The following is a 72,089-nucleotide window of genomic DNA, read 5'->3' on the forward strand; positions in this document are numbered from 1 at the left end:
CTTAAACCTCCATTAAACATTGCAATTTAGGGGCGGGGAAAACACGGACTTCCAGAACATCAAAGGTGGGATCAGGTGCCATGGAGGAGTGAGCATCCCCTGTCGACTAGTAAAACCCACAATGTGCTCCTTGTTGTCTTAGGGAAAAAAGGTAAAACTCTGTGGACAACTCAGTCTGTAAATAATAGACTATCAATCTTAATGAAAAAAAGCAGTCAGCATTTGACTTAATGATAAATTGTATTTGCTGACAAGGTCATTATATCGATCATAGAACTTACGAAATGATGACTGTAAACGAGACTACAGATATCCCTGTTTCATCAACTTGCTTGTCAATAATTTACCCCGTTTCAGAAATTATTCATGCTCATGTTTATGAATGTTCTGTTCATAAAACATTCTCTTCTGTATCGAATGAACTGAGAAATATAGACTCCGTATGCAGGTGAAACAGACATACTACTGCATAGGTAAGACAAATTGACGATTGAAAAGTTAAAGTCATTACGTTTATCATAGAGTTTTGTTTTTACATAACCATTAATGTCTTTGTCTAGTGAAATATCCAAATATGAGACAGATGTGTCAGTTTCTGTGGTATCCTTTTTCTTAAGCTCACAAGGATATATCGTATTGACATAAGAATGGAAATAACTATTGTTAATCCACAATGCGTCGTGGATATATCTATAAACGTCTAGTTTAATGCCACAACAAGTGTTTTATCCTTTTCACGTAAAAAGTTTTTAAACAAATTCTGTTTCATATGGACGAAAAATAGGTCTAGTAATGACGTTGCGCGATTGGTAACCACGGAAATTTAAATTGATTGTTAGAAATCTTGATCTCCAAACATTCCAGAAACTAGGGGATATTTTTAGTTCAACTTCAGAGTATTTATGTGTAAAATTAATTTTTTTTTAACGAAGTGTTTTTACATGACTAATGACAAGGTAAGTTAAACGAGTTCCATTTTTATTTAAAAAGCAAATGTCAATGATATGAACCACATATTTTTGTCAACAAAGAATGAAATATGCCGTATAAGATCCCTTAAGAATACTTTGAAATCATAAATTGTTCATGAAAATATGGAGTTTTTAAAAATTACTGATCAATCTATTGAAGGTTTATGTAATGTATGGAACGCCGTCACTGCCTTATAGCAGAACATAACAATTGCATTGTGTCAACCTTCCGTTACATTATGTCAACTCTTTATGACATTTACTCACACAACAATTGCATTGTGTTAACCTTCCATTACATTATGTCATCTCTTTATGACACTTCACATACTTATATAAATTGTATGCCTAAATAGTAGGCAGGGTTTGACACATGGTGCACGACAAGTGCACTATGTGTCATATTGTTATTATTATGCTGACTGTTGTAATTATTTATGCGGCAATCTATTTGACTTTTTCCTGAAAATATCGGTGCTTACACAGCGCACTTGCAAGAACTCATTCAAAATCTTCATGCTAAAATTGTTTGCATGCTTAGTTATTTTGGTTACTCGTATTTTCTCTAAAAACTGTTCCCAAAGCAACTCATCTTTATTTTCTGTTTTGTTAGTAAGCCTTATTTGTTTGTCGATTCTCATTGATAATTTTCTTTTACATCCTTCAATCAAGCGTCATAGAAAAAAGCGTTTTAATGACCCTATGAAATCAGTTCATCTAACGATCTGTATGTAATTAGTTTGAAAGTTTGTTGTACACATTAATCTAAAGTTCTTTAGAATAATATAACTGTTTTCAAGTAATATTTGTCTATTTTCTCCTTCTTGTGTCAATTGTAAAAATTAAGTTTATATATTTAATAAATTTTAACCAATTATTGATCGTCTCTGTGGCGTAATCGATAAGGCATCGGACTGACAATCTCATGGTCGTGAGTTCGATCCCCGGCGTGTGCAATTAAGAAATTTATTCAGTAAATAAAGTTGTGCACTATTTCGGCATAGTATGCTTACGCTATATAAATCCTTAGACCACTATGCGAGAAAAGTTATATAAGTCATAATACATAGTGTCAACCTTTCATTACGTTTGACATCATTGTTTACCTTCCATTACGTTATCCTAACTCTTTATGACATTTCACACTACTATTGCATTGTGTAACCATTAATGTCAATTCTTTATGTGCCAACTTTCCTTTACATTATGTCAACTCTTTATGACATTCATACATACAACAATTATATTTTATCAACTTATCATATTTTTAAGTATTATTAATTTTTATTTACATTGTGTCATTATTTCATGATGTAAATATATTATATATAATATCAACATTGTATTACATTAGGTTCATACATTATATAGACGCTCTCTATATTGAAGTTGGTAGTACATTTATGTGATGCGAAAATAATAAATACACTATGCCAATATTTTATAACGTGATATGAATATACTTATAAGCCAATCCTCCATTCCATTATGGAAATAATGCTAAAAAAAAACATCTTGTTTTTATTAATCCACAATGAACACGGATATCCTCGGATATATGAGCATAACGTATGTTCCGCAAGCACTAAAATTGGCACTGTGGTAAAAGAAATTCAAGTGTTTTGGCATCTTTAAATAAAAACCTTTTCACTGTGAATTAAAAGTTTGATAATTAAATATTAAAATCAAATATTAATTCGTGCAGCAGTTGTTTCATGATTTTTTTTTAATAAAAGAAAAATAGAACATTGTCATGTTTTTTTTTTAATGATTTTCCTTTTTTAAAAGTTAAACAGCGTATAACACACGTGCACTGGTGGGTTGGGTTGGTCCCGCCCTGACACATCTTTAGTGACAAAAATATCAAATTGACATTGTTAGTTTCACATTAAATCTAGCTGACTTAAGTTTCTATAAAACTATACCATATATCTCCAAACATTACACTGACATTGTCAATCAGAAATTCTGCTCCTGGAATGGTTGAAAAAATTACTAATTCCATTGATATCTTTTTTTCAGCCAGAAAAAAAAAATTCGAAAAAACTTGACAAGCCAAAAAAAAAAATTGTATGAAAATTATATGTAAAATTATTTTTTTTGTTACATCAGTGGACTATACTTCAACAAGTGTTTTTATATTACATTTTCTAATGACAAGGTAATTTAATTTACGTCATTAAAACAGTTCAACATTTTTATTTAAAAAGCAAATGTCAATGTTAACACAATATAAAGATATTTTTAACCACAATTTATATATCAACAAAGATAACATGAAATAAATGTTGTATAAGATGTCCACATGTTATAAAAATTCTGTGAAATCATAAATTGTTCATGAAAATATGTAATAATGCTAGTAGAAATATTCTAAAAATTACATGTAATGATAAGTTTAATTATAAAACACAATATACTATAATGCAAGCTAAAGAAATTATGTAAAGAAACATTCATTTGTAATAAAGTTATAACACAATGTAAACACATTATCACTTCACATAATGATTTTTTTAATTCAAGTTATGATTCACTGGATTTCATTAAAAAAAAAATATATTAATATTTGACATTAAATCATAGTTGTATGTTATAAATTTCCATATAATGCTTGTTTTAATACTAATCTTAATTCACTGCATTAAGAATATATTTGATTTGCATATCCACTGCTTTGCACAGCCAATTTTTTCAATGATAAGACCACAAGAAATCCACATCCAAAAACCATTCTAAAATAGATGTATGGCGAAAAATTTAATTGTTAGATTGATATTTAATTTTTTAATTTTTCATATAATATTTTTTTAATACATGTAGATTGAAAATTCCAACTTAAAACAATTATTTTATTTTTATGGCCGTGTTATGCTTACCTCTACTTATATTTTTGAAACTTTTTTTTTTTCGGTGTGAATTATAAAATCCATGGACCTCAAAGTAACTCTAGCAGTAGCTCCGGAGAGATTTAGCAACTCCAGCGAGATAAGGTAAATTATTCACGAAAATGTAGCTAAGAAGTGACTAGCACGTTGATGCATAAACAAAAAAAACAGTTTTCAATACACTCTATAACATCTTCAGAAATTACTTCAATATCTTCAAACTGTAATAAATATTCTTTACGACATATTTTTTTCTGCAGCCATGTATTAGAACTTTTGTCGACAAACAAAGAACTAAATGCGGTATATTGCATATATTTGCCCCCACAAAAGTCAAATTTTGAAAAATTCTGGAAATGTGCTGAATTCCATAAATTGTATTTAAAAAATGAATTAACAGAACATATTATAGTTTCAAAGTAGTTTATTGATTATTTTTTTTATGACGTCAAAAACTCGTCCGATTTTATATCATTTGTTAGAAAAAGGAGACAAAATGGACGAAATTTCAACAATTTTACCTATAGAATTTATAGAGCGCAAGTTTGTTCAGGAAAGATATTTATATATTTCATTGATATTATCATTCTACACATCATATCAAAAATTTGCGGTGATTTTTTCTCAAAATATACGTAAAATATCTATTTTCTGTAGAAATCATGGAAATTTTAAATTTACGTCATTTTCGTGACGTCATTTCAAACATATGACGTCATTGAAATATGAAAATATTCAGTGCTTTGGAGTCAGCATTTATCCCTTTGTGTTAGAATATAATTAAAAATTTCTCCGTCAAAGTTTGATTTGGGGGGCAAAATTTGGTTATTACCGAATAAAGTTCTTTGCATAAAAATTAGGACTATATTCATTTGGCGTCAGATTAACAAGAAAAGTAGACGCCTGTTACTGACAAATCATCTGAATGACAATGAGAATTGCATTGAGGTATACTATGAATACTACAGGAACTATACTTTAGAATTAAAAACATGTTTCTAATGTCAATCGAAAGACCCAAAAGAACATTTTTACATGCATTACGTAAATGAAAGAAAGCATTTCGAAAATTGTATTTTTTCTCTGTTCACAATTAAAACAATTTGTTAAATTCATTTGTTAAATAAACATTGGATTCAAGGTTTCTAAAAATCATACTGCAATTTAGGAGATTAAATCTATATTCTTTTGTTTTAGTATTGGTGAATACAATTGTCATGTGGATTCCTGACCATAAAAATGCAACCATGGCTTTTATTATATAAAAATGTGATTTTTAACCCACCCCTACCCTTTTCTGTTTAATTAAGAAAAGCCTGGAAACACAGTTTTCGTAGGATTTGATTTTTGTGAAGAAACACACTATAGGAATATTCTGTTTACTGTCTATTTTACTTAATAAATCAGTTTTTCCCTATAACTTTTTGACTGGGTAAAAGTTCATCATGTGTATTGAATCTAAATCACAAAAGCATTTGTAAAAGTGATGCTGATACATGAATAACTTTGTACATGTAAATCTGTCAGCTTTATTCTAGGCAGATTATAACTTGTCTGTTTAAGATATGGTTGATTAATACAGTGTTAATATTGATTGTACCCTTACAATTTTGTATTCTGAGCTGTAATAGTTCAGCTTTAGTCCTGTTGTCTGCATGGCAAGGACAGCAAGGGACATCACTCCTATAATTATACTAGAATTAACATGTTTATACAGAATGTGCAGAAATAACTAATTATAAGTCAAGGAAATTATTCATTTGACAATTAAAGTAATACTTAATATTTTCATATATAATTAAAAGCAATGGATTATACCTCTTTGATAGACTGGAACTATGCACATAAGTAACAGCTGTTATTGTTTTTATTCCCTAGTAGGATGTGATCAATGTCCAATTCGTTTGATTTAACGGACGTTCATAAAATTAATATTTAATAACAGATAAATAATTCGGAGATAGAGTTTAGATTTATAAATAAAAAGGTCTATTGAGAGAGTTGTCATTGTATCCTGCAAATTTTCTATTGTTTAACAAAATTTATGAAATTGGCTTAAATATGAGTCTTTGAATATATGAGTGTAAAAAGTCATGAACGAAAATGGACTAAAAGGGTTTTTTTTTTTTTTGGTAATCTTACTTAGAATAACTTTTTTAAACCAAAAAAGCTTCTAATTTATTCATGTTGGAGGTTATTTCCCTTAGGAAGACAGTGTTCATAGTTGTTGCCACTTAAATTTCAAATATATTATGTTAAAATCCTTGAAAATATAAAATTTCTCAAAATCGTTGTGCGTGATGCATGTACTCTGCATGATTGATCTGCAAATATTTACATTTGCAAATATCTTTCTTAGATGAACCTATTGAATAAAAAATATGTTCAATTCTGTGTGAATGTTATTTGGGGGTCAGAGGTCAAAGCGCGACCGAATCACAGAGCGAGGTGATATTTTGTCTTCATATTTCTGTCATGGTGCAAATTTTTTTTGGAATAACGATGAAAAAGATAAAATGAAAAACAATATGGATATTTTTAATCACGAAATGTACAGTTAATCTTCTTTTGATGTGAATAATGTTTTGAATACTGTAATTAGCCTAAAACCGCACCTACCTTTTTAACCCGAAATTCCTTTGGAGTTACAGTGTATGTAAACTAAAACAGGCGATTCCGCTGCTTTTGACTTCAAATATATTGTAAGAACTTATGGAATAGTTAGATTATTCTCAGCAGCGATCATTGTTCGTTCACTATACACCATTACATGTTTACAGATATTTCCTGAACTGGACTGATAAACATAAATGTAAACATTCAAACATTGGAGCGAGATAACTTCTAGGTCATTGCGCATCACTAGATAGAAATACGGTGGCCCGTTCGTGTAATAAATGCAATTTTACTAGAAATTTATTCGTCTCAAATGTAAATATAAGTAATAAATAACAATGTTAAAAAGTTCACCGGGAAACGATCTTTTAGTTGGTACCTTATCAAATCTACTGAGAAGCCCTTCGGGCTTCACAGGTTTGATCACGTGACCAACTAAAAGTTCATTGTTATTCATTTCTTTAGAAAATTCCACGGTAAATGAATACTTCCTGGAGCTTTCAAAAAAATATAAAATAATGCAAAAGTCCAATCATGACGTCAAAGTTAGCATTTTAGAGGTTATACGACAAAAGATTTGCAATTTCCTCTTTCATGGAATTCCTTTGATTCAGAAAGAATGAATATAAATTTCTTTATTCACTTCATATTTTTTAGAATATACAGGGCTGTATTTGTATTGAAATTGTATGCATGTATTGATACATTAATCTCCTTGATTGGCGATTAATTATGAGTTAACATACTGTGTTAATATTTAACTGTGGCAAAACTATAGTGCTGATGATTTAATTGTAGCACTAGGGAATTTATCTGTGGCGGTCCAATGGTGATCCCTGTATATATACATGTATATGTATCCAGTGGTCATATTCCTGTAATCTATCAAACGTGTTTCTTGTAATCATAAAAAAAAACACACAAAAATTATTCGACCAAAAGTATCCAAGTCAATTTCTGTCACCCGTACCTGAAGATATATTTTATGACATAATCAATCTTTATGTTCCTTTGTTATATCTTTTAGTACAAAGCAAAAGCAATTTAACATTTTTTTTGTGAAAAAGTATAACAAAAAGAACATCACCATTGATATTTAATGATTTTCATTTATTCAAGTATACTACGAATAGCAAAAACATAAATGGATAGGGGTAAGAAGAGTCTTTAAAAATAATCTTCTATAGATCTTTTTATTTGGAGAAAAAATCATATATTTAAAAGCTACTGTTCGTAAAATTTTTATGACCAATGTGCATTTCGTTCAAGTAGGTCATGTGCACTTATATATTATAAATCTTTTGTACGTGCATTAGTCTACATATTGAAAAACATATTGAAATCAACAAAAAAGTCTTGCATTTCCATTCATGGTCACTGGTTCAACGTATTCTCCAACGTATACCGGAGAACTGTATAGGGGATTTCCGTTGTTTAGGGGCTAAAACAGAGTAAAGATATAGTTGTACTTCTCATTATGATTCCCACATATTCAAACAAAAAATGTATAACCCACCCACCCCCCAGCCAATGTCAGGAAAAATATGAGGTCATGATCTTTAATGTGCCTTATTGGCAAATTAAAGGTCAAATATCAAGGAAATAGATATACTTGTATATTATATACAGCGGCGGATTATAATATTATAAACAAAATGGCGTTCCAATTGCAGTTAAAAAGAAACGTTCACTCTTATCTATCTGTAACTCCTCTCAGTTTGCATGTTTAAATAAAAAGGGCACATGACTGGTTAAATGACGTATTATGTTACAATAAGATAAGACGTATCATGATTGTGATGCAATAAATTACGTCATTCTGTATGTAAACAGAGAATGGGAAAGGCGAAAGATTTATCACCAAGGTTAAAACAAAGGATAGTAAATAGTTTTCACAGAAATTGCAAAGTGCCTAGGATTAAACCGATGTACAGTTTGTGCTGTGATAAGGCGATATCAGGAACGGGGTTCGGTGGAGAATAAGCCTAGAACGGGAAGAAAGAAAAAACTTAGTGTACAGGTACGGTCAATTTTGAGGTTAGTAAAAACACATCGTGTCGAACCTCTGAAAGATATCACTGCCAGATTCAACCAGTTTCGGGGGAATACTGTTTCAGAAGTAACTGTAAAAAGATGTTTTTTCCGAAATAAATACCACAGACGAGTTGTAAGAAAAAACATACGAATCCGAGATGTAAACATAAAGAAACGAGTCGAGTGGGCTAGGGGGAAAAGGCATTGGAAAGTTGATGGTGACTGGAATCGTGTTATTTTTTCTGATGAAAGTAAGGTGATTATTGGAGAAAATAATCGTGTATATGTGTGGCGGAGACCCGGAGAGGAGTGGATGCCGCAATGCATTAGCCCCGGTCGTGGCGCAAAGGTTATATTAGTCTAATGATTTGGGGGTGTATCTGCTGGAATGGACCAGGTACTCTGACAGTTGTCAATGGCAATATCAATGCTGAAAAGTACAGGGAAATAATTGATAATGAACTGTGGCCAGTTGTAGCCCAGCATTTTCCACAGAATGACTTTATTTTTCAAGACGACAATGCGCCAGTGCATCGCGCAAGGATTGTGCTAAATTACAAAACTGAAAATAATATTCGAGGAATGCTGTGGCCTGCCCAATCTCCGGATGCTAACATAATTGAAAACTGTTGGCTTTTGTTAAAAAATCAGCTTAGAAAATGTGCAAACAGAATTACCAACGCAGCGGATCTAGAACAAGAAATTCGAAGAATATGGACCACCATCCCAATTCATTATATACGGAACCTTTACAGATCACTTCCACAACGAATGGTCAAGATTATAAGATCAAAGGGGTATGCCACAAAATATTAGGTAAGTTTCATTTATACAAATCTGTTTATAATGCAGAAATCGTTTTTTTATATACCGGATCCGTATGTTGCTAATAACGCGACGACGCCATTTTGTTTATAATATTATGATCCGCCGCTGTATGTTGTAAACAATGGTTAAAAAGAAGGAATTACAATATTCGTTTAATTTTAAACCTCGTTGTTTTCTTTATTTACCTGTTCAAATATCGCTAAAAATAACGTTCATCAATAGAGTTACTTCCCCTTTTTGTGACGTCATTAGAGACACTCGACAAAATCTAGTTACATAAACTAGTAAAAAGTGCTCTTGATTATCTAAAATTATGGCAAATTTTGGGGAACAGAAATGTTGATATATCCGAGTTATGCGTAGATCTGTCTGTTAAGAATAGGCTTTGTATATTTGAGTCAAGATAGTGCAAATTGATTATTCTTCTTTGACCGATTCTGTTTCGTCCGAAGCCGGTAAGGGTGAAAGTGGAAATTAAAATAACACAACTGACAAGGGATCATCGCAGAAGCTAACGAATGTACATACATGTAATTTGTATTTAATGCCTTTTACTGAGTGTGCTCAATATTTCCGCAAATAAATATTTAACTGCGGAAAATTGATTTTATGTGTTGTTTCTTATTCATCATATAGGACCAGGACTTTTACATTGTGAAAAAGTATAGAATTCTTTTTTTTTTTTTACATTGCATAGCCGTTTGAATCGCGCACACAGCTTTTTTTTATGTTAAGTATACTATAATAAACAATGAACGGAACAACAGAAATTACGTCATCGTCGGATCATCCGTGGGAATCCGAAGATGTACATGTAGAGCTATCACAGGTGCTTGGAACCCCCGCCTTCGGTTGTTCCGTACCCCAGTGGTTTTTTTTCTATTTTAAAATAATATTTTTCTATGATATATTCATAAAGTAATACAACCGAAAAATCCTAAATTTAAGGAGAAAGAAGGCTCGTTTAAGCCTTTTATAAATTTTTACTCTCTGATACTAAAACAGAACGTTCTGTTTTAGTATTAGAGGGTATGGATTTTCCCCGTCCCTAAGCACCTGTGGTAACTAAACATTTGTCTGGAACCTTTTTAATTTATGCGTAACAAGTAATTTTTATTTGCCCCCCCCCCTCCCTCCCGAAGTTACATTTCTTTGTTGCCCCCTCAACGGATATTAATTGCTTCAAACAGGTCTGAAAATCTTTGTCACATAGCGCTTTCATTCTAAAAATATTTTAATATGAATTATTTTACCCTAATTTAGTTTAGAAAAAAGAAAACAAAACTATTTTAAGTATACATTCTGATTTCGTATGCTCTTGTGGTAACTATGTCAATACGCCAGCACAAGAGAAAATAAGTGCTGGAGGAAAACAAATCACTTGCGTGCATGAACACTGAGGTTTTATTGTTTGAATAAATATGTAATGGAAACAATTTTAATATAAAAATTTTCTAGAAAAGGGACAACGGGAAGTAAATGAACGCATTCTTGAGTAGCCTAAGTATTTTCTGAGACAGATATCATGCGCGGATTTAGAGGGGGGATTTCCAGGACACACCCCATCCCAACTGAGATTTTTTGTAGACACGAGAACTTGGCAGATAATCAATTCCTTGTCTATAATACCACACCTTCCGTTTTTTGTCAGTCAAGTTTTAAAGATTGTTCCTTCAGAGTATATGAAAATTGCTAGTATTTTTTTAACTCTAGCATGTTAGAGGTTTACGCCGAAATACATAAACTTTTGACTTGGCGCCGCGTAATGTTCAGTCATGTATGTACCGAGTGCATGCTCTTCTGCAAAGGGCCAATCTCTAAAACTTGACAAAAGCGGAAAATATAAAATGTCAAAGTATTGGTATGACAGACAAGGAATTCATGTATATTTTGCTTAGTTTTATTTTCAGTAGGGGTGAAGGGGCAAAGTACATGAACCAATCGTCAGGTATTGGTGATCTTGTTGAGTACTGTAACAAGAATAAAAAAAAAACTTTCCCTAAAAACAGTATTGCAGCTATAAATACCTAAACTGACAAATTGAAAAATGCAATTTAAATTTGAAATAAAACTAAGAAATTCGTGAGATAATTTTACAATTGATTAAAATGTAGCCTTAACTGGTCTATGTAAAATGTCGCTTATATTTATAGTGTTTCGTGTTTATTGGGCTCAAAACCATGTCTTTTTAAATTGAATGTCCATATTTCCCTCATTCAGGTGCGTAAGAATTTAAATATATACTCATGTCTTGTTCCGATTTATTGGTACAGTTAAAAGCCCACATGGCAACTTCTCGCATACAATAATGTTCCAAACACGGCAATGTAGCATGCACTTCCTATTTCACGCTGTCTCTGATGACGTCACGCAACAAGGGAGATAAGCGATTTACAATAAATGATCCACTTGTCACACAGGTAAGTTTTAAACGACAATTAATGATGGAAATTGGTGACAAGAAATTAAATAGAGCTCAGAATGTCATTCATATTGCTCCAGAGGCTGACAACAATGAATAGTTATGAATGTTCAAAAAACTTTTATACTTGACCTTTAAATACCATTTGTTAATTAAGTTCAATTTTGGAGGATGTTTGGTAAATTCATAGGGAAGTATTTAGCATGCAGCATAAACATTTTAGATCTATATATTTTCAAAGTATATATATAGTTTTTATTTCCTGTTTATTTAAAATTATTCCCTTTAGTTGTTTCAGAAAATAATATTAAAATATGAACTTATAATGTAAAATAAACAAAACGAAGCAATTCACTTCACTGTCACATATTACAAATACAATGCGGAATGGCATCCCCGAGGAACCCTCAATGAAGTTCGTTCCCAAGACAGACCAAAGCAGCACTGTTAAGGCTTACTGTGAAGAAAACAATGGAATATAGATGTGAACAAGCTAATTCAGAGAATTCGTGTCCCCCGCTTAGGGAAAAAGTCGGCTCCCCCTGACTGAATTTGTAGAATTATTAAATGTATACATGTATACTGAAGCAAATAAAATACATGTATGTCAATATGCATATAAAGATTTGATTGCTTATTCTTCATTATGTGTATAGAAGATTTCTTTATATGGAATTTTTATCACACTGTAATGATGATTTTATAACCTCATAAATTTTTCATTTCACATGCTGAATACTATCATTTAGTTAAAAAAAAGTATTTAAAAAAAAAAAAGAAAGGTGCGACCGAGATTCGATCCCGGGACCTCTCACACTAGAAGCGAGAGACATAACCACTAGCCCACGGAATCGCTTTAATTGGTGTGAAGTATATGCAGAAGTGAAGTCACATACATGTATATATTCATGTTTTCATGTTCAGTATTCTCAAAATTTTACACAATCCATGGTGTTTGATTTATTTAGCCTTTATTAAACAGTTCTAATAGATGTAATAAGAACATAAAGTCCGCAGAGAACCTGTTTTATACGCAATAACTCTCCTCATGCCCCTGCGCTAAAAATAGCGACATGTAATACTATAAATACTAATAAAACAAACGGGGCGGGGCACTTTGAGAGGGGCGAGAGACGTCCTAGGGAGTTTTGATATAAAATTACATTGCATAAGCTCAAAAGCTTCTTGAAATATCGCCCGGAAATAATAGTATTTCACACAGACAGAATGTATAAATTTACGACCTTGAACTTTGACCTTTTGACCTCAAAATCAATAGGGGTCTTCATTAGGCCACAGGAAGTTGTTGTATAAAATTTCATTGCAATAGCTCAAATGGTTCTAGAGATATCGTGTGGAAACGAAAGTGTTTTAACAGACAGAATTTGCTTATTTATGACCTTGACCTTTGACCTTTTGACCTCAAAATCAATAGGGGTCTTCTTTAGTCCACAGAGAGTTGCTATGCTAAATTTCATTGCAAAAGCTCAAAGGGTTCTCGAGATATCGTGTGGAAACGAAAGCGTGACAGACAGACAGAAAGACGGACGGACGGACGGACGGACGGACGGACGGACGGACAAACCCAAATTAATATCCCCCACTTTTCAAGCGGGGGACAAAAAACGGGATATATTTAAAACTGATTTTTTTGCGTAAAATCGTTTATTATTAGATACTTTAAATACTTATTAAAATAACATAGTATATTGCCCAACTCTGTACGTAGTGAATTAAGTTTGGCCCAATCAATGGGCAGTCACGTGATAAACGCATAGAATGTACTGAATGGAGGTCGAAAACAAATTTTAATACCGCAAGGGCATACCTTTGGTGAAATTAAAAATTTAAGTAAAAGTAAACATTTGTTTCTGTATAAATTAACTATCTAGAAACTGTTGCTGCCTTAAATAGAATTTTCCTTTTATAAGTTAAAATTTCAAGTTATTGGGCTTATGTCGAAATTCATTTGACCTTTACCAAGTATTTAAAGAAAAAAGCAGCACTTTTCACTTTAGAAAAACATCCTTTATTTATATTTCAAAAATGGCTAACATCTATGCCCTTGCGATAATGTGATTTAATATACCACCTCGATGTTAAACTGTTTTAAACATACCGAACCCGTACATATGGTAAAATTATTTACATACACAATCTTGCTGTTAATAAGTAATATCGCGACTATCAATAAGTACCTCGCAGTTATCTAACTTACTACCGCTCTTTTGCGGGGGAGTCGAGAAAGGTCTAAATTTCTGGGGCACATGACATTGTTTACAGTAGTGACAATCAACTGATTCCAACAATTTAATGCCGAAATCACAATGTTTTGCCAGATATTGAACTCCAAATAGTACATTGTCATATAAGAAAAGTTTAGAATATTTTATCTGCTTTAAGATGTGACGATTTTCAATGAAAATTTAACTAGAAGAGTCCGCTTAATTAAAAATATCGTTAAAAATGTAACAATTTAGGATTGGCTCCTCTGAAAAATTTATTAGGCTGGTTCAGCGATTGTTTAGCAAAGTATTCCACCAGAATTTTTTACTTATCTGTCCTTGTAAATGCTAAAATGATCGATCTTGCATTATATTAAATAGCACATTTGCCCCCACCCAACAGACGTTTCCTACCTCCATCGCGAAAGAGTTCCGCTAAGTTTAGTAATCGCGATATCAAGTATTGAATAATCCCACCAAATAAAGGTTATACATTAGTAATAATTAACAGCCTTTCTAAAATATGTAAATAATATTCTGTTTAATAATAAAATGCGTTTTTCTCTGTAAAAATATACTTGATCTACCTCTCACAGCAAATAGATTGAGTCATGTTTACCAAAATGAGGTCATGTGAACAAGTTTGCTGCGATCAGTGATTTGTTTATAAACTCTTGTCTGGGATTTATAACTAGCAACAACTATTTATAATGCATTGATAAGATCTGATGTTGTTAATTATGCTTATAAAGTTTAAAATAGCAGATTTTTGCTTTTCAGTTATTATAATTAATAAAAAATTTTGTGTGATGTCACAGTAAACATTTCCCGTAAAAATTAGGCCCCGCCTCCTTTTTCAAGCCTAAACAATGCTGCGAAGGATTTAAGAATTAAGAAAATGTTGGTCGTGCTTTTAAGGATTTCCATCCCTAATGGGACCAAATTCCCTACCCTTAAATGTCTGTCAAGTACATAATACTCTGATAAGTATTTTATAGTGGAAAAGAACTGACCGCGAGAAAGTTTTTAAAATTTCATTAATTAAGCAGTAGTTAATTAACAAAGATTGCATTGAAGTCTATGGGGAAAAGCGGTTTTTTTTTCAAAGCAAAAATTCAAATAACTTGAATATCAATAAATCCTGTGGTGGAAAGATGCATTGAGACATTAAAAATAGAATGACAATTAAAAACAATTTTTTTACCAGCTAAATTTTTTAAAATGATTTTTTTTCATTAATTAAAAAAAGGGGAGAAAACTCTTACTAAAATTCAAGGTCATAAATTAGGACACATCCCACTATACATACTAATAGTAATATGTGGAAAGCATGTCTAAATAAATGCCTACATATCTGTTATGTATTCAATCTCATTGAATTTGTTCCTATTTGGGATTGAAAACCTTAAGAAACCCAAGAAGCGTAATCAGTTTATTCAATGCTTTCAATTTTTTTAATGATATAGTTAAAGTTTATATTTTTACTTTTAAAAGGACTTATTTTGCCAAAAAGACAAAGCATAATTTAAGATTAATTAAAAATAATGGGGGATTGCTTAGCAGAATGTTAACCTAAATTATCATACCTAATCTTTACGTTTTGTATATAAATGTATGCATAAATTAAAGTGTGATAAGTTTTTCAGAGAACTTTCAAACACCTTAACGTTAACAAAATTTCGTAAACAATCTTTAAAAGACTCATACAAAGTACTACTGTATAAGTGGAAATTTTAGCGAGACCAAAATTTAATGATTTTCCTAAAAAAAATGATATTTATTTTTAGAGAGATGAATATGTAAGCAATTAAAAAATGTTGACTAAAGAAAGTATTACAAATAAAACACAAAATTTTTAGCGATATTTAATTTTAGTGATTTCAGCATCCTCGCTAATAATGCCAAATTTAACTCCTTGCTTAAAATTCTGCTATCAAATGATATATCTTGATTTTTATCTCTCATTCCGTAAAATATGATCGATCTCAAATTAAATATTTACCTTATTATTTCGTTTTTGTTCTGAGATTTCTGAGTACACTGATGTGTCTGCCACTTGTAGTTGTGTTCTGATTAAAGGCCTATCCTGTTCCGTGGTGTATTCAGGCTTTTCTTTCTCTACCCCAGTCCTTCTTCTAAAATCATAAAATAAATACAGAATACAGAATTACCTACATAAAACATGGACACAGTACAGCATAAACCACAATTGGTTTACCTTTTATGGCATATATATGAGAAAGTCATAGATATTATCAGTCCAGACACAAATCCCCCAACAAAGACTGCTGTTGTAAACCACGGAGAAACGTCTTTATCTATAAAAAAATAAATAAATAATACAAGAAATAAATTTGTATTCATTCAAAACTTCCCTTCCAACTGATTTATATTTACCGTTCCCAATTTGCATTAAATTGGATGTAGTAGAATTGGAACCCGTCTTTTGATCATTAAAAGTTTTTACAGCGTTTGAAGATGTCACGTCTAATTGATGAAGATTCGATGTTTCATTTTTAGACGTAGTATTCACTGTATTATGTTTCTGACATGAGCGATCTTGAAGTGAATCATTTTGTGTTGTGGCTTTGCAGAGTAGGCTAACGTTAGATGAATGTAGATGACTACTATTTCCTTGCTGTCTTGGGACATCCTTACAGTCACATCTAATTTCAAAGCATTTTCTATTATTCAGTGAAACAGCACATATTTTCAGTGGTCCTTTCCTTGCAACTTTGAATTCCACAGAGGTTTCACCATTTGAGAAGAAATTACTGATCAACGGATTTTCAGCTTCTATCAAAGAAGAAAAGGAAGCAAAATGTCTTTTTAAAATGACCAGATAATTAATATTTTAGAACAATATTTTGAGTAATTTGACTGTAAGGGGTAATAATCAAATCCTTTCCAACATTACGTTTATTCCCGAACAATTTATGCGATTGATATAATGTGTTAAACCAAAAACAATGTTTTTTACGCGTTGGTTGATTTCATGATGAATGTTGTATTAGCTCTCACCTGTCAAATTTGTATTTTGAAGTGCCTCTTTTACTTTTTCGATTATATTTTCAAAACTTCTGTAGAATAAGATTAAATTAAGATAAATTAATACAATCAAGTATATATAATATCTTTTGTCAAATTTGAAATATCCCGCTCCCCAGACAGAAATCTTAAGTCTTCTGACTATTATTTTGTTTTAATTTTACAAGTCAATGCAGCTTGTAATGGACATTTATTTTCCTACTTCTGTTCAATCATGCATCTGCATATAATAAAAAGTTTTTCAGTCTTTAAAAAGGGTCTTGTAAAAATGTATGACCCAAATAAATGTTTTAAAACGAATACAAATAAACATTTAACCTTATACTTAATCTTTTTTATACGTAGAAAATTCAAAACTTACACTATCTTCTTCGGACCATTACGATGAAAATCAAGCGGATGATCGCAATTTGACGCAATTGTCAGAGAAGATGAGATGAAAACTGAAAAAATAAATAAAAGAAGTCAGAATAAGGATCACAAGTATCACTAGTTTTCATTCTGAGCATGTAATTCGTTTCTATGTGAAACTAATAAAGAAAGCAAAACTGATTTGCTTGTCAAATTGCATACTGACGTTTTATTAATATAAAATTAAGTTTTGAAACAACCGATACTTTATTTATTCCCAATGGTTATCAAATTAAACGTTAGTTTTTGCTTTTTACCATACTTTGAGTTTTTTTTTCTAAAAATGGTAATGTTAATCATCAATAAGAAATATATTATGAAAAAACTTACACATTAATGATACAGCAATCATTATTCCCATAAGCTTTTTCAATCTATTCAAGAAATCCTACAGCATGGAAGAAAGCACTTTTGCTCCTTTTGAAATTTATACTTTTACAACAGAATTTGGACTCTGTCATGTATCAGTTTCTAGAAAGACAAATTCATATTAAACATCAATCATAAAATATTTTTGAACTTTGTTTCTTTATGAAGTACATACATATAATCAACTTCCTCAAATGTTTAACATGATAAACATGGTAACACATAAAAGTGAATAGTCAATACGTTTTATATGTGCAGTGTATATTATCTAGAGTGTTTTTTTTATACATGATATAATACATGTTTTTTTTTATACCCCATGATCTCTTTCATAAGCAGTGCCGTTCTTAGAATTTTAGAAACCAATCTTTAATTTTCCCAAACGTCCTTTAAAGCTTCAAATCTTTAATGCATACATCACACAGTTTAATATTTTAACAAGGAAATTTGTCTTCCTTAATTGTTGAAAATAGCTAAATAGCTGATACGTATGCCAATCATATCTTAGGCAAGTCGACCATGCTCGCCATCATTACTGATTCATTCTGAAAGGTAAATAATAACATACCTAATTCTGCTCATAAACACCGGATACAAAGGTATTTTTGTATATTGAGAACGCTGTGTGACATGCTCAATCCTTATAGAAGTGTGACTAGGTTTATGATTATAGTTTTTGACCCCATCGTCAATAGCCTTCTTCCTCTAACCTACTTAGAATATTTTCCTCTGTTACATTTACCACAGATGTAAAAAGATAAATGTTTGATGGATTAGCTAATACTAGAGTGAAATTTTACTGTTTGACACCACTGTTACAACGCACTTTGAAAAATTACGCACTTTGAAAAAAATTTTCAAAGTGCTTTAAATTTGGGACCAAATGAACGCACTTTAAAAAAATAAGATTTCTTTTCAAAGTGCGTTAACATCGACCATATTATCACACTTTGAAAAAATATGTATGACTTGAATTTGTCAATATTCTTGCAAATCTTGGGTATGATAAATAATTGAACCTGGATAACTCTTTGGAGATGAGGTCACTTCAGGATGTGAAAGTGAGCGATTTTGATTTTTCCATACTTTGAAAATTCTATCTCTCTTAAATTTTTTAAATGTTTTACTTAAGTTTTACAGTTTGTATGCATTTTATATGTTAACTAAAATTTATTGAAAGTTTTCAACGTCATACATGTACCAGTTATGCAAATACATAAATTTGGGTGTAACATTAGCATCGGCACCGGGAAAGGAGGGGGATCTTAGGAACTCAAATGTTTTGTAAAGATAAATAGGCATTGAAAATCGGGGCTTGTTTTTGAAGGGGGGGGTGTCCACTTTCAATTTGCTACCGACGACTATGTACAATGTATAAAAAAGAGTTGGGCTGAGAGACCTTCTACTCGCCTTCTACTTGTTCCCATTGGGGTTAAATGAATATATACATGTAAATTAAAATGTTTTTTCGAAAGATATAATTAATAAAAGTTGATTCTCTCAATTACTAAAACCTAAGTATAGAGTTTTTTTTTGTTTTATACATATTTTTTTTCAAAGTGCGTTATATGTCCCAAGGTAAAAAAATGTTTATGTACACTCTTAACGCACTTTGAAATATTTTTTCAAAGTGCGTTGAGTGTTGCCAAATTTAGCGCACTTTGAAAAAAATTTCAAAGTGCGTTGATTTTTTTCCAATTTTAACGCACTTTGAAAAAAAATTTCAGAGAGCGTAATTTTTTCAAAGTGCGTTGCCACACACCACACGTATGATCAAAACATGCCTACCCAAGTGTAATCAACATACTGACGGCGATTGCTCTAATTCAACAGCCAAGTGTCGTTTCTAATCGGGAGTTATAAATAAATTCTAGATCTACAAAACTGATATTTTTGTGAACTTTTCAATTCATCTATTATCACTTTAAACTGATGTAAATGGTTAAAATACAATAAAAATCTCCAAACAGGGTATAAAACCCTAACCCCGGAAATCTGAGACGTAGAATCTGGTGCCTTCGAGGAATAAGCATCCCCTGTGAACTGGTCACACCAACACGCCATAAGTATGGATCAAATAGTCGGAATAATTCGTAATTGAATGTTTTTTAAAACATTTTATTTTCTTTTACGAATATAGTATTCTCTCTTTTGTAAAGCATTTGCTTTCATGCTGAATCTATATATTAATAGGATACGTGCTGAATTGTCGAACGTCGGTCAGCTAAAAATATTTAGTAGTAAAAAAAATCTCATTAACATTATATTACTTTCCAAAGGATTTGAGAATCACAATGTTTTTTATTGTAATTCTGGCTCGAAGCACCTTTTAAAAAAAATTCCATATATAAAACAATCCTTCAGAATTTTCCTTTCAAATCTAATATAGGCAATTTTTTCTAAAATCGGAGTTAAATTCATTTGGATTGTTCTTCGAAATGGGGTACGTTTAAGACTTTCAGATATCCGCTGTTCCTCAAAATCTTTATGCTGAAATGTATTCAGATTTTAATTAAAACGATGACTTTCTCACCAAAGCACGTATTAATTTAGCTTTTTTGAAATGCACGTATATTGACGCAAAATGTTTTTTTTTATCTCGTTCTTTTTTTTTTTTTTTTTGGCATTGGCATTAAGCCTGAACAGGAAGAAAATGAAAAAAAAAATAGATAAGATAAAATTAAAAATTCTGATTTTGTTCAAATATTGATTTAAGCACTAAGTTTAATTCGATGATTCCAATTGGCTTTCAATTTTTTTTTCAAGTTCCAGTTTTTATATAAATATGTAAATTAAAAGGCATTATATATTTATGGTTCCTGAGCTTCAACATCAATGAATTAACAAAGCATTGAAATGAAAATGTAGCATAGGTAGCATTTTTAAGGATTTTTACATATACAGTAAAATTTGTCTAATTCGGACTCTGAGTACTCCGGATTTTTGTCCATTCCGTCTATAAATTTTAGTCCCATGCACTTCTTTAACAAATTCATTAGAAAAAATTCTGTGTACTCCGGATACTGTCTATTCTGTATTCCGAACGGCCATACCGGTCCCAACTGCTCATAATTAACGGTAATTATTTCCTCTAATCCGGCCACACCTGAGTTACTTCAAAGCAATTAACACCTTTCGTGGTGGATGTGATTATCTGTGTTTACATTACCGGTGCCATGAGACGAACGCAATCAAAATATAAATCGGGATTGAAAATCGAACGCATTTCAAAATGGCGCCGTAGCACTGTTGTGGAAGACGTAATTTTTTACATAAAAATTAAAAGTTCAATCCAATAATTAGTACTTCGTAAATAATTGTGCATTACTGTTTTTACATAGAATGAGCTCTTTGACAAGCTAAACCTGGTCCGCTTGATTTATAGTAGGCCTATATTATGCGTGCCTGTAGATTTTGATTTATTAGAAATAGCTAACATTTCACCCGACTTTCAAACTTCGTGAACAAACAAGAAAATAAAGTAAGTCGTATGAGACTATTTTATAGTTTCCAGACCCCAAAATATTGATTGATTTCATCATATAATTATATTTTATATTATGTAAATATGATGCACTTGTAAATAAACAACAAAATTTTCAAAATTAATATTTTCCTGCATTTTTCCTGCACTCCGGATTCTGTCTAAACCGGCCAAATTTTATGGAACCGGTGGTAGCCGGTTTGGACAAATTATACTGTATTTCTATTTTAAGGTTGTAAAGTTAAGTTGATGCCATAATTGTCGTCGCCTCTACATTCTAGGGGGATACCGTCTTAACCAATCCATATGTCTTTGGAAACGTCTCAGCGCTAGTGGATTTCCAAAGTACGGACATCGTGCACGAATGCCAGTTCCTCTCAGACTCTTGCGAACAATTCGTGCACTTTTATACTGATTTCTTCATCCAGTAATTGTAGCATCTGTTTGTATAGCGCAGGTGCTGAAGGGGGGTCTTACAGTCCTGTCTGGGTGTTGTAACCCGCGGACTGCCAGTTTTGTTGTCTATCAAGTGTGTATCTAACTTGTTGGAGACGTAAGTTTAACCACTGCAAAGCTGATTGATATATACCAAATGCAGTGGCAACGTCCTATTGCGTAGCTCCTGTTATCATCATCACTAGCCCGGTTGCGTTCATCTTTGTAAAAGTTTGGCAATACAGCATCAACATTTCAATAAAATCTTAAATATGGGTTGAGTAGTACTGTTTATTTTTCTCTAAATCCAGAATATCAATAAAAATAGACCTTCGATTTACTAGAAATAATGTAAAACACTATTTTTCATAAACATAATTAATCAATTAGGGAAATAATTCAACACTTCGGTTTTAAAAGCTCATGTTGTCCTTTAAATAGGTCACAGGTATCCAATGATAAAAAAGATAGTTGTTCCATATACTTTTTCAAAATTTCTCTCTTGAGTAAAAAAAAAATGCGTTTCTGTTTTTGTTGAGTATATTTGAAAATGAAGACCCTCAAACGATCATCTCTAACGTGTCAAAAGTTTCTTTAAAATATCCCTGCTGAACTTTCAACATGTTCAAATTGGCGACATTACTTTATTTCTACTATGAATTCTTTTAAACAATCTTGTGCTAAAAATAACAAAAAACCCTGAAAACTTTAATCACACTGTATATCGAGTCTGTATAAGAGCCCAGTGGTAACAGCCCTAGCTATGTATGTGATTTACTCTGAAACTGAAAACGTAGATGTTAAAGGATATCACTTTTCTATGGTGTTTTAGTATGAGGAAGTTACTTTGTGTAAAATTTTAACATGCCTCCTTGAAATATAATTTTCCTTATCTAGCCGTTTTCCGAGTTATGCCGGAAAGCCGTGTCATCCTTTTTTATCAAGCCGCATCAAAAATGTTCCTCGACGTTACTTCCTGTAATATTTATTACATTATATTTATTAAATACTCCGATCTTATTTCATTAATTTGTTTCTGTCGTGTATATTTCCTTTACATACCAAGCATAGCATTGTTATGAGTGTAGACCTCAATGTGTTACCCTTTTTTATTCAACACGATTTAGGAACATCTCAACATATATAAATTTGCATAATTAATATAGCCAATGCATGTGTAAGTTGCAGGATAAGAATAAAATACTAGTACATAAAAACCTCTCTTGAAATATATTTATGCGAAAGTAGTGACTTAAATCGGGATCTACTAAATGCCGGATGCTAATTGAATCCTATATTACATTTCCCTTTTGAATAAGACAAATCATGAATCTGAGCATGAACATTTTACCCATATGTTTAGGAATATAATTTATGCAGTCATAATGAATGTTTTTATTTTTCAAAATACAAGAAATCAAAATATATTATTTACAACAAAATAGTATTTGCTTTTCTCTTATTTCAAAAATATTACAATAATTATTTTGTGAATAGTTTTTTCTCTTTTTTTAAGGTGTAGAGTCTAAGGATTAGAAGGGAAGACAGTGTCTATTCATAATATGAATGATGACGTAATTAAACATGTAGTGATCATTGCAAAATACCAATTTTCCCCGTGAGTATTTTGGTCCTGAACAACCAATGCTGTTTCTACGTGCCCTATACGTGCATCATTGACACGAGAAAGAAGTATGCACTGTTTGCATCCACATAAATAGAAAAATCCACGGTTATTTTGTTGAAAGTTGCTCCAGTGGCTAAAACGAATTATGAAAAGTAAAAAAAAAACACATTAGCTTCTATGAATAAAAAAGCAATTAATTCAAACCTTTAATCAATCTTCTACTTTTGGAAGAAGCTTTTTTTCAGGGATTATGTTTGAATAATTTCCTGGTCGCTGCTCGCATTTACATGTATTGGTATATACGGGTTGATTTGTCTGAGTTGTGCGTAAAACATAGTATGGTGGTTCCTCCTCACTATAATCATCGCTAACATTGCACAGGTTTGAAGATCTATGATTTGTTTCTTGTGGTAAAAAGATTTCACGATTTTCTGTGGAATTCTCGATCAAGATTGTGTAATGATCAACATTTTCGTCACGAGGACCAACTAGATTTGCACAATCCTTTTCATTGACATGATGGTTTTCTTTCCCTACTGCGCAACCTTCGTCTTCTTTTTTCTCAATTTTGTAAAGATCGTTATCCACTTGACATTGCGTGTAATAATGGTGAGTGGTAGGTTCCAAATATTCTTCACTTTTTAAAGCTTCAAAACATTGTAGTGGATGTGAAGTTTCCACAAAGCTTGGACTGCTGGGGCTTTCTTTCACAGTCACAGATTGTACAACATGCGTTTTACCATGTTGATCAATAACACACAAATCTCCATCTGGATTGCAAGCATTTTTCATTCTCTTTTCTTCCAATACTGCTTCCTCTTCCTACAAATTCCGATTTTAGATTTGTTTAATATTCTTACATTACAAAAGAATACGTGCATCATTGTTCATAGATGTGTGTTTAGTCTACTTACTTCAATATTACTATAATTATTAGGGATTTCAGAATATTCAGTAATTTCCTTAAAACTGATTTCTTCGTCGTTTGTCCTTTCCCGATTATATACCATGTTACGTACCGATAACATTTTTGGTCTTTTAGATTTTCTACAAGTCAAAACAATATCATTCCATGTAAGAAATTTTAAATAAATATTTCTTGTGGAGATTACTTTTTATGTACAATTGACTTGCGAAGGCACAAAGCATTTAATGCTAATATAAGCAGATCATTTTTATATAGCTTCACCTAATAATGTAATTGTTACACACATCGTTGTAAGAAGTATCATCATACATAAATCTGTGTAAACATCTATGCTTTATACAACAACAGAAAAAATAGAATTCTTACCTTTTAAAATATGCTACAGTGACACCTATTCCAAAGAACAATCCCAACAGTGCTCCGCCGAAGAAAAAGAGAACGTTCATGACCATTTCAGTATCTAAAAGTGTAATTTTAACGTTATCAAACGTAATTAAATTTCGTCAAAATAAGAATTTCAAAAACATAAGGACATGATTTTTATATCAAGTACAAACCCATTTTTTTACACTGAATTGTTTACGGAATATTCCGTTTGCCCGAGCATGACAAAGAGCACACCGCTGGCGTGATCGGTCGACAGGTTCTTGTATGCTCACTCCTACATGGCATACGATCCCACCTTTGATTTTTTAGCAATCCTGTTTTTTTGCTCTTGATTTGATGCTTTAATGGACTTGGAAGGTTCAAATCAGTTTGTTATCTCAGTATTTGTACCATGCATCAGATGCACTTGAATTTTGATAATTGATAGCGATATCAGTACCATGAAAATACCGTAATCAAAATGAAGTAGGAAAATTAAGTATTATGTTGTTGAAATATAAATACTGATGCGATTTGTTTGCAATTTTCTGAAAAACGGTGTATCACCCAAGACTAATTTTTAATTCAGCACGAATCGAGCAATATTTTCTAGGCAAATGACAAATTGAACCAGAACAACGTTGTTTTGCCGAAATCCGATGACTTTTAAAAATACTTGTCAGGTGTATAAAATTATGAGAAAATCACTGATTCTTTTTCATTTAAAAATCAAGAATTTACTCCCATGGGATGCTGACTCCTAATGGCACCTGATCCCACTTCTGATGTTTAGGAGGTCCGTGTTTGCTCTGCTCCTGTTTTGTATTGTTTTATGGACTTTGATAATAGATACTGTTTGTTTTCTCCATATTCTTTCATCACATATAATTCACTTCATCCGTGGCGTCTCCATATGAGTGAAATATCCTCGAGAGGAACGTTAAACAACATACAATCAATCAATTACCCATGCACAGAAGTATACAGAGAGTATAAAAATCCCAGGATGAATTGTGTCAATGCAGTACCCTGTTACATGGCAACTTGCCTCTTACTCTGTCATCGAGTTATCTATTTTCTAGTTTGAAAAATAAAAAAACAAATGTACCCAACTTCCATAATCGCTTGATTCCTCCCTGCTCAATGACCGTAAGTGTCGAGTACAGGACAAAATTTGCAGCTCTCCATCGCCAAGTGGTGGCGGCTCAATATGAATGGTAAATTCTCGAGAGGGACGTTAAACAATGTACAATCAATTAATCAATCAAGCTAAAATTATTTTCTGTTAAAATGCTTTTCAATACTAGTGCATGTCATGACATCATGCAAAAATGTTGTTCCCATACCTCTATTTTTTCTATTTGTGCATAAACGTTCCTCTTTGACTGAAGTATTTTCCTCCTTGAAACCATTTTGTGTGACAACGTTTGTACAGATGATATTTTGGTTGAAACTGCTGACTGTTTTATATTGTAGATATTGCTTTGTTGATTTTCTGAGCTCACAATGTAAATCATCTTTATCCCGATCACCAATTCTATCTTCATCTTTAGTCGCATTCGGAAAAATTATTGACGGAATTTCTCGTTTTACTTGCTTTTTCTGACAAGAACAATTGGATATGTAACAAACTTCCGATCTCCCTACCAATATGCAAAGAAACATCACACCTTTTTCGTTTTTGTCTAGGACAGTAGAAAGTTTACAGTTGAAATCTTTGGAACATTTGTCAAGATGAATTTTCAAACTTTCATCTGAAATTTTGAGAGGGACAAGTAAATAATTATTGGATTATCACAAATCTATGTACGTTTTAGGGGGAGAATAATATCATTCCATTAGGTGAATGAATATAACAGCATAAAATAACAAGTACATTGTATCCCTATGTCTTGTATGGAGGAAAGTAAATATCTTTTACAATATGCACATTAATTCAAATTAAGAAAAATTAATAAAAAATCTCTTTAAAACACCATCTTTCTCTTTCAAGACCTCTTAATATATGCTTAGAAAATGTTTTATGCAAACAACATTTATTAAAGAAATTAAATATCGTATAAATCTGATGATTTTTTAGTGGGGGGGGGGGGTGCACACTACTCCATGGCACCCGATCCCACCTCTTATATTTTAGAGATTTGTGCTTGCTCTACTTGTTACTTGTTTGATGGACTTTTGAGCTTGAGTACTGTTCGTTATCACGATATATTTCATTTTGTTTCTTTCTTTTTATATCTGTTAAACTATTGGTAAATTAGTTTTAAAGGAATTTTGATATATCTTACCTTCTTCATGACTATTTAAAAAAACAGTGATTATATTTCTGAATCCATTGAGAAATCTTCTGTAAAATTCATTTATCAAAAGTAAATTTATACTTGAATTCATAATAGACTTTTGCGAGAAGCACTGGCGTTTACAGTTGACGGTTTACTTGACATTTCAACCTGTATCATGTACGGAGATACAGCATTAATTGATATTAATTGATAAGATAAACTTTCTAGTGGTCAAAGGTAGTACTAGTGTCTCTAATGTTGTTAGAGGCACTAACATGTAAAGGCCGGGAGTTGAGGGTAGTGTGGTTGTCGTTTTCTTTAAGAACAACTGATTTATGATTTGAAAAAATTTGGCTGAATTAAATGTTGAGCAAAATCTTTTTATCGTAAAAGAGCTTCCACACATTGCTCTAGTGTAAAAGTAAGCTGTCAACTGTAAAGGTCAGCGCTACTCGCAAAAGTCCGATATTACATCTCCATAAAAAAATAAGAAAACATTTAAATGAATGGTTTTCGTAGAAATAATATTAGTATTTCAGTTTAGAACAAACAAAAACTCTCATACCCAGTCTCATCTGTTGCATTGCCTGATAATCCAAAATTTCTTTTCCAAGGAAGGGCACACGTATGTTTTGAATTAGTAACACTTGAGGTGGCATTGTAGAAGACATTAAAACCAATAATCCACACTAAAGATTAGAAAAATGTAATCTTGATTTTAAGAAAAACTATCCTTATTTTCTTTTACAAGTTTGAAAGAATAAATATAACTCAACACGCAAATAATACAATGACACAATACTTTACCGAAGAAGCCAACAAATCGGTTCAATATTGAAATCATTCTTCAAATCTGCATCCACTTTTAAATTCGTCTTCTCGCTGACAAAGTTGATTTGTTTTGAATACATTTAGTTATTGACACAAATATTTATTAACTTATCCGATATCACATTTTTAAACATTGTATAGGAGGAAGCAAACCCAATTCATTTATGATAAAAAGTCGAGTGGCCTGAATTCCTCACTCAATATTTCCGAATTGCCCAAATGAGGAGAGCGACATTTTTCTATTACTTATAGTTTCAAATCATTCTAGAGGTAAATTTGAATAACACGAAATAATCAAAATATATACTGCCTAAAATTTAATACCTGTAATGTATGTGTATTCCTTAATTGTCTTCTTTTCATACGCAACCCACTGCTTGGTGAACCACTCTTTGTCCCTGATGGTAAACTTAGTAGACAACAACCTAATTCACAATTCTATACTGTAGTGTAAAAGTATAAAATCTATGAAAGAGCCTAAATGGGGTTTATTTAGATCCTTGTGTAGCAATCTTTATGTGAGCGTATCAAAGGATCTGATTTTAATCGGATTGCGTTTATCTTACCTTCGTATCGGTCAATTTTTAGTGTATGCACGTGGACTGCAGCTGCACAAGCACCAACGTCCGTGACTGTGTAATAACTGCGTGTTGTCAGAATTGTTCAACACCAAATATGCTTTCAAACGTTTTTATTTTATCACAAAACTAGAGATACTTTTATTGAGAAATCCTTTGGTTTTTTTTTTTTTTTTTTGTAATAGGCTTTCGGAAATATCCAATGGATAAAGAGACTATGCCAGGGCATCAACAAAAGCGGGAAACATGGAATAATTTGCATAACGGTAGAAACCCGCTATTGTTGATGTTCCTGGCATAGTCTCCTAACTAGACAGTGATTCCTTATATTTTCATTTTTACTTGAAATAACAATCTTAAAATAAATCAGAATACCGACAAAATTAGTAGATGTTTAATGCACGAGGCATTCCATTTTATTTAATTGCTCCGCCCCATGACGTCAAATTTTTCTATAAAAAATGGTCCCATGAAAACACGAAACAATTTAATAATTGTTCAGTTATTGTAGTTAATATCAACATTTATGAAATAAACAACAAAAGAATTTTAAATTATGATCAAAGCAATCTTGTTAACGTTAATTATATACGTGACCTTAATTTAGGTTGTCGGAAGAACAAGCACGTGTGTAGGCCACTTCTCCGCCGCCATATTGAATGCAATGTTGCAGTTGATGAAACGGGAGTCAGGAAAGCGATTTGTGAGGATGTTAAAATAGCAGAGGAAGTTGAGTTACATACGAATGTTAAAATAGCAGAGAAAGTTAAGTTGCTTACGAAGTCGGTGGTAATGACTGAGGGACGATGTCTGTATCAGGTAATGGAGCGTGACTGTGCCAATTTCTCCACGTGCTCCAGATAAGCTGTTTACGGAAGTGGAGTTCCCTAGGCCTCGCTAATAGTGAACAGCGTTGCGCTAGCGACTTGCTCCGAAGATAATTCATTACTTATTTTGTTTGTAAAATGATATATCATATCTAATTACTAAGTAGACAATTAAACAAGCCATCTATTTTTTTTTCTTCAGTGCATTTATACCCATTCATATGCACGCAGGTTGACATTTGACCTTTCAGTAGTATATATATATATACATACAACAGGTATTACAACGATATTAATAAGATGGACTTTTGTAGTATTTATCACAGAGAAAACAATTGGAAATGGAAATATTTTCATATGATTTCCATTTTGTATACCACTGACTTCAGGACAGCATTTATTGAACGGCATCGTATTTATGTTTTTTTTTTGTTAATATTGTCCAAAGCCTGAATAATATGTGTCCGGTATATGAAATTATTGAATTTGTCACTAATTATAAAATTATCAATCAAAAAGCAAACCTTCCATTGAGGTCTTATGATAGAAAAGTATCTTATAGATGTTTATCTTGTGCTCATACTAAATAGTTTTTTTAAATTCTAATAATAAATGCGGCTGATTTGTAAAGATCATTCGGTACTTTAAGGCGCTCATTTAAGTTCCAATTATATTGTCCTAAAATTTGTTGCTATATGTTATGACATCAGGCAATAATTTTGTTTCCATACCTTTATTATTTCGATTTTTGCATACACATTCCTCTTTGACTGAAGTATTTTCCTCCTTGAAACCATTTTGTGTGACACCGTTTGTACAGATCACATTTTGGTTGAAACTGCTGACTGTTTTATATTGCAAATATTGCTTTGTTGATTTTCTGAGCTCACAATGTAGATCATCAATATTCCGATCACCAATTCTATCTACATCTTTAGTCGCATGCGGAAAAATTATTGACGGAATATCTCGTTTTCCTTGCTTTTTCTGACAAGAACAATTGGATATGTAACAAACTTCCGATCTCTCTACCAATATGCAAAGAAACATTACACCTTTTTCGTTTTTGTCTAGGACAGTAGAAAGTTTACAGTTGATATCTTTGGAACATTTGTCAAGATGAATTTGTTTTTACGATTTTTTTCTTATTGTAAACATGATGAAAAAGTGTAATATAAATATAAGTATATGAGTTGTGAAAAAAAGTGTCCAATTAGCCGCGGGGTTGAATCTTGAATGTCGGGGGGGGGGGGGGGGGGGTCCTGTCCAAAAGTACATCTGCTTTCTAAGAGATATCAATCACAGAAACAAGTATAAATGAAAATCATTCAAATGTATTTACAGTTAATGTTACATTCTAAAAAAAAAATATGCACAAAAAAGAATGTCATTTTCAACCAACCTGGTTATATGATTTTTTTTTCTATTTTATAGAATAAATAAAAAATAATAAAAAAATTTATTTCTCTGTGTTTTTTGTGTAACAAGTGTTTTTATTATAATTATGAATAATTGTCACAAGCTTATTAACTTAAGACACTCTATCAAACTCTATAAAAAAGTATTCATTCTCTGAAAACCTTAAAGTTTGTGCATGAGTTTGTTGTGTTAAAGTTTGCATTGTAAGTCGTATCTTCTTTAATTTATTTTAAAGCCTCTTTTAAGAAATGTTTTCTACATGTATAACAATATTGTCCTTTGTATTTTCTTAATACCTTAAGAGAGATTTTTAAGATGCACAAGTTTGTAAATGGTGAATGAAATGTGAATTAATGTAATAAACGACAAGAACAAACGAAAAGTTATTGTATCATACAAACGCAAAAAAAGTAGATAATATAATGTAGGCTTTTAAAGAAAAGACAAAAAATATAATATTATGTACATCATACATTATAGTATATACATGCATTATTTTTCTATATATGTAGAACTCTAAACTATAATTATTATATTATTTATCATCGTTGCCCATGTCATTAGATCTAATTCATGAATGTGTTCCAATCCTATTCCATGCTGATTCAGGAAGGTAACTAAGAACGATAGTTTGAAGGTGGAACCCGTCACTCTTTAATTTGCAATGGTATTCAGAGTCTCATATGGAGACGGAGATGACATTTGGTCATACTTAAGCGTTTCATAATGCAGAATGGATGGGTTGCTATACTCAGCTGCACTGGAGTCGGCAACAATGGAGGGAAAACTAATAAAAAGAAATAATGACTACTGTTCAGAATTTCAATTTCTTCAGAAAGTGTGATATTGTTAATCAAAATCCGAGATATATTTATTTGTGAAAAAGATATGTATGTCTAAAAATATGTATCTAGTTGTAAAAGATATATTAGTACCAGAAGCATATTAACCTGTAATACGCTATTATATATTTTTTTTTGAAATTTATTTTATGTTCTAATGACATTTTCACGATTAAATACTGTAAACAGGGAAATTGTCGCCCCATTTATTTTCGACCCTTTCGCCCTGCCACAAATGGGCGAATTGAAGAGTTATACGGGTCGAATTCAAAGAACACAGTTTAAATTCTGGGCGAAAATTAAAAGGGGGCAAATTTGTAAGCAAGTGTAAAAGGGCGAAAATAACACGGGGCGAAAATAACCCTGTATACAGTACACATGTGTCATCTAAAGTATATACATATGTATAAAATGCTTTCACAGTTTTGACTTTGCATATCTCCTTTCCATGTTTGATCACTGCATGTACAAATTAATATTATTGTTATTATTTTATTGGGATTTTCTTTAAGATTCTATAACAGAAAGTTACTAAGGTAGTCAAAAGGTACATATCTTTATTTTCCAATATTTTTAGATTGAACATTTTTTCAAAATACTAAGTATATATTTTGACCTCCCCCCCCCCGCCCAAAAAACCCCCAAAAAACTACTTCATATCAACTCTGACAATTTACATATGTCTAGATTTTCATGTGGTAAAATTGTTCGAAGAAAGGAGATTTTTCGAAAGCGTCCGCAATCATATAATTTTTCACCCACAGGTTTCTTAGGCCCTTAGTAGTTAGTAATGCTTGCTGACGAAACTCACGATGACTGAAGCTTAAGTCGACTGATTCCAAAATTAACAGAACATCATTTTTTACAATATGAATTCTTTGAATGATTGTTGCATAAAAAGTGGGGGAAACGGTGTTAGTTGGGGTTGCTTACCAAGATTTGACAACAGGCACATGTTCCCTATTTTTCCTGTAGAGCAGGACTCCAAAAGCAATCAAGATGATACCAAAAAGGACGCACAGACTGATTGCCAATGGCACCATGAAATCTTAAAACAATTGTAAGATAACATTTTTATAAAAAGTATGTATTAAAGTTGGCAAGAATTCCGAACTCTACAAAAGTTACATATTTTGACTTTGACAAAAGAGACCGTGGGAAATTTTTTTTTAATACGAATTTTCATCTTTTAATCTTTTTCAAAAAAAAAAAAAAAAAAAAAAATCAAATGTAAAGTTGCTTTGCAAAACTGAAATTTAATCAAAAATTGCAAATTGCTCAAATGACTCAGCATCTTTTTTGTTATTGAATTTTCAAAAGCATCGATCTTTAATTTATGAGTGCAAAAAGGAGAAGTAACAAACTTAATATATATATTACATGTAGTTACGCTCCCGTAATCAAAGATTCGGGGTTTATAAGTTATTTTTGACATGTCTGTCAGTCTGTTTTGTACGCAAAAATTTTAAATGAAAATGAAAAAAATCAAAAATGCTGTCATACTGGGCACCACTATGTCAGAAGCACATCCTAAAAGGCATTGTTTTCCAGGTTTGATGGGTTATTCATTTAATTTATTCTATAGATTTTATCAGTGATTGTTATAATAGTTATCATAATTAATAGTTGTCATATTGAAAAAGACCACAATAGCCAATTACTGAAAAGGAGCAAGTATCGACTGACTTTACATGTTCTCATTTATAAAACGATGTTAACAAGTAGTGTTTAAGAAACACAGAATTAATGCCCCCGTTTTTTAATTTGCATTGCAAAATAGAAACTTTAATCCTAGTCATAAGCTGCTCTACCGGGGCATCAGTATTTCACAAACAAAAGGTAAGAAATATTTATACTACGGAGAGGCCTTGCTTCAATGATTTCTTTTTTGTGAAAGTGGGTAAAACGTCAAGGTCAAGAGGTCAACTTTTTGGTATAAAAAAGAAAGGTCTTGTCACATAGAAATGCACCTGTGAAATACGAAAGCAATAATCCCATCCATTCAAACGTTATGAGCAAGGTTAAAACTTTTGAGTACTAAAGCAGTTAAACAGACAGAATGACGGACAGGACAAAGACTATATAACCCAGAATCTTTACACGGCAAGAAAAAAATAAACCCAGTTTGTTGCATAAAATCTTAAAAACGTATCTTACTCATTTCTTTACTGTTATCTTGAAGTTGTATTGTTTCATTTGTTTGTCTGGTCTCCGGACAGAGTTTCTACAATAATTAATCAGATATAAATGCTTTATAATACACAGTTTTACATCAAGATATGAAATGCAAAGTACTAAGATATTCATGATGTTTGAGTTTTATTTTTCATAAGAATTGATGGTTAGTGGACGTCATGGACACTGAAATAAAATTGCATTTCTCCTCTTAGAATTTTTTTTAACGGATGACTGAAACACATCGAATTTTTCCTATTTAGAACTTTTATATTTCGTTCCATAATTTAATAACAAATAGTAAAAGAGGGACGTAAGAAAACTACAAACTTAAAAGAATTCAAATTTCAACTTCATAATTAAACAAGAGGCCCATGGGTCACATCGCTCACCTGAGTAGCTTTGACCATGCTGTTCTTTACCATATTCCCCCCTTTTAAAACATATTGTGACCCAACCCTACCATATTGGTCATAATTGGGACAATAAAAAATCTACACTACACACGGATGCTTTCACATAAGTTTTCGCTTTTCTTGCAAAGTAGTTCCTGTGAAGAGGATATTTAAACTATTTTCCTAAATATTTCAATTTAAAACTTGTGTTCCCTATTGTGGCCTTTGCCCTACTCCCGGGGATCATGATTTGAACAATTTAGAATCTACACTACGCAAGGATGCTTCCACATAATTAGTTTCAGCTTTTTTGGCCCAGTAGTTCTTGAGATGAGGAATTTTTAATTTTTTTCCTATACATTTCTATGTAAAACTTTGTTTCTATATTGTGGACCCGCCCTACTCCCAGACGTCATGAATTGAATAATTCAGAATTTACACTACCCCAGGATGCTTTGTGGCAACGCACTTTGAAAAAATTACGCACTTTGAAAAAAATTTTCAAAGTGCGTTAAAATTGGGACAAAATCAACGCACTTTGAAAAAGTTTTGCAAAGTGCGTTTAATTTGGGACACACTCAACGCACTTTGAAAAAATTTTTCAAAGTGCGTTAAGAGTGTACATAAACAATTTTACCATTGGGACATACAACGCAGTTTGAAAAAATGTATAAAACAAAAAATTCTGTACTTATATTTTAGTAATTGAGGGAATAAATTCATAATAATTTCATCTTTAGAAAAACTTTTAATATATATGTACTCATTTTACCTCATTGAGAACAAATAGAAGACGAATAGAAGGCCTCTCAGTCCAACTCTTTTTTTTCTTATACATGTATTGTACATAGCCGTCGGTAGCAAATTGAAAGAGACCCCCAAGGTAAGCCCCAATTTTCAATGCCTATATTATGCATATCTTTGAAAAACATCTGTGTGCCTAAGTCCCCCCTTCCCGGTACTGATGCCTATGCTACACCCAAATATATATACGTATTTGCATGGCTGATATAACGTTGAAAACTTTCAATAAATTTTAGTTTATTTAAAATGCATGCAAACTGGAAAAAATAAGTACAGGAAAACATTTTAGAGAGAAGGCATTTTCAAAGTGTGGAAAAATCAAAATCGCTCACTTTCACTACCTGAAGTGACCTCATCACCGAAGATTATCAAACAGATTCAATTATTCATTATACCTAAGATTTGCAGGAATATTGACCAAGCCTTACACATTTTTCTCAAAGTGCGTTAATATGGTCGATATTAACGCACTTAGAAAAGAAATTTTATATTTTCAAAGTGCGTTAATTTGGTCCAAAATTTAACACACTTTGAAAAATTTTTTCAAAGTGCGTAATTTTAAGTGCGTTGTATCAATACTTTTACAAAAGTTTCAGCTTTTCTGGCCCAGCGGTTCTCCAGAAGAAGATTCTTAAAGTTTTTTCAGATATATTTCTATGGAAAACTTTGATTCCCTATTGTTGCCCCGCCCTACCCCAGGGAGTCATGATTTGAAAAATTTAGAATCTACACTACCTCAGAATGCTTACATATAAGTTTCAGCTTTTCTTGCCCAGCAGTTCTTGAGAAGAAGATTTTTTAATGACCCCACCCTATCTTTGTCTTTTCTTGATTATCTCCCCTTGTGACAGGACTTGGCCCTTGATTTTAACAATTTTAACTTCCCTTTACCCAAGGATGCTTTGTACCAAGTTTGGTTAGAATTGGCCCAGAGGTTCTTGTGAAGAAGTTGAAAATGTGAAAAGTTTACAGACGGACGGACGGACAAAATGTGATCAGAAAAGCTCACTTCAGCCTTCGACTCAGGTGAGCTAAAAATATTCAACAATGAATTGATCATGAATCAGCGATAATCTTAAAATCTAATAAGACGCAAGATGCAAGGAATGTAATCGCAATGCATGTGTAAATAATTAACACTCTTAATCACCCAACTTAAACTTGTAATATGCAATAAATATTTTCCCTTATAATATATTAAACAAGTCATGAAATTTATATCTTCAATTACATATGTACTTTTTTAGCATTAAAGTAAATATTAGTAGTTGATTGCCGTATACCGTTTTGTTACACTGAAAAGTTGTTGCACTGCAGCTGAAACATTCATCATTAAAAATGACAATTGACATAGTATCACCATAGTTGACTTCATCGTATGATAGACTAATATCGAACCCCATTCCAAACATAGTGCCGGAGGGCGATCTTTTCTTCCTCAAGCTTGTTGGAAATACAACTTTAATAACAGTAGGTCCGATGTATGTTGCAATCGTTGTGTACATAGATAAAATTGGTGATTTTCCTTCCTCTGTTATCTGAATTAAAAGGAGGTAAAGAAATTAAACAAATAAATTACATGTCTTAATATTCGTAAATAAATCGATAATTCAGGTATGTCTCATTCTAGTTATAATATCAATTTTGCTTCAGCTAATAAAAAATGTTTTGATTCGGATGAAAAATTTTTTTTTTTTCAAAAACTTAAACAAAAACCGATTCTCTTTAGCGGGACATTGCTGCTCCGCATTGCATTTCAAAGAGCTTTTCTGCATATTTTTGTTTTTTTTTTTAATTAAAAAAAATCATATTTGAAAGAGAGGGAATATTCAATCAACTTTAAGTATACGGTACAAAAACATTTTATAATTAATTGACATTGTCAGTATTGCTTTCCTTCGACCAATGTAACTTATTAAAATACAAAATAAAATTATTTTGGTTTTGGGTATAGGAGAGGAATGGTCCCCTTCAGTTTCAATTTTGATTTTCAGAAATTGCGCCCTTTGCCCTGTTCATTATTTATATTCTTGAGATTATTTACTGATCATTATCATAATTCCTACCATTGAATAGAAGCTCACTTAAGACTTTGTCAAAAATAGTTGCTTTCTAATCAGATCAATAAAACTTGAATTTAAGATGGCGAATAGAAATCATTTCAACAATACGTGTTTGTGCTACTGATGCCGCCATATGGCAACACAGCGAGGTTAAATTTTCTAAAATGCAAATCTAATATGTTGGTACCCAAAGTAAGGCCTTCTCACAAAAAATACAAGTGTGAAATATGAAAGCCCTAATGCCACCTACTTAAAATTTTGGCCAAGGTTAAAAAATTTAAAAGTAGGTCAAACTCCTAGGTCAAGGTCAAATGATGTTGGTATTCTATAGGAAAGGTTTTGTCACAACAATTGCATATGTGGGTTATTAAAACCTTAGCCTTTTATCACTAAAAAGTTATGACCAAGCACTCAGTTTTTAAAAGTAGGTAAATATAGCTAAGTAAAAGGGTCAAAGTTGTTGGAATCAAAGAAAAGGTCTTGTCACAAAGAATACATATGAGAAGTGTAAAAGTCCTAGCACCAACCCTTTAAAGTTACATGTATGGTCAAAGTAAATTGGGCATTTTTTTTTGAGAAAGGTGGTCAAACTTCATGGTCAAAAGGTCCAATTTGATGGAACTTATAAACACAGGTAATCAGAGATTACAGAGCTCACCTCATGTTGTCTTTAAGTAAGGCAAAATCACAAAATTACCCACAAAAAGTGTACATTCAAAAAAGCAAAATTTATGCAATTTTGATTTGATACTTTGGAATAGACCTCTATAAAAGCTTCAAACTAGTTCTTCATCATGAAAACGTAATTAAAATCCAGCATCTGAAGCAAATTTGAGAGTTTTCATCCCTTGATGCATCATTTGTGCAAGTTTGGTTTAAATAAACCTTATAGTTTCTTGGTAATAGACCTGTGCTCATAACTAGGTCCATTATCTGGAAAATGTATGTCGAATTCAGCATCTGAAGCAAGTCCATTACTGTGCATCCTAAGATGTATCATCCATGCAAGTTTGCTCAACATAGAGCTCAAAGTTACTTGGAAATAAAACCTGTATAAAAAACTAACCTTTTCACTAATTAGGAAAATTTAGGTCAGATTCAGCATCCGAAGCCAACCTAGTAGAATACACCCTTAGATGTACCATCCATGCAAGTTTGGTCATTATAGGGCTTATAGTTACTCGGAAATGAGACTTACATCAAAAACTGCACCAAAAATGTTAACCTGCTCCAAAAACATTAGCCTGGTCATTCTTTTGCTGAAATTGCATCTTCGCTAGCCAAGGGTTTTCGGTCCACAACGCTCCCCAAGGGTTTATGAGGAGTGTTGCGGACCGAAAACGATTGGTTAGCGAAGATGCTGAAATTGCAGCATTTGAAACTTTGATTGGTACAATGAAACACACTAGAAACATCTTCCATGCATGTCTAATCAACATAGGACATAGAAGTACTTAAAAAGAAAACTGCTCCAAAAAAATTAACCTTAACCCGGGACGCCGACGCCGACACCGACGCCGACGCCGAGGGTATTGTTATCATTTTACTAACAGCGTGACAGTTTGCTTGAGTGGGGCGTGCTAAAATTTTGTATGCTGATTTTCATTTTACTCATCGGTTGGATGCTTTATTTCAATGGAATCAATACTAATTTGCATTTGAAACTCAGAATACAACAATATCCTGAGAATACTGGCCAATCACATTGAATGATTGTTCACCTGTGCGTATTTGTACCCACGAACAACACGTGGTCAGCCAAAGCTCGTTCTCTGTCCTCAAAAAAAGTATGTATTATATTTGTTATGATTTGATGGTTTTATGTGCGTATAAGAAATTTCGGAGAATGGAATTAGTAAGGCTACTATGCTACTGTTGTACTATATAGCTATCAATATCATCATTATAGGTTGTAAAACTTGCTTTGTTCGTCCACGTGTAAATGGTGTTTACTGCATGCTAGTAAACATGTGATTCAATACGATTGGTCAGTATTGTCAGTGGTATTGTTGGGTTCTATGTTTCATATGCAAAGTATTTTTGATTCCACTGAAATCAAACATCCAATCGATGAGTAAAATGATACTCAGCATACAAGAGTTTAGCACGCCCTTTCACGCAAAATGTCATGCTGTTTGTAAAACAATAATACATAAGCTCCCCCAGCTTCGTTGAGGTGAGCTAAAAAGGGCTTGTCACAAGGAATATACCTGTGAAATATGAAAGTCTTAGCCCTACCCACTCAAAAGTTATGGGCAATGTTAAAGTTTTTTGCAGACAAACAGATACGACAAAACTATTTACCCCTGTATTACCCCCATAGTCATAAAAATATTTAAACAGGGCATATACACGGACCTTAGTATTCTAGAAACGGCATACGGGTGTCTAAATGGAATTATGTATTATCCTTTTTACGCCACACCCGCTGTGAGCTTTATGTATTGATCAGATAGACGAGATAATCCGTAATCAAATTAAGTATAAAAGCAAAGGCCTAACAATTGGTATAAAACATCGATCAAAATGTGTTGCTTTATTATCAGATATTTTTGAAAACGTCGTCAAGTTGTCAGATTTGCACAATACAATTTCATGGTATTAAAATTAAAAAAAAGACAATACCTTAAAAAACTTTAATTTTACATGGACTGTTTGAGAGAGAAAATGTCCGTATATGTTGGTTTTCATGCATGGCCTTTGACTGGTTTGACATAGGCCGTTTTCCGGTAAAGATGTGTTGACTGGAGGCAAGGATTTGATATGTGAGCAGTCGACTCCGATGAATAAATCAGTACAAATGCAGATACCTGAAATACATGTATGTTAGCATGACGTTAAACAATACTATATTATGAATGTATCATCATTTTGTTGCATAAAATTGATATAATATTATTATTTATATACATGTATTTGCTATAAATACAGATTTTTTTTAAAATAGTGATTTACCTGATTTACAAATACCATTAGCTGTACAGTTGTTGGGACAAACTAGCTGGCCAATCGTTTCTACCACCGACTGTGATTGTGAATCGTCAGTTGTATAAAAAACCTCATGTAGCTTTATTTGTCCAAAACAGAATTGTTTAATTGAATCAACTGTAAGGTTCAGGAAATCAGTGGTCCCAGTGTCCTTTCAGAATGCAAAATAAAAAAAAATTCCTGTCCCATACCTTATGATATTCAAAGGAATGGTTGCACAAAAATTACAGTAATTTTAATTTGTTCTTCGCTCTTTATACTGCTAAGTCAAGTATACTGTTCATGGTAGCTTATTTGGTAGAGCTCTCGTTTCGTACATGATCGAGAGGTTGTGAGTTCGAATCTCTGACGCGACTGACCTTAGTCGATACAAAATGGGTAGCAACTATTCCTTCGCCACTCCCTCGGCATTTTAAAGTAAAAGTTACAGGTCCTTCGAATGAGACCTTAAAAACCAAAGCCCTGTATCACGACAGATGTTGGCATAATTATAGAGATCCCTCTCTGCTCAATGACTCTGAGTTCCGAGTAAATGTCAAAGAAACCTTCCACCGGCTCTATATGAGTAAAAAGTTCTCGAATGCGACATAAAACAATTATCAATCAATCAATCATATAAATATATATCTAACAGTACATAGGATTTCAATGCAAGCACTAGGAAGAGAATATGAATGAAAGATTCGAAAATAAAAAAATGATTGATCTGGAAACATCTTAAAACAAGGCCAGTCTGACCAATATGCATAAAACATGGACCCTGGAAATTCAACAGGTTGGATTAGTAAGCATCACTTGTTGACCGCTCCATTCCCTATGCATTTTTTTCATTTTGGGGGCTGATAATTTTTTATATCATAAAAAGAAAAAGTTTTAGCATCCAGCTGCAGTTGCATCAGTATCGACCTACTTAAAATCATTGACCTACTAGCATGAGAAATTCAGCCAATTTTCTTCTTAATCAGTAAGAATAAAAAATAAAATGGAAAAAGAAATCTAGAAAAATAACAAATTATCAGAAATTATGGAATATAACAATTATTCCATGACTATGTTGCTACTAACTTCAATACGAAATTTATTTATCTTCTTCTGGTGGCATGATTATTCTTTCGGTGTTATGACATAATTTAAAAAACAGCAAGGGTATCTGCAAGTGATGATAATGACTAAGATTTTATTATGAAGCAAAGGAAGCATTCAAATCTGCACCTAAACTGTAAAAAAAAAAATTAGTTCCCTTACTGCACTTCATTCTTGCATTTGTGTACAGTTGATATACCTTTACTTGTTACCAATATAGTTTTCTATAAATTACAATAAATGCCAAATTTAACAAATGTGCATATATAAACATACCCGTATATCAAGAACACAATCCTCGATGGACGAGTTGGTGTTGTTTTCTATAGGAATGTATTTTTGACATTCAAGTCTGGCTGGATCATTGAGTATAGCCTTCTCGCACAGTGCACGAGCAGTCGCCTCCGTCCAGCCATTTTTCCATGTTGGGGTCTGAAAATATTTTAACATGCTTACATAAGATTCATTAAAAAATATCAGATATCAACTTTTCAAATGTCGTGAAAGATATTTGCATTTAAAGTAACTGATTTGATTGTGTATCCATTTTTTTTTAAAGAACAAGGTTCACTTTTGCCTTATATGGTCCTGTGAATTTCTGAAAAACTGATAATTTTAGTTAACAGTGCATTGAATATCACTTAGATCTTTGGTGACTGCGTATCTATCATCGTCTCAAGCCACGGTCCGGAGTCCGTACATAGCTCTCTCCTACCCGTGGCTCCTTGATCACACAAAGTGTCGTAATCTTGAATATTTACGCCTCTCTATTGTGACGTCATATTCAGTCAATGACAAGTTTTGTTTCCATAGCAATTGAAATCAACAAATTACATCAGCAGTATTTCGTACACTTCGATTGGGTATTGAAAGGTCACATGAAAGGTCAATTTCCGACTATGCTTTACTCGCATTGGTCAATACTTTTATGAGCTACGAGAAATTCTCGTCTCATGCAACCACGGCCAGAATGGGAGAGATCGTACATTTTGGCCGTTGTTTGCGACGATGCGTATCTATCAAAAATGACGTAATTTTTGACTAGTCATTGCATTATGACGTCACGAAATGCGTCAATTTCCTCATATTCGGAAAAAGTCTACAAAAACAGGCAAATTTTAAAGCAATATTTCAATATTTAATATAAAGCGCAACCTCTGATCTAAAATATGCAACTGGTAAATGATAGAACTGTTTCTGGGGATTAAAAGACATGTTTTATTTTTTAGATCAGAGAGTGCGCTGATATTATTTTTCTTCACTGAAAGTACTCAATTATACCTGTTTACCTGAAAATTCAAGAACATTGCAATTTCATAAGGCCAGTTCTCCTAGACCTGGACTTTTAGGAGAAAATTTTTAATAGAAATGAAAGTACTAAATCTCTATTTTATTTCAATTTTTCAAATGGAAAATCAAGTGTTAATCATTCAATTGGTATATCCACAGGGCCATTTTAAGCATAAAGTGAACCGAGCTCTTCAAAAACGACCAGAATACAATAAAAAATAGTAAATGTGAATTTTAGCACATTTTTAGCATGCCAAATTAGCTTATATAGATAATTCAGCTTAAAAATTTCTTGTCAAATATTTGCAAAAGGAGTTGTCTGTATATTAATGTGTGTGTGTGTGAGGGTGTGTGTGTGTGTTTGTATGTAGGTGTTACATTACGGGTCACTAAATGATACATGATTAGTCCATATATTTCACTTACAAGTCATGGAACTTAAGTTCTAGCATTTAATTGTGTATGCCTGTAATGAATGTTGAATCTTATAAGTTTTGCTAACGAATAAAGTACACTGTATGTACTGCCTTATATTTCTTTATAATAGACTCTTATCTCATATTTCCTTTTAACCAATGCAACAACATTGCTCAGGTTTTATCTATTTTCATATAAAAATATAATTTTTAAGGAATTTAGAACCCTAGTCATATATTCTTCTGTTGTAATGACTGAATGCACTGTATATGGCTGCAATACATGTGGGATTCACCGAAATGTTGTTTACATTCCGAAATGTTGTTCACAAACATTTAATAATTTTATAATCTTCTAATGTGTCTCAGCCTGTGGACAAAAGAGTCGTTCGTCACTCAAAACTTCTCATACTTCTAAGGCAAGCATTACAGTGTACCGATCCTAAGTCTTGAATAAGTTTCGCATGTACCTCAGATTCCAAACTGAATGCTAATTGTACTAAAATATGCTATTATGTAATATATAGTATATTTTTTATCGGTTGATACTTTTGATGAGCATGCTAAACAAGAATCAAATGAGCCCCACACCTAACCTGATAAATATTGATAACTATACTCATGATTGCATGTTTCCCCATGAAAGAGTGCGTTGCCTTTTATGTAAATAAACTTTAATTTCAAATGTAAGATTGAAAGATACGGTATCCGGTTGGTTCTACGTAGAAAAAAAATATTTATTTGGCGACCGCCGGATAAGTTTTTCGCGTACTAGTAAATGACTGGCGAAAAACTGGCCAAAACACTTATCTAGCGGCGCCAGATATAATCCAAGTACTGAAAGTAGTGAAATAGGAGTTGAACATGGTGTAAAATAAAATCTTTGATCGGGAGGTTAAGTGAATGAACAATATTATTATTTCAAATACAGACAACTGTTTCAGATTTTTTGTGTTGTAACAATCTTCAGAAATCTTCAGAAAGACATTCACAGACATTGAATAGCACAAAAAAAAAAAAAAAAATGCATGTGCAATAATGCTTTCCTGTCTACATTAGTCCTTTGTTTTTATACCCCCTGCTTGAAAAGCGGGAGGGTATTTATTAATCGGGATGTCCGTCCATCTGTTTGTTACGCTTTAGGTATACCCATCTCTTATCCGCAACTCCTCTTACACCACTGATTGAAATTTTCAAAGAATCTTTATTACATATTGCCGTTGTGCACTTTCTATTACTTTTTCATCTTACACATATTTTGGGTTTCCTACTGCAAAACATGGACACTGCCATTATATTCATATTAGAGGCGGTAGATCATTTATATTATTCACTGCTCACAGTACCTTTAGTTCATTTTCAAATTTAATATATTTTTCCTTGGCACCTTTACCCATGTGTTATGAAAATTTCAGTTTCACAGGAATAATACCAATGTTGATAAAATGTGGATTTTCACACAGCATCCTTTTAAGAGCCAACAGGTTTGTTATAAAAAAAAAACTTCTCTGTGAATATAAATGTATTTTAATTACACGAACATTATACATGGAGTACGTCAGAACTTAATTTTCTTTTTAATATTGTGAAGAAAAAGGCAATACCAAGTTAAAAACAAATATTTTTAAAATGACCAAACATTAAAACAGTGGTATATGTGAGAGTTTGTGTGCGTACAAATTATCTTGTATGGAAATGAGGTTTTCCTTTTATTTAAAAAAAAAATATACTTCATTTTGTTGTTTTTAATCGCGATTCTACGAAAACATCGGTGTCCGTTTTTGTTTAACATTTATAACAGAATACCAGATTTACCGCTTTTTGGCAGGTGATACTGCTGATCTAGTAATAAATACTCATTTTTTAAAGTTTTTATGCATTAATGATTCATTTAAACCAAGAAAATGTTCATGAAAAGTTTGAATAAATTCTGTGCACCGGTAATAAAAATCGCTATAAATCCAAAATCCAGGACCGTCGGGAGTCGGGCGTCGGGAAGACTAGATTTACCGCTTGCCGTCAGTATGTAGAGTTGTCGTTCGTATCTCATGCAGTGTTTATAGATGACGCTCCACTAAAAATGAGTTCCATTACGAAAAACTTTTGAGGTTCTTTATAATTTAGTTTTACTTTGAACGAAATCTAATATTCAAAATAAGATTACTTTATCATTACATTTACTTACATTTCAAACTATAAAGATTAGCTCAATTCAGGAGAAAATGACATGAAATATTTGTGGCGGATGTTTATGCATGTTTTCTGTTGAATATCATCGGAGTAAATTGGTCGACACAGTAGTCTCGCTTTCGGCTCTATATAATAAACACAAATTACTGCGCATGTTAAATGCGTGATGACCAAGGGCTATATTGAACATAGTTCAACTCCCAATTATTTTGGCGGCCACCCAATATTTTTCTGGCGGCCACCAGATAATTATTAAGTAGTCACCAGTTAACCCTCTGGTAGCTGCCAAGTAATTTTCTGACGACCGCTAGAGTTATATGGCAGCCGCCGGATCTTTTTATCTGGCGGCCACCAGAAAAGTATTTTGCGGCCGCCACATAATTAATTTGGTTATTTATGAGGCGCCCACAAATTAAATATTTTTCTACCTGGCACATACCGGCTTCCTCAGAAAGAAGCTTAGTTGTTTTTTTTTTAAAAAAAAAGGTTTACAAAGCAAAGAAAAAGAATTAGAAGAAAACAAAAAGACAGACAGCCAGGCGAGGATCCAGGAATTTTTTCCAGTGGAAATTTCAAATTCCACTTCAGTGGAAAAAATCTAACCCAGAAATTTGTATATAAATTATAAATTCAAGGGGAGGGGGTCCCGGCCCCCGACCCCCCGCTAGATCTGCGCATGGACAACTAATAGCGTTCAATAAATCAAGTAATTGATATCGCTACATATACTTTGAAAGTATATAATGATTGATTTGATTGTTGTTTTACGTCCTATTTGATAATTTTTCACTCATATTAAGAGGTTACCATGTGCAGATGAAGGACTTTTAATTTTTTACTCGCGTCGAGGGCCATTGAGCATTAACGGATCTTCATCGTGCAACCTGGATCCCAGTTTTGAGGCTCTCGTCCGAAGGACTTGCAAATTCTATTTTAGAGTGAAGATAGCTTGGTGCCGAACTCTTGTGAAGGAACAGTTACTATTTATTTTTTCTGTAGATAATAGATAAAGATATACGTCTGTCGTAACCTTGGGAGGAATGAAACAAGAGGCCCACGGGCCTTATAGGTCACCTGAGCATTATGCAACAATTTTCCAGTTATTGAATTTGATTCATGTTTTAAGCCAGATGCTATATGACATTCACAATTTTGAAAGAGGCACCATTGATCACCATAACAATACACTTAGCATTTGCTTAGCTTGGTTACTGAATACCCATATGCAGGGTAGGGGAACAAAAATGCATTCTAACTAACCAGTAGTGCCCCTAACACTGTGACATAAACCCCTGACCCTAGGTCCACACATTGCACAAATTTCAAAAAGGCACCCTTAATATCAAAAAATAAATAAATGTTTTATAAATACAAAAGAGCAGATTTCAAACAATAAATTCATTTTCAGTATATAAGTAGAGCCCCCACCCCACCCCTGACCCTGGGACTTTGAAATTCATAATTCTGCAAGATGAGGGCCCTTGCTCATCATAACTATAAAGGTAGTTCATCTGCTTTATACCCAGAGACAAAGAAAAAAAATTTCAAAGATTTAATATATTTTCATTATATAATCAATTGAGCCCCGCCCCCTAACACCAGAACCCCTGACCCTGGGGCCATAAAATTCATAATTTTAAAAGAGGCATTCTTGCTCATCATAACTATGTACTTAGTTTATTTAATTCCTAGGAGCAGAGAAGAAGATTTTCAAAGAATTCATGTATTTTCAATATATAACAATAGAGCCCTGCCCTAACACCAGAAACCCTGACCCTGGGACCATAAAATTCACAATTTTTGTAAAAGCACTTTTGCTCATCATAACTATGCACTTAGTTAGTTTATTTAATACCTAGGAGCAGAGAAGAAGATTTTCAAAGAATTCATGTATTTTTACCATATATAATCTATAGAGCCCCACCCTAACACCAGAACCCTTGAGCCATAAAATTCACAATTTTGGTTGAGGCACTCTTGCTCATCATAACTATGCATTTAGTTGGTTTATTTAATACCTAGGAGCAGAGTAGAAGATTTTCAAAGAATTCATGTATTTTCACTATATAATCAATAGAGCCCCCCCCAACACCTGAACCCTTGACCCTGGGGCCATAAAATTCACAATTTTGTTAGAGGCACTCATGCTCATCATAACTATGCACTTAGTTAGTATATTTAATACCCAGGGGCAGAGAAGAAGATTTTCAAAGAAATCATGTATTTTCACTATATATAATCAATAGAGCCCCGCCCTAACACCAGAACCACTGACCCTGGGGCCATAAAATTCACATTTTTGGCAGAGGCACTCATGCTCATCATAACTATGCACTTAGTTAGTATATTTAATACCCAGGGGCAGAGAAGAAGATTTTCAAAGAAATCATGTATTTTCACTATATATAATCAATAGAGCCCCGCCCTAACACCAGAACCACTGACCCTGGGGCCATAAAATTCACAATTTTGGTAGAGGCACTCATGCTCATCATAACTATGCACTTAGTTAGTATATTTAATACCCAGGGGCAGAGAAGAAGATTTTCAAAGAAATCATGTATTTTCACTATATATAATCAATAGAGCCCCGCCTTAACACCAGAACCCCTGACCCTGGGGCCATAAAATTCACAATTTTGGTAGAGGCACTCTTGCTCATCATAACTATGTACTTAGCTAGTTTATTTAATACCCAGGAGTAGAGAAGAAGATTTCCAAAGAAATAATGCATTTTCACTATATACTTATTTAGCCCCGCCCTAGCACTAGAACCCCTGACCCCAGGGCCATGAATTTCACAATTTTGGTAAAGGACTCAATGCTGATTACAATCATGCAAACAGTTTGACTGCTTGATGTCCAGGAGTAAAGAAGAAGATTTTTAAAGATTGCATTAATTTTAGTGGTTTTGGCCCCACCCCTCAGGCCCCAGGGGGGCAGGGATAATAAAATTCACAATTTTTGTTTCCCTTTACCCATAGATGCTTTGTGCCAAATTTGGTTGAAATTGGTTCAGTGGTTGCAGAGAAGAAGCTGAAAATGTTCAAATGTTAACACACGACGGACGACGAACGACGGACGACGGACGACGAAAGAACGAAAACGGATAGCAATAGGTCACCTGAGTTTACTCAGGTGACCTAATAAATGGAGATAACGAACAGTATTCAAGCTCAACAAAAATGGCAGAGCAGACACGGACTTCTAAAACATCGGAGGTGGGATCAGGTGCCATGGAGGAGTGACCATCACCTGCCAACCGGTCACACCAATGCCTTCCAATCACGTATTAAGCACTCTTTCGACTCAGCTACCATAATGATCTTAAGTTTTTTTCTCAATTTTTTGACAAGTGAGAATAACTTTAAACCAATTAAAAATATTACCGGAGGTTGAAAGTCTGGATCGAAAAGTGGATCAAGTGTAAGTGGTGGTATATCTATGACATCATCAGGATCTGCGTTCCTTTTCAGTATATGATGAGTGGAATCCATATTGCTGTCACGTTTATATCGGTTTTCGCTTCTGGAACATGTGGTCGTAAAAATATCGGAGTCAACTTCATGTGGGCATAGAAGAGCTGGAGTACTATTGGCAATGCATTCTGCAGTATAGTGATTTTTAAGCGCATCTGAGGGGTTTGATCTTACAGTTGCACAATCGCAGTATGTTTCTAACTTGAAATTTTTGTAATCATATAGCTCTACGTCTGGTCCAAAAAGGCTTTCCGGGGAAGAAATGTTAACCCTGTGTGATAATAATAATGATAATAATAATAATAATAAATACATCAATAAATACACATGTAGCATATAAGCATGTCAAATTATTAGTCACTGACCCTGGGAGATAACATGATCAGCAGTGGACTTATCATTTAAAATTGGTGTTAAAAATTTTAATTCACGCAATTATATTTTTACCAAAAACAAAAAAAAGTGTTAAACCTTGTAAACAAAAGACCAAGAAATGGAATCAAATTATAAAATGATCGAGAAAGTAGAGTGAAGATTTATTCTATAACTTATACAACCAGATACTTGCATTACTAAGTATCGTAGAATACATTCAATAGAGATATTGGTCACCGGTTTATAAAAGATATCTTGGCTTGTATTCTTGTGGCAAAAAGATATTACACCAAGTCTCTGGGATATTGCAAATGGAAACTGTTTCTGATGAAATATTTGATTAATTGCTTTTAAAATAAATAGTTTAATGCAATATGAGCTGTATTTTGGAGAAATCAATTCTACTGTTAAAATTTTATTATAACAAATCTGTATTTAATTTAAACTATTAAAGTATGTGTAAAGTAATGCATAGTTTTACATAAGAAATCCATATTGTACAGGATGACACTTTTGATTCACCTCCTCAGTATACTCTCTATCATATAAAAGATTATTGTTAAATTTCCATAACCTCATGAACATCAAAGAATTAGGTAGGATGGAAAAGGAAAATGCGTATGTTTGAAGGATATGTCAATGTGGAAATTTCTGAAACGATTTACATGTAAAGAGCTCGGTTTACTTTATGCTTAAAATGGCCCTGTAGATATACCAATTGATTGATTAACACTTGATTTTTCCATTTGAATCATTAAAATGAAATAGAGAATAAGTGTTTTCATTTCCTATTAAAAATTTTCTCCTAAAATTCCAGGTCTTGGAGAACTGGTCTTTTAAAATTGCAATGTTCTTGAATTTTCAGGTAAACTGATAATAATTGATTGCTTTTAGTGAAGAAAGATTATATGACGGCACTCTCCGATCTAAAAAGTGTAACGGAAATAGATAATTAAGGGAAGGGGACAGGGCGTTCCGAAAGGACCCTGAGTTCGTAAAACCCCGAGTTCCCAGACATTCCGAGTGGGCTTGTCACGTGATTTTATTAGAGTATATATAAGGCCTCAAGACTCGATAGAGTCAATTACTGATGCAGTAGAGTGCCAGTGTAGAAGACAGCCGCAGTATAAGAGAGCCAGCGAAAGGATATTCGTACATGTAAGTCTGTTCATAAGTCATTATTACATTGCAATGTGCAGAACAGTTTTACTGAATGTGTAACAGTCTACGTGAGCGTTGCATAAGAAGGCAGTCCGTGTATAGCTAGGAGTAACCTGTCGCTTCTGGTAGAAGCGACGTGCTGGCGCTTTGGTTGTTTCTTTGGGCGCTTCCTAAAGTCGCTCCTGAGTTAGAAGCCCAATTGATTAAGAGGCAGTTTGATTAATTATTTCGTTTATTTGCGTGCTAGGGAAGCACCCGATATCTGTATATTTTGCATATGTAAATAAGTTCCAGTCAACAATCAAATTCCTCAGCAAGGTATCTGAGGGGGCCCTAGACCCTGAGAAAAATTAGAAAGTATATGTGCTAGGCAAACACGTTACAAAAGTAAAACATATCTTTTAATCATCAGAAACAGTTTTATCATTTACTAGTTGCATATTTTAGAGCAGAGGTTGCGCTCTATCTTAAATATTGAAAAATAGCTTTAAAAATTGACCATTTCTTGTTGATTTTTCCGAATATGAGGAAAATGACGCATTTCGTGACGTCATAATGCATTGACTAGCCAGAAAAATTACGTAATTTTTTATAGATATGCAGTCACCAAAGATTTAATTATTAATTAAATTTATGCAGTTTCTTTTTTTTTTTTTTAGAAATTCAAAGGGTCAAATAAGGCAAATGTAAAACTTGTTCTATGTTGTAGCATTTTTATTTTTTAAAAATCATGATGACTTTTCCAAAAGAAAAAGCTATTACTGTTTGTGTCGCAGTGGTAAGAGCGTCTTCTCTAGAGGCGCGAGTAAGGAGGCAATCCTTACGTCGCAAGTTCGGATCCCACGTTCGAATCTGGGACGTGCAGACCTGTCCTTCGGATGAGACCGTATAAACCGAGGTCCCGTGTCGCAGTATAGGTGCTGGCACGGAAAAGATCCCTCCCTACTCAATGGCCCTGAGTGCCGAGTATAGGCTAAAATTTGCAGCTTTCCACCGGCAAGTGGTGGCGTCTCCATATGAGTGAAAAATTCTCGAGAAGGACGTTTAACAATATACAATATACATACTAATGTGTTTGAATTTTCTGGATAAGAGTTTAGATATTTTCACGAATGCACAATTCGATTTTGTTCTAGAGTATTCGAAATAAAAAAATTACTTTGTGAAAGTATCAAAGTCAAAATTTTAAAATTTAAGGGTTTGTTTCTCGAATTAAGAATTAAGCACCAATCAAATTCAAACTTTCAAACACGTTACAGAAATTGGCGCCCAACGTGGGGCTTGATTTGGTTGCTTGATTGGATTTAAAAAAAGTAAATTTCATATATATATTTTTTTTGTTTCTTTATTTGTAAAGTTTCGTCGCTTTAAAAAAAATGTCGAGCTTAAATGAAGAAATAGCAAGTTGGAAGCCGAAATTACACGGTTAGGAAGGAAGACGCTCGAGCATTCTGAATTATCCTCGGACAATCATGATCTGAGAACGTCTACTCCAGCTAGTATAAGAACAACCGCAGCCCGTAGAAGTGACTCTGGAATAATGACCCAAAGTCCTATAGAAGATGTTAACCAAGCTTCGGCTAGAATCCAGAGTGGCGTTCTCCGTGGAACACCAAGAATTGACAATTTTGAACAAGAGCCCATTTTAAGAAGTTACACACGTATCGATGCCAGAGAGGATGAACCAGGAGTAACAGTCAGAGTACGGCGCTTTCTTGAAAATACTAAGACTAACGAAGCAAAACCAAAGGAAGAGAATACTGTAAAGAAGCCATCTAATTATATTAAACCAGCCACGTATGACGGGATTAGGTCATGGCTTGATTATAAATCACACTTTGAGGCATGCTCTTCACTGAATGGTTGGAGTTTAAAGAAAAAGGTCTTTATTTGGCAGTGTCTCTGAGGGGACAAGCACAGGGAGTGCTTGGGAATTTAAGAAGAGATGATGGAAGGAACTATGATAAACTGATTAAAGCGCTTGAGGATCGTTTTGCCCCTGCAAATCAAACAGAACTACTGCGAGTTCAACTGCGAGAACGTAGACAGAAAGCGATCGAGACGCTTCCAGAATTAGGACAGTCGATCCGGAGGTTAACACATCTCGCCTATCCTACAGCACCAAACGATGTTCAAGAGACACTTTCTAAGGTACAGTTTATCGATGCTTTAGTTGATGCTGACATGCGCTTTAGAATCAAACAAGCTAGACCCCAGAGCTTGAACGACGCTATAAGGCTTGCGGTTGAATTAGAAGCCTTTGTCAGAGCTGACTCCAGTCACACTTGTGTGTAGTTACAGAAACAGATCACGATAAGGCTCATTTCAAATCCCAGATAAATACCGACGAGGTGACCAAAACTCTTAGAGATTTGCAAAGTTCTGTTATGGAACTTAAGACAGAAATGCGTGAAATGAAGAATAAGTCACCTAGCTCAATGAACTGGACGGGTCGCAATGACAAGAAGCCACAGCAACCCCCAAGAACAATAAAGTGCTACAATTGTCGTAAAGAAGGACACATAAGCAAACATTGTCCATCGAAGCAGCTAAACGAAACAGCAAAGAGGTTTGACAAAAACTCTAAAGCACCGGGTCATGGTTCTGGTTCTGCTAAGACAATTAGAACACAACGTAAGCAGCAACCAATTGCTTACAATAGACCCAGTGAGGCTGGAATGTATCTCTCAGCTAAAATAGAAGATGTAGACACAAAATTGTTGATCGATACAGGAACAACCGTTACGCTCATTGCAAAGAATGTCTTCAGTGAAATTCAAAAGGTTCATCAAAATCTTGTTTTGGATAGTATGCACCAAGACATAATGTCTGCTGAAGGTAGACCTCTAAAACTTTTTGGCAAAGCTACGTTAACCTTAACAATCGGTTTGAGTAACTTTATGAGAACAGTGGTGGTCGCTGATATAACAGTGGATGGAATCCTGGGTCTGGATTTCATGAATGAACAAAATTGTACGTTGGATGTCTCCAAGAATGTAATGTCAATAAATGGTGAACATTATTCTTTACTGCTTCAAGGTATGCTAGGATGTTATCGGGTGGTGGCTTCAGAATCGTTCACTATTCCGCCAAGAAGTGAAATGATTGCAAGCTGTGATGTATGCGTCCTAGAGAGCAAGAACCTTCCAAGTGGATACAGTGTTGTAGAGCCAAGAAATTATTTGATAGATTCAAATAAAGGTTTAGTTGGCAGAACTCTGGTCAGCAATCATAACAAGGTTCCAATACGAGTTATGAATCTATCGACCGATGCACAGACGATTTACAAGGGAACTTATATGGGACAGCTTAGCCCAGTGCTAAAGATATTAGAAGGAGAAAATAAAGATAGCAGTCTTAAGAAACCTTTTTCAAAAGAGCTGCAGGTCTTAAGTGAAAAGTCAAAAACTTGCTTAAACCAAAAACAGAAGACTAAAGTAGATAAACTGTTATCCAGATATGCTTTTCTGTTTGCTGGTTCAGATGAAGGACTTGGCAGAACAAATGTTGTCAAGCATTGTATCGACACGGGAGATGCACGCCCAATAAAACAGCCCCCAAGACGGTTACCGGTACACATGAGAGAAGAAGCGGATAGGTTGGTAGACGATATGCTTGAGAGGAATGTAATTGAACCTTCGTCTAGTCCGTGGGCCACGGGTATCGTTCTAGTTAAGAAGAAAGATGGATCAACTCGATTTTGTATCGATTATAGGCGATTAAATGCCGTTATTTTGAAAGATGCTTACCCTCTTCCGAGGATCGACGACATGTTAGATAGTCTAAGTGGTGCTTCGTGGTTCTCAACTCTCGACTTGGCTATGGGATACTGGCAGGTGGAAAAGGAGAACAGTGACAAAATAAAGACTGCTTTTGCCACAAGAAAAGAATTGTATCAATTTAAAGTAATGCCCTTCGGCTTGTGCAATGCCGGAGCGACATTTGAAAGATTGATGGAGACAGTCCTTGCAGGGTTGAATTGGAAAATATGTTTGATTTACTTGGACGATACCATCGTCATTAGTAAAACATTTGAGGGCATGGTGGAGAACCTGAGCAAAGTGTTCGACCGATTGGCAAATGCAGGGTTGAAACTAAAGACCAAGAAGTGTTCCTTGTTTTGCAAGTCTGTAGAATATCTCGGACACATAATTTCCGAGAAGGGTATTACTACGGATCCAAAGAAGATTGAGGCGATTAAGGAAATGACAGTGCCAGCCAATGTGAGTGAGCTACGTTCATTCCTGGGTATATGTAGCTACTACAGGAAGTTTGTGAAAGACTTTGCAAGTATAGCAAAACCCCTTCACAAACAGACAGAGAAATGCAAATCTTTCGTTTGGAGTGAGGATTGCCAAAGTGCTTTCGAAAAGTTAAAAGCTACACTGACAAGTGCCCCCATCCTTGCCCATCCTGACTTTAGTAAGCCGTTCATACTGGACACGGACGCAAGTAACTTTGCAATGGGAGCAGTATTGTCGCAAATGCACGATGGTAAAGAACGAGTGATTGCCTATGCCAGCAAGACTTTTACAAAGTCTGAAAGGCAATACTGCGTGACGAGAAAAGAGTTGCTGGCGGCAGTATATTTTACTAAGTATTTTAAGCATTACCTCTACGCGCGTAAGTTTATTTTGCGCACGGACCACAGCTCGCTGAGATGGCTGAACAACTTTAGAAATGCAGAGGGTCAGCATGCTTGCTGGCTTGAAGTGCTGTCCATGTATGACATAGAGATCCAACATCGACCAGGCAATGCAAGTTACACCAAAACGCTGACGCGCTTAGTCGTCTTCCATGTAAGCAATGTGGATTCCAAGTAGACTGGGATAAGGAAAAAGAAGATCCCAAAGTAAGAACCGCAACAGTAGACGTCCCAGTTATTCAAGAAACTTATCTCCATAGGGTCCAAAGTGAAGACAAAGAAATCGTTCTTGTAAAACGTTGGATGGATCAGGAAAAGAAACCATCGTTTAGGGACGTGGCCAGTCAAAGTGCATTTCTACGTTCTCTGTGGTCGCAGCTAAGTTTACTAACCATTCAGGACGATTTACTGTATCGGAGAACCATAGACCAAAAGACAAAGACGGAAAAGCTCCAGGTAATAGTTCCCATTTTTGAGAGAAGGCATATTCTAAAGGAATACCACGACAAGCGTACTGCAGGTCACCTAGGTATAAACAAAACCATTGCGAAGATAAGAAGTCAATTTTATTGGCCAGGCCTTAACAAAGATGTTCGTCGGTATATAAATGGATGGTGCCAGAAGAAAACCATCATTTACTAGCCAGAAAGCGCCTATGCAAATTGTTCAGAATGGATTCCCCATGGATAGATTAGCAACACATATTATGGGGGAACTGCCATTGACAGAATCTGGAAACAGATACATACTGGTAGTTTTAGATTATTTTACTCGCTGGACTGAATGTTTTCCGATGCCAAATATGGAATCAAAAACTGTGGCAAAGATTCTAGTTGAACAGGTCATCACTAGATTCGGAGTACCCTATACAATACACTCAGATCAAGGCCGTCAATACGAGAGTGATTTGTTCCATTCGATGTGCGAACTATTGCAAATAGAAAAGACTCGCACTACACCCTACCATCCACAATCAGATGGTATGGTGGAAAGGTTTAATCGAACCCTTGAAGCCATGTTAAGTTCCTGCGTGAACAAAAATCATACAGATTGGGACGAACAGTTACCATATGTCATGATGGCATATAGATCAGCAGAGCATGACACAACTGGCTTCTCTTCGAACTACCTTATGCTTGGTAGAGAAGCGACAACGCCTTTATACCTTGTATACGAAATGGAGGTACAGTGGAAGCCGATCCCACAAAATAGATGGGCCTGGTTGCTTCAAGAGAGACTGGGAGAAGCACACCATATTGTGAGGGAAAATACTAAAGGGGAAATGATGCGTCAAAAACGCTACCATGACAAGAAGTTACGGTGGCAGAGATTCTCCCCAAGAGACCACGTTTACGTATTCTTTCCTCGCAGACGTATGGGTACTTCGCCAAAGCTAACAAGCTTTTGGCAAGGACCTTTTGAAGTTCTAGAAAAATGTTCAGAATTTACGTACAAAGTATCTTGTGGTAATAAAGGGTCAGCGCAAGTGATACATGTAGACAGAATGAGATTGGTTAAACCTCAGATTCTGTCTGGGGAGGTAGAACTAAATGATTCTGGTGATGTCGACCAGAATGAAAGTCTCACCTTACAACAAGATCAGTTGGAAGAGTTAGGCTTTAATAGAGAGGGTGTTAATGATCCGGTGATCGATCAGAAGCTCCAAAGATCTAGTAGAAACAGACGGACTCCTGCTTATTTATCAGATTATGTAGTAGATCTTTGCTAGGCAGGTTATTGATGTTATACATGTATATACAGCTTACCTTGTCAAAGGAATTGACAGTATTCGAATCATTGTTCAATAAGAAAAATTGTCTATTATATGCCTCTTTGTTTTATTTTCCTGTGCAAGCGAGGACGCTTGAATCTGAGGCGTGGGTAATGTAACGGAAACAGATAATTAAGGGAAAGGTACAGGGCGTTCCGAAAGGACCCTGAGTTCGTAAAACCCCGAGTTCCCAGACATTCCGAGTGAGCTTGTCACGTGATTTTATTAGAGTATATATAAGGCCTCAAGACTCGATAGAGTCAATTACTGATGCAGTAGAGTGCCAGTGTAGAAGACAGCCGCAGTATAAGAGAGCCAGCGAAAGGATATTCGTACATGTAAGTCTGTTCATAAGTCATTATTGCATTGCGATGTGCAGAACAGTTTTACTGAATGTGTAACAGTCTACGTGAGCGTTGCATAAGAAGGCAGTCCGTGTATAGCTAGGAGTAACCTGTCGCTTCTGGTAGAAGCGACGTGCTGGCGCTTTGGTTGTTTCTTTGGGCGCTTCCTATAAAGTCGCTCCTGAGTTAGAAGCCCAATTGATTAAGAGGCAGTTTGATTAATTATTTCGTTTATTTGCGTGCTAGGGAAGCACCCGATATCTGTATATTTTGCATATGTAAATAAGTTCCAGTCAACAATCAAATTCCTCAGCAAGGTATCTGAGGGGGCCCTAGACCCTGAGAAAAATTAGAAAGTATATGTGCTAGGCAAACACGTTACAAAAGTAAAACATATCTTTTAATCATCAGAAACAGTTTTATCATTTACTAGTTGCATATTTTAGAGCAGAGGTTGCGCTCTATCTTAAATATTGAAAAATAGCTATAAAATTGACCATTTCTTGTTGATTTTTCCGAATATGAGGAAAATGACGCATTTCGTGACGTCATAATGCATTGACTAGCCAGAAAAATTACGTAATTTTTTATAGATATGCAGTCACCAAAGATTTAATTATTAATTAAATTTATGCAGTTTCTTTTCTTTTTTTTTTTTTGTAGAAATTCAAAGGGTCAAATAAGGCAAAAGTGAAACTTGTTCTATGTTGTAGCATTAAATCATGATGACTTTTCCAAAAAAAAAAAGCTATTACTGTTTGTGTCGCAGTGGTAAGAGCGTCTTCTCTAGAGGCGCGAGTAAGGAGTCAATCCTTACGTCGCAAGTTCGAATCCCACGTTCGAATCTGGGACGTGCAGACCTGTCCTTCGGATGAGACCGTATAAACCGAGGTCCCGTGTCGCAGTATAGGTGCTGGCACGGAAAAGATCCCTCCCTACTCAATGGCCCTGAGTGCCGAGTATAGGATAAAATTTGCAGCTTTCCACCGGCAAGTGGTGGCGTCTCCATATGAGTGAAAAATTCTCGAGACGTTTAACAATATACGATATACATACTAATGTGTTTGAATTTTCTGGATAAGAGTTTAGATATTTTCACGAATGCACAATTCGATTTTGTTCTAGAGTATTCGAAATAAAAAAAATACTTTGTGAAAGTATCAAAGTCAAAATTTTAAAATTTAAGGGTTTGTTTCTCGAATTAAGAATTAAGCACCAATCAAATTCAAACTTTCATAAATAGTTATCTAATGTAAACAGAAAAAGATTTAGTTGCCACCTCAAATGCACGTGTTACAAATTTTTGTCATGAATGGTTTAGGCTAATGTGATTGGTTTATATAGAGAGAAGATAAACATTCGAGAATTGATTTTGTTTAAAGTGACAATACGGCGCATCTCTTCAAAATCAGACTTGTTAAAATTTTCCTATAGGATTTGGAATTTTTTTCATACTCATAAATGTATACACTATCAGAAAATTACAAGTTTCATAAGTAAATAATTCTGATTATTATATCATAAAAATTAATAATTATTTATGGCACATAAATAAATACATCGCAACGTGTTCGAGATTCCACATTCCATGCGATACACTCATGCGCAGTTTTCATAAACAAAACAGCATGGTAAAAGAGGGAAGCCCGGTAGGCCTGCTACATTGACAAAGTCGACCAAAACGAAAAACGAAACCAAAAATAGGGCTTGAATTAAAAAGCAACTTTCCTGACAAAAATTTAGTTGGTAGATTAATATAATCATTGGATGGAGAAGAAACGGGATCTCGGCGACATTCATGTGGGGCTCGCGAAGGTTCTACCCTACAGGTTTATTGATATCATTTCTCGTATCTCCATGGCTTTCAAAGAAAAAAAATCAGTGTATACTCAACATGAAAATGCACTTATGACATATAAAAATTATTGTCATTTGAAGTGCAAATTGTATTAGAACTGCAGAAAGGCATTTTGTTTGACATTTTGCCGCAATGACGTAGGATTTGTGGATTTTCCTTTCTGTACCCCTATACACAAAACGTCAACATTTGCACTTAATCATGTTAAAGGATGTATTCACTATCACAAAAGAATTGACCTATAGGAGAGAACAATTTCCCGGAAAAAGTGACATCTAAATATCAATCTTTATACCTTCCTTTATTATATAGTCAGACTAACTCAGTTGATATAAGCGCTAGTTTCACACCGTGGAAACTTTCTTTTTAAGATCGAAGGATCGAATCCACTTGATACCACAATTTAAAAGTTTTAAATTATAAATGCCTTTTCAAAAACTATTTCTTACTTTTTTTTTATTGACTTATGTATTTCCCTTCAATTATCTATCTTTTAAGCATGCCCATTCTTGATATTAGAAACACTAAGGAGATATCAAATCGTAACAATCCAATGTACAGTTGTCAGTCAGGCGGAACAAACCTCAGCATACTTTCACCGAGGACAAGAATAACTCACTCTGTGTTTTTAGATACATATATTTTTGGTAGCATTGAGCTGCGATAAATTTCAATTGTATACATCCCTTAGAATTTAATCACATTTATTTTGGCTACATATATCAATAACTGTACTCCTTTGGATTTCATTTAGGCTAATTTGCACACATTAATGACATGTTCTATTCTATTCTATCCACGGATAAATAGCCTAGACATAACGAATGCAATTTGAGAGACAGTACACATTGCAATTATGCACAATGATAAGTAAAGACAAATATCAATTATTACATTTGGAGATAAAAAAAAAAATCAGAAAATCAATGAAAGGGTTACTCCTACTTCCACTCACTGAAATAAAGGTATAGGAAAACAAATTGTTATACGGTATGTATTTAGCCTAATGTCATTAATAGGAACGGAAACCGACAAGGTTTAGAGAAAAAGATCCCTATTCATAATGAAGTGATCCTTGGTCTGAATGCAGACTAAAATGTTAACTATTGTTAATTTACCGGAGACTTAATGATATTTCTATTCTGAGAATTGCTTTTACCTATTATTTCATTATAATTGTAAACCCTACATTGTATGCACGTGCCATTTTAGAGTTCACGTGGTACAAGTAAACAGATCTAGGTTGTACGACCCTTGATTTTTCGGCAGATTCTAATTACGTTAATTTTGTATGATGAGAGAATATTTATTTTTCTCAAACTGCTTACTTCAACTTTTTACCTTATTCCTAAAGACTCAAGGTTCCTGGTAATGCTATGTCAAATTGTATAAAATGCCCAACTAGCATTAGTTATTTTTCCTTATTTTCGAATTAAATCTAAAACTTAATTTAAAGAACTTTTCAACATTTTGTTTTAAAATAAGAAGTTTTATCAAATATTTTGCTTAATTAAATGAAAGTACATTAATATATCAAAAAGTGCTTTTTATTTTCACTTGTCCATTATACTTTTATATGTTTTACTATAGTGCTTTTTATCGGTAGGAACTACATTTGATATTTGTAGTGGGATGCGCATGCTTGATTTCATGGTAAGGCATTATGGGAATAAATAGATCGTTTCAGTATACTATTATCCAAAAAAAAATATGAACTGAAGTTTCGTGTTTCATTGTTTACATTCTTGTTTGGTGTAATAAAATTATTCTTTAATCCTTTCCTGAAATGGGATGTGAAATTTACCATTTTTGTATAAATATCCTTTACACTCTTATCATGACAATGACCATAGGCAAAATTTTTGAAGGAATTCCATAGCATTGCACATCCGATGAAGTGATTTGCTTTGCATTTGAACTACCATTTTTATGCGCCCTGATCGATATATCCGAGGCATATATTGTTTTTGTCCTGTCTGTTTGTCTGTTTATCTGTTTGTTTGTTTATCTGTTTGTCTGTCTGTCTGTTGTTAACTTTAACCTTCGCCATTACTTTTGAACCTTGAAATATAAAGACTAAATTTGGTATGCATACTCCAATTATAAAGTTCTTTCAAATGACACCAAGGTCAATAACCTTGTGACCTTGACTGTGACGTACATGCTAAAAATATCTTTTTCAAACTTTTGCCATACATGTAACTTTCGAACCATAGGAGATACCGACTTCATATTTGGTATGCATACTTCACTAGTTAAACTCGAACAAATGACCTTATGGTATGCATACTTCACTAGATAAACTCGAACAAATGACCTTATGGCCTTGACTGTGACCTATATGCTAAAAATAGTTTTAACTTTCGCCATACCTTTTGAACCATAGGAGATACAGACTTAATTTTTCGTATGCATACTCCACTAATTAAGTTCTTACAAATGACCCCAAGGTCAATGACCTTGTGAACTTGACTGTAAACTATATGCTAAAAATAGCTTTTTCAAACTTTCGCAATACCTTTTGAACCATAGGAGATGGAGACTTCGTATTTAGTATGCATACTTCACTAATAAAGTTCTTTCAAATGACCCCAAAGTGTTTCACTTACACATCTTGTTTTAAGATGCAATCTAGCATTACTACAAAGTTACTGTATTATTTACTAGGTAAGAAAAGTAATGCTGCATAAATAATATTCATTACCACCAGCTTAACTGAAATTCATCTGTGACATTAGTAGGTGAAGTGGAATTACGAGGAATGAAGTCATCAGTTTCATCATCATTTGGATTTCCACATAGACCTTCCACGTTGTCTTCGTCAAATATGGACGGTGTGATAAAGATGTGGTACAAAAAGTCTCCAGTAGAATGTTCTCCTACTTCAAACTTTATGGTAGCTCCTGTAGCCAAGGCTATCTATGTTTGATAAGAAAAGAAAAACTCACAACGACAAATATTGATCGCAATTGGTTTTACATTCGGTAAAGAAAAAAGTTTATTATGCTCCATTTTGCTATGAAAAATATGGAAATAAAATGGTGATTTGGAAAGTTTTTGTGATTTAAACCCAGTTATTTTGTTTCCCGAGTGAATGCTACTGAGATTTACAATATTACGCGCATTAACTGTTGAAGATAAAAAAAAGTTGCCCAAAAATTCTTTTTTTTATGGGATAAATGTCTTATTTTTCGATTCCATGATGTGATCAATCGATTGATTTGCGTGATAAAACGCACAAAATTATCATCCAAGCCAATCGGTTGATCATTGTCATGAAATTGAAAAATCTTACAGTTATTCCTTATATATACATGCTCTTGATTCCGCCAATCCACGGGCTACATGTCGCGCTTCTCTCTCTATTTGTCCCGTCCTGCACGTGATTTTTTTAACCGCGCCTATCGATGAACTCGTACATTAACATTGGTTTAAATTGGCCTTGAGGTTCTTGAGAAGAAGATAAAAATGTGAAAGGTTTACGATAACGACAGACAACGGACACATTTTGATCAGAAAAGCTTACTCACAGGAGTCTGAAGTTTTTATCGTTAAAAAAAAACGAAAAAAAAAAAATCCCATCCTCAACTAAAAAATACCAGGATGGCAACGTGTTTTGGGGAGACCCACCTAAACAAGTAGATCTGGGCTATGCCAGAAAAATCTTGCAACCAATTCAGTATAGGGAGTGTTTGTGCTATTTATTGAAGTTAAGAAATCCAATATGCTTGACGACTTCGGGTCGTTTCTGGCCCTTTTTCCAGTTTGACAGCTCATCCTGGACTCCATGCCACTAAACCGGAAGTGAACTCCGTAGTGAATATATGACGTAATTGAAGAAAAGAAACAAAAATAAATTGCATGTAAAACTTCATGTACAATATATGTTACAATATGTGATCAATAAAATATTTTTTCAAACAAAATAATGCCTATAAGGTCTTTAAGTCTAGCTGTTTGGCTCTTTGTTGCCTTGTCTTTTCAGTGATTTAAATTTGGCGCCTTGTAAAAACTGAAATTATCTGTCCCTGGTACATATCGTCATATAAGTAAGAAAAAGAATTGATAACTTTTTAAAGTTCTCTTAAATATATTTAAAATAACTGAACCAAATTACGTTGAACAATTATTTATTTTATTTGAACAAGCTTAAGAAGACGTTAAATATACACCGCGATATTCACTTCCGGTTTAGTGGCATGGAGTCCAGAATGAGCTGTCAATGTGGAAAAAAGGCCATACACGGCCCGTAATAGTCAAGCAGATTAGGCTTTTTCAACTTGAATAAATTACACAAACGCTCTGGATACTGAATTAGTCGGGACATTTTTCTGGCCAAGCCCAGATCTATTTGTTTAGGTCGGTCCCCCAAAACAGGTTGCCATCCTGGTGTTTTTTTAGTTCAGGGTGGGAAAATTTTTTCCGAATTTTTCCTTTTACTAGGTACTCCTGTGGCTGACTTGAGCTTTTGGCTCAGGTGGACTAAAAAGCCGTACGGGCTCTACAAGTCAAAGACACTGACACAGGTTCTGAGCCTCAAAGTGAGGAATCTTACTCACAGAAACCAGTGTTGAGGCACGAATTCCGTGTCCTGGGAGGACGGATTTTAATGTAAATGGGCTTTGCTTCAAGCTATTTATTTATATCTCGCTGATTTTTACTGAGCATGCTCAGTCATAACTTCCTTTATTTAAATATGAATTGGAGGGATTTGTGTTCATAAGCTAAGAAGGATATTTTACTCTGGTTTGATAGTTTTTCACTAATAGATGTCAGTTGTATTTATATCAATCTGTGATATTTTCATCATTTTTAATTAATGCAGTCAGTCTACTATGGTATAGATAAGTCAATTTGAATGTTCTTTATCTTTTTGTATTGAAATGTTGACAATGAACACAATTAAATAGTCTTTTTTAACCTGAATGACATTTTTTGCTAGACTTAAAGAGGCTGGGGGTTGGCATCCATTTTCAGACTATTTTGATCTCCTTTAAAAGAAGAGCTCCACATAAAGATATACAAAAATGAGCAAAATTTAAAACTAAAATGTATGCTTTTTATCTTTGCCAAATGATAGTTGACAGCTTAAGATACCGTATCTAAAAAATAAGATAAATCTGATTGTTAATTTGTGGTTAATTTGTTGACCCCCAAGCCTCCTTAACCAAGTAATCCCTGTACATGGTACATGTGTCATCATTGACAGTGCTACAGACTGTTTTAAATAAATAAAAATCTTTCTAAGATTGTAATAACTTTGATGAATTGCAATTGAGTTGTACATTATCATTTAATTCTTAATTTTAAAAAAGTAGCTGAAATTTTAAATGATAAAGTAAGATCTTTAACAAAAATTAGATAGATACATTCATTTTAAGCTTTTAAAACTAAGCATAACAAGCAAATTCAAAGAATTGTAGTCCCCCGCTTTCGGTGTCTTAGTGGATGGGGTGTCATATTTATGATATATTGTGTCAAATCTTGTTACTGGTAATGCACATGTTAAATATCAAAGCCCTACCTCTTCTCAATCAAACGTTATAAGGAATATGACCCAGTATGGCAAATAGCAAAGATTAAACTTTTCTTAAATGCAAATTAAATATATTTGTACCCAAAGTAGAACCATCTCACAAGAAATACAATTGTAAGATATGAAAGCCCTAGCCTCCCCTGTTCAAAAGTTATTGTCAAGGACTAGTTTTTGAAAGGTAGGTCAAACTCCAAGATAAAAGGATAAAAAATTCTTCATAAAAACTCATAATGTACTAGTATTTAAAAAGGTATTTTCACAAACAATATACATATGTAGTTATCATGACAGCCCTATGTTCTCTAATTCAAAAGTCATAACCAAGATTAAAGTTTTTGAAAAGTAGGTCCAACTCTAAGGTCAATATATGGTCACAAGGTCAAAAATCATTGCGTATTTAGAAAGGTCTTGTCACAGATTAAACACATCTTTAATATGAAAGCCATATCTCTTCTCATTCAAAAAATCTGCGTTTCCATATATGGAAAATGACAAGGGTTTCAGACAAGGGTTCAAAGAATCTGTGAGTCCATATAAGGAAATTAGCACGGCTTTCTGACACGAATTTTGTAAAACCATATGCATGTGATCTCATTTAAATACGTTGGCCAATGTCTCGTTCCGTGCCATGCGGCGACAACTTTTAGACACGGCTAACATACGAGCAGCAATGCTACAAGTACTGGTTCCTGGAAACGGAATCCTTGACTGAGCAGTGTTTAAGCTATCCTACCTGTTTCGCACGAATATGAACTTCATTTTCGCCATCACATATTTGAACCTCGATGAATTTTTAATTCTTTTGAGCATCTATAAAACATTTTTTTTTAATTTTACAAAAAAAAAAATCTCCAGTACAATATGACTATTACATGTGTCCAGGAATCGTTTTTGAATTCTATTGCCATGTGTCGATTGTCACAAATGTGATAAACCGTGCTGTGATGTACGAGGGACTTGAAGTATCGATATGAAATTTCCCCACACGTTCGGTAGACAAACAAGGAGTCCTCCACTCTAACGGCAACACCACAACCACAAGGCCCTTCTCCACCCGGAACATTCCGCCCCCAGTAACAAGAGGAAAACAAGGCGTGGACCTAAAATTGATTTTATAATGAAATAATTTAATTCTGTTTGTAACGCTGTATTTGATTGGATAAAAAATTTATTTCATATCGTATAAAATGGGTTGCCTACGTCACAATGACTTACGTCAAAAACGTATCAATCCGCCTGACGTTACATTCAAATTTCGGGTCAAGTACAAAATAAGACGAAAATAGTCCCATTCACATAATCTGCAGTAAATCGGTTTTGTTATTAAAATATTTTTGAAAGATCATAAATATTCATGTATGATTATATCAGTTGTATTCTTATATAAATATATGTACAACACAATAAATGCAAATTACTTTTTAATGCATATTTACAAGCACTTTGATTGAAATAATTTAATATAATAAAAAACAAGAATAGATCTAAAATAACAACACAAACTTTAATTTTTTTTTACAATTTGACAGGTCGACAGGTAGACAGGTCGACAGGTTGACAGGTCGACAGGTTGACAGGTCGACAAGTTGACAGGTTGACAGGTCGACAGGACGACAGGTCGACAGGTAGACAGTTTTTTATTCTCTTTTCATATGCGCAATGTCTGATAACAGTTAGATGTTTACATCTCCATTTGACAATCCAAATCTATGACGACATGTTGACATGTTGAATTACATATTTAAATAAACATGTCTACCTGTCGACCTGTCAACCCGTCGACCTGTCAACCCGTCGACCTGTCTACCTGACCAATCAGCTGAATGAGTATTGCACTATGGGTTACTACGAATACTACAGGAATTTTACGCTTGAAGTTGAAAAAAAGGAAAATCTTATGGTAAAGGAAATGCATTTTTAAAAATATTATTTTTATGCTCATAATGACAAACCATTTGTTAAATAAACGGTGGAAGTCTAGGTTTCTGAAAGTCATACTGCAAAAGCGATTCGCGTCTGTATTAATTCCTTTGTTGTACTATCGGTGAATACAATTGCCAGGTGAATTCCCTGGCCAAACACGTGATCACAAACGTAAACAGAGTTTTGTCCATTTAAATGCATAAGATATGCTGCTCGTTTTCCTTACCCTTGAAGCGCTGGTGTTCTGAACTAGACACAAACTACATTTTATGAAACATTTTTTCAGTTAACAACAAATTACATTTTTAATAACGCCCGTAACATCATTCATATAGTTTCTATCTTTGTATTTTGTTCGTTAGAACATTTTTTTTTATTTCGCAGTCCATTGACATGATCCTAGATTGACCTGAACTACATGTTCGAAGTACAATGTAAACATGTATTTGGAGTAAAAGTTGCCATTCATTCAACGATTGGTCAGTTGCTCGTGATAAGATCCTCTGTGCGCATTTATAACAATAGCCATATAAGGGAAACAAAAGATTTGTCAGTGTAGATGATAATACACATTTTTACCAGCGAATCAGTCACTTGTGAGCTCTAATTTTCGCCGAAAAGTATAAGATATATTGTTATTTTAACACCCCCTCCTTTAGCCACACTTTTTCTGTTGAAAATCATGAATGTCTTTCAGGAAGGTCTGGAAACATTTATTACAGGACATGTTTTCAAAAGAAACGGGCTATAGCAATATCATGTTTACTGCCAATTTTATTTATAAAACCGGTTCTACCCTATAACCATTGAATAGATCAACCTAAACCACGTGTCTTGAATTTAAATCACAATAACATTAGTAGGGGTGATTATAATCACCTTACTCACGCGACATTCTGTTGTTCGATACGCTAACGCTTTCATTGAACATTTCTCTGTTGTGACAGTATCTATCGTACTTCCAACTTCAAACTATGAGATATTTTTGCGCAAATTTTAATACGGTTTGAAGATAATATACGGAAGCGTATTAGTGATATTTGCACACTATATTTTAATTCTACGCTTTAAAGTGTAGATTTTACACTTTAATATGTAACATTTAACTTTAAAGTGTAAAATTTACACTTTAATCTGTAAAATTTACAATTTAATCCGTAAAATTTACACTTTCCGTAAAATTTGACACTTTAAAGTGTAAATTTTGCACTTTAAAGTGTAAATTTGTGTCTTTAAAGTGTACATTTTACACTTTAAAGTGTACATTTTACACTTTTAAGTGTACATTTACACTTTAATCTGTAAAATTTTCACTTTAAAGTGTACAACTTACACTTTAAGGTGTAGCTTTAACAGATGAAAGTGTACAATTTACAGATCAAAGTGTACAATTTACACTTAAAAGTATAAAATATACAGATTAAAGTATAAATTTTACAGATTAAAGTGTAAATTTTACACTTTAAAGTGTAAAATTTACAGATTTAAGTGTAAAAATTTCAGATTTAAGTGTAAGATTGACAGATTTAAGTGTAAAACTTACACCTTAAAGTGTAAAATTTACAGATTAAAGTGTAAAATTCACAGATTAATGTGTACAATTTACAGATTAAAGTGTACAATTTACAGATTTTAGTGTAAAATTTACACGTTAAAGTGAAAATTTACAGATTTAAGTGTAAAATTTATACTTTAAAGTGAAAATTTACAGATTAAAGTGTAAATTTTACAGATAAATGTGTAAAATTTACACTTTAAAGTATAAAATTTATAGATTAAAGTGTAAAATTCACACTTTAAAGTGTAAAATGTACAGATTAAAGTGTAAAATTCACACTTTAAAGTGTAAATTTTGCACCTGTAAAATTTACACTTTAAAGTGTAGAAATTAAAAAAAGTAAAGTGTGCAAGTGGCACAAATACGCTTCCGTAATAATAAGTCTCTTATTTAACTTAATGCTTTTCATTAGGGTTGTTTTATAAGAATTCTGGTATGGACAGTGTAATTAGTAAGTACGTGTATAGGCTTATGTCGCCTCTGTATTATCATATTCAGGGCGATACATTTACCCCATCCCTAAACATTTGAATAATTTATTAATTGTGCACCATAAAATCAACATGATCTCTCTCTCTCTTCTCCATTTAAATTCGTAGTGCTAAAAAAATCATATGTGCTAATGTTTACATTCCACAACCATGCGATGTAAATGTCTCCGCCAATTTGCGATACCTTATAATCGAAATTGGTCCGTTCAAATTTATGGAATTTAAAACTTTTACATGTTCTTTTCAATTACATTGTCTGTAATTATAGAAATAAATATCAAAAGCATATGCTTGCACATTAACCATAGATTAATTTAGCGATATATTGCAATGTTACGCTTAAAATGGGTAGCCGAAAAGGTTCTAAATGACGTTCTTAAGTGCACTCATTCTTCATTAAAAATGATAGACAATGAGGCTCCATGTGCATTGGCTTGCAATAAAGGCTTTTATTGACCAATTAATGTTTGAAATGTAAAAGAAATATTATATGTAAGTTAACGTAATCCACGTTTTTGACAAAATATAAACACCATCACTTATACAATCCTGGTCTCGGATAAGTGAGTTTATATATCAGTAACCCTATGTCCCTCCATTCCAGATATCTTAAGTCCTTTCAGATATATTATTATATTCAGCCTTAGTCACAACCTATCTTTCCGGATAATTTAGGTCCATTTGCATATAGTCTATTATTTAGTTGTTTCTTCATCTTCCTTTCTCGATGAATCGATAAAACGTAAGGCCATGGAAAATTTTATGAAGTTGAATTGTTGCAATGTTTAAATGTATTCCGTCGCACCTCAACGCAACACATATTCTTACGCTCATTCCATTGTTTATTGACTTTATTGATATTTGAATTGATTGATAAATAATTGATTAACTGACAAGTAATTGACTTGATTGATATTTGAACTAATTGTTTGACTGATTGATTAATAATTGATTTGATTGATTATTGCATTGGTGACGTTCATGCACTTGTGACCTACCCAGTGCATGATCCGCCCGATTTGGGTGGTCACTTTGTTGTATTAATTATTGATTATGGGGCAGCCCTGTGGTAGCCCCAGCAAATTGATCACCGCGGCCAGTACCGCCATACTAAACAAACAAATAATAACATCCATATTGTTTGTTTGATTTACAGGGAATCTGAAATAACTAGTAAACTGTCATTCAGTCATCGGATTTGACAATTGTTCTCTGCAAGCGACAATGTGCGAAAAAATTGCAATAGCCATATAACATGTATAAGGTAGATTTCTTTGACATGTATAGACCCCTATTGTACTAAAAACTGCCTTATATTTTTTCATCTGTAGTCATAAAATACCCCTGGTATTATACAGCCACAAATCAAGCCGAATATCACTATCATAGGGTCTACGTTAAAATAGAAAATCCAGTATTATTCAATATCATAATCAATACGAACTACAGAGACCATTATTAAGGTATCATTATCCTTCACTCTTTTTTGAAAATTATCAAAAGGGTTGTAGATGTATTGTTATTCATCTTCGAAAAAAGGCCCTAGATCATTGTTTTGGTAACGGGCAACGGACAGAGGGATCTATTTGTGCGAACAGTAACACGAATTATGGTTCAAACGGTACCTAGGTGGAGAAAACGGCACCTGGATTATGGAAACGACACTTGGTCAAAATGGCACTTGGTCAAAACGACACTTGGTCAAAATGGCACTTGGTCAAAACGGCACTTGGTCAAAATGGCACTTTTATAAAAGTATATACAAAAGTATATATGCAATGATAATTTTATATATATATGAAATCTGATATATATGATTAAATTCTGTATGAACCTATGCATACATACTTTTCCCCAAATTTAAAATGATTTTTTTATAAATTTTATTCCTTGAAATATTCTATCTTTTAGTCTCTTTTTTTTTAATTAAAGAAATAACAACATTTTTTTAAACATAACATTATTTTCAAAAACAAGATTATAAACAATAACAACATAATTTTATCATCTATAAGAATTATTTTTTGTAACAATATAAACATTGTATCATCTTATTATTTAATCAATATTATTTAATATAATTCAATTGATATTCTTCAGTTATAATAAGAAAAAAAAAACAAATATTTTCGTTCTTCTATGTATAGGTTTCATATTGTAAAAAACTTAATAGTAAATGTTGTATTGCACTTCAGATTTTATGTACAGTTAAGAGAGAAATATTTAAGTTTTCCTAACTTGTGTACAATCCCTTTTACCTATTGTCAAGAAAGTATTAGCCTAATTTTTTCCTGAAATATTTCTTAAACATTTTTATCAATAATAATATACACATTTATTTAAAATAAAGATCCATTTTCTGTATAAACAATATCAAATTCTTAAAATAAAAAAAAGTGCCGTTCTGACTTTTCTAAAGTGCCGTTTTGACTAATCGCAAGTGCCGTTTTGCATATTTCCTGAGTGTCTTTTCACCAGGTGCCATTTTGACTTATACTCTGCGACACTGGACCTCGGTTTAAAAATTTATACATCTTATCCGAAGAACCGGTCTTCACCTTCCGCAATGGATTGAAATTCGCGACACGAGGATCAGTTTCTTATTTTGACTTTAGAGCAGACTCCCTTATCACTGCGTTAGGATTTATATCATAAGTAAATTTAAAACTCCAAGTAATATTAGTCCATTCCCACAAACATATGCACACAGTTTTTGATGTGTAGAAAAGTATCTGTCTGCCTGTGTAGCTAACCTTGCAACTATTGACAGACCATAATACTGTATTGAATTGAAGGTATATATTTAATCAATATAACTTTACATGAAAAATTTTAGAGGGTTTTTATTTCATAAAAAATAGAAATAAACATACGTGTTATGAACCTTATATAGGCCAGTTTGGCTAGTTCAAGGTCACTTTAAAATTTTACAAGCATTTTTACTGATGACAATTGTTATTTTTAACATTGTTTTGTTTTTGAAGTATCTATGAAAAATAAAGACATTCATACGTACAGCTATATTTCTCTTTACATCTCTATACATTATGAACTCTCCAATCCTTTGAGCTGTCCAGTTTTTGTTATCAAAAGTTCCCATCCTTGGATCTGTACTAGCATAGCACACCTTATTAGCGATCTTTTTGTCAGCGTCCTGAATATATACCTAAAGTACAAGATAAGCATGAGTAAGCAATCGTACACCCCTCTCCAAATTTCTCTATGAATTATGTAATTCTTTCATGCACTACCTTTATATCAGGCATTGTGAAGTTAAACCAAACACCCGACTTATCTTCCTTGCTCTTGTCTTCTGCACTTAGTCTAATGTTAACCACTCTGTCTCTGGAATTAATCAATCTGTCAGTCTTCCCAATGACTTTTAATATTTTCTTCTCCCTCCAGTTAAAGCTATTAATAACAATTCCACACCCTTCTCCTTCAAATGACAGGTCAGCTTGTCCAGTGTTATTCTTGCAATGCCATTCACTATTGGTAGATCGGTCTTGGTATTCCGGAGTTTGTAAATAAATACGAGTATTGCAATTTTGCCTTAAATGCATGTCTAAGCAACCTACTGGAACTGTCACATCAAATTCAATTGTAATTGTATTTCCCTCCTGAACTTGGTAATTATACGACGAAGGCTGATGAAAGAAAAAGATTTTGGGTAGGTTTTTTAAAAAAGAAAATAGGATTTGGACTTAATATACAAATGTACAGTTAATCACATTCATGTATTATTTAATCAAATGATTAAACAACTTCATGATATATGTCAGTGTCTTTGATAACTATTCATATGACATTTTTCTGTTCTTAACATCTAGTGTGACGACCGTATTATACTCACGAACATCCCTGCAGGAAATTCTGTACTATGGTTAAAATGGCCAGGTTCTCCTCTTTCTGAAGCTCTAACTCTTATGGAACACTTTACCTTTGTGTACGAAGGAAAACTTTTTTAAACCAAAAGTTAACTGAAGCTTTGATTAATAACTATGGAAACAAAACAATTAACAGTGGGATGGACAACTTTGGAATGGATATTTTTCCGAACTTGAGCACCATTTTCCTTTAAAGCTATCTTATATTTTTTTTTAAATAGTGGGT

At 33.4% G+C, this 72,089-nt stretch overlaps 3 protein-coding genes across 3 annotated transcripts; 1 reads left to right on the forward strand and 2 right to left on the reverse strand.

Annotated features, from left to right (window-relative positions):
• Positions 1-7,817: 7,817 nt before the first annotated feature.
• LOC134245836 (uncharacterized) lies at positions 7,818-18,486 on the reverse strand. Its single transcript, XM_062728091.1, has 8 exons — positions 18,381-18,486; positions 17,774-17,914; positions 17,394-17,475; positions 17,006-17,064; positions 16,382-16,780; positions 16,203-16,302; positions 15,987-16,119; positions 7,818-7,916 (listed from the first exon to the last, which is right to left on the reverse strand). Exons 2-8 carry the CDS (start codon positions 17,802-17,804, stop codon positions 7,818-7,820), a joined length of 903 nt encoding a protein of 300 aa, XP_062584075.1. The 5' UTR covers positions 17,805-17,914; positions 18,381-18,486.
• Positions 18,487-25,927: 7,441 nt separating this feature from the next.
• LOC134245837 (uncharacterized) lies at positions 25,928-27,888 on the reverse strand. Its single transcript, XM_062728092.1, has 4 exons — positions 27,742-27,888; positions 27,500-27,623; positions 26,941-26,999; positions 25,928-26,406 (listed from the first exon to the last, which is right to left on the reverse strand). Exons 1-4 carry the CDS (start codon positions 27,776-27,778, stop codon positions 25,928-25,930), a joined length of 699 nt encoding a protein of 232 aa, XP_062584076.1. The 5' UTR covers positions 27,779-27,888.
• A 27,214-nt stretch (positions 27,889-55,102) lies between these two features.
• On the forward strand, positions 55,103-56,224 carry LOC134245838 (protein NYNRIN-like). Its single transcript, XM_062728093.1, has one exon. It carries the CDS (start codon positions 55,103-55,105, stop codon positions 56,222-56,224), a length of 1,122 nt encoding a protein of 373 aa, XP_062584077.1.
• Positions 56,225-72,089: the final 15,865 nt, after the last annotated feature.

The sequence above is a fragment of the Saccostrea cucullata genome, unplaced genomic scaffold (assembly GCF_032062105.1).
Source record: "Saccostrea cucullata isolate Sc308-1 unplaced genomic scaffold, CSIRO_AGI_Scuc_v1 ctg555, whole genome shotgun sequence".
NCBI lineage: Eukaryota > Metazoa > Mollusca > Bivalvia > Ostreida > Ostreidae > Saccostrea > Saccostrea cuccullata.

Coding starts and splice junctions, on each gene's coding strand:
- LOC134245836 (XM_062728091.1), bottom strand. CDS start 17,804: ATGGGAATAATGATTGCTGTATCATTAATGT. Junction 16,120..16,202: donor TCATATATATGCCATAAAAG/GTAAACCAATTG, acceptor TTATGATTTTAG/AAGAAGGACTGGGGTAGAGA. Junction 7,917..15,986: donor AACAAAAACGAAATAATAAG/GTAAATATTTAA, acceptor ACTCTGTTTTAG/CCCCTAAACAACGGAAATCC.
- LOC134245837 (XM_062728092.1), bottom strand. CDS start 27,778: ATGATTTCAATATTGAACCGATTTGTTGGCTTCTTCG. Junction 27,000..27,499: donor AATGCAACAGATGAGACTGG/GTATGAGAGTTT, acceptor TGAATTTTACAG/AAGATTTCTCAATGGATTCA. Junction 26,407..26,940: donor TTTAAATAGTCATGAAGAAG/GTAAGATATATC, acceptor TCAAAATTTCAG/ATGAAAGTTTGAAAATTCAT.
- LOC134245838 (XM_062728093.1), top strand. CDS start 55,103: ATGGATGGTGCCAGAAGAAAACCATCATTTACTAGCCAGAAAGCGCCT.